The sequence below is a fragment of the Rattus rattus genome, chromosome X, assembly GCF_011064425.1.
Source record: "Rattus rattus isolate New Zealand chromosome X, Rrattus_CSIRO_v1, whole genome shotgun sequence".
Taxonomy (NCBI): domain Eukaryota; kingdom Metazoa; phylum Chordata; class Mammalia; order Rodentia; family Muridae; genus Rattus; species Rattus rattus.
Genome location: NC_046172.1, coordinates 110,187,740 through 110,259,828, shown reverse-complemented (window position 1 = coordinate 110,259,828; position 72,089 = coordinate 110,187,740). Strand labels below are relative to the sequence as shown.

General features: G+C 43.2%; 2 protein-coding genes across 3 annotated transcripts in view; one reads left to right on the top strand and one right to left on the bottom strand.

Moving 5' to 3' along the window:
- Sash3 (SAM and SH3 domain containing 3) overlaps positions 1-12,403 on the top strand; it is a 14,741-nt gene extending 2,338 nt beyond the window's left edge. Inside the window, 8 exon segments of the mRNA XM_032890357.1 lie at positions 4,959-5,054; positions 5,412-5,558; positions 8,066-8,207; positions 9,489-9,556; positions 9,558-9,635; positions 9,796-10,005; positions 10,292-10,442; positions 10,938-12,403. Of these exon segments, the coding sequence (XP_032746248.1) occupies positions 4,959-5,054; positions 5,412-5,558; positions 8,066-8,207; positions 9,489-9,556; positions 9,558-9,635; positions 9,796-10,005; positions 10,292-10,442; positions 10,938-11,131 (1,086 nt within the window). The 3' untranslated portion in view covers positions 11,132-12,403.
- Positions 12,404-22,567: 10,164 nt separating this feature from the next.
- On the bottom strand, positions 22,568-57,931 carry Zdhhc9 (zinc finger DHHC-type palmitoyltransferase 9). Of its 2 annotated transcripts, none has more exons than XM_032889704.1 (10): positions 57,710-57,931; positions 55,628-55,912; positions 43,665-43,825; positions 40,216-40,374; positions 32,175-32,312; positions 31,217-31,265; positions 30,340-30,442; positions 28,556-28,659; positions 28,088-28,184; positions 22,568-24,170 (listed from the first exon to the last, which is right to left on the bottom strand). In XM_032889704.1, the coding sequence occupies exons 2-10, from the start codon at positions 55,792-55,794 to the stop codon at positions 24,054-24,056; spliced, it is 1,095 nt and encodes a 364-aa protein (XP_032745595.1). In that variant the 5' UTR covers positions 55,795-55,912; positions 57,710-57,931; the 3' UTR covers positions 22,568-24,053. The 2 variants fall into 2 exon arrangements, with proteins under 2 accessions (XP_032745595.1, XP_032745596.1); XM_032889705.1 differs by lacking the exon at positions 57,710-57,931 and adding an exon at positions 57,350-57,468.
- Positions 57,932-72,089: the final 14,158 nt, after the last annotated feature.

Here is a 72,089-nt window from a genome sequence, read left to right as displayed (position 1 = left end):
ACTGAGGGAAGACTTGTCAGTGGCCATGTGCTGCACTCTGGGCTTTAGTCACAGCTTAGCTTGCTGAGTTCTCACTGCAACCCCAGAGTAGTGACAGGTATATACTGATTTCACACTGGACGTTCTGACTGGTGACATTTCTAGAGTTCCAAGCCAGGGTGCTGAATTTCAGAATCTTATCTCCTTCTCTCTGTATCCCCTTGTCCCCTAACTGATCTCCAAAGCACTGGGAGAGAATAACACACCCAAGATTCAGGCCTCCGGTACAAGAACTCTGCAAGGATCACCCAGGGAGTTGTGGACAGAGAGATGAGACAAGCCAACAGAACAGAGAGGCAGCAGGCCTTAGCTATAGTGGGTTCAGCACACGGTACCTGCTGTGGTTCATAAGGATGAAGGATGCTCCAGAGTGGGAGGGATTTTCCCTTAGCTACGCTTGCGTCATCTTCAAGTTCAAACTACTTTCCTTTTGCTCTTACTTCCATCAAACGTCTATGTCCAGGTCTAAGAAATGGAGAGGGATTTGTTCTAGACCTGTCTTCTCGAAAGCTAGCCCTTCTCCAGTGAATCCCTGTTTTCTAGCCTCCCTCCAGGGGAAATGCAAAGGAACCTAGGCTCATGTTCGAGCACTAGGTTGTCGCCTCCTTCCAGTCTCTTTCTTCTCTCTTCCCCACTATGAGAACATTGCTTCCCATGGAGGGAGGTCCTCATGCCACAGATCTAGAGTAACACCCCAACAATGCATGCTCTTAGTCTCACTACAGGTTGAGAAGCCTTATTGTAAGAATCTGAAATGCTCCAAACTCTGAAGGATTTTGAAAATCGACATGATGCCACAAGTAGAAAACCTGACCTCATGTGAAGGGTCACAGTCGAAGTGCTCTATACAATTACCTTCTAGCTAAGTATATAAGGACTATAGGAAATTCGTGTTCCGATGTCACATTGCCAAAATAGCTCATTATATATGCAAATATTTGATTTTGTTTAAATTGGAAAGGCTAATGATGTACCTTCCAGTCTCTTTCTTCTCTCTTCCCCAATATGAGAACATTAGAATGCTTGCCTAGTATTCACAGAGCTCTGCGTTCAATACCCAGCACCATGTAAACTGAGTACAGCAGCCATAGACTTGTAGTACGTAATGAACATTAGTCATCCTCTGCTACATAGAAAATTAGAGGCCAGCCTGAGCTACTTGAGGCACTGTCTCAAAAAGCAAAATCTGAAATGTGGAATACTTTTGATCCTGCACATTATAGATAAATAATATTCAACTGGGGGCTCCCCATCTTAGAGGAGAATGTCTACATCCCTTGGCATGGCTGCCAAGGACCTTCCATGGCTTCTTCTGCTTTGCCTCCCAGAACAGCCATGGGCATACCCACTATTACACCCCTTCAGAATACCCCTAGTTCTCACTGTTATTCAAATGCTTCCTAGCTCCAAGTGGAGGAATATCCCGTCTCCTGCCTCAGCCCTTTCCAATGTTTTTCCTCCACAGTTGCCCCTGCATGTTGTCCTGGAGGCTTCAGGTAAACAGTGCCTATACCCAGTCCCTTTCTGTCTTGGTGCAGGAGCTACTGCACTAGCAGCTGTGAGTTGACACAAGCATGGTAATCACGTGGCCTTCCAGGGTCCCAGACCTGTGTTTAGGAATGCCGTGCTCTTGTGTCTCCACTAGCAGCCATGGGACTCCGCCTAGAACACAAGTTCTGTGCATCTCCATTTCCTCCACGGAGAGCTGGGGATAAAATATGGAGTTGATGATGCTGGGATAGGCTGTGGTCACATGTCAAGAACCTGGCAGGCTATTGGGTATATGGGTGGGAGTTTCTATGATGGTTTCACATACACATAGAGGCTAGGGCATGGACTAGTGAAGTAACTCAGAGGGCAATTCAGGGGATATGCAGGAAAGGTGAGTCACCTGGAGCACTGGGAAGTGAGGGGTGATCAGAGAGGATCTCTGTAGGGCTGCTGCCTTTGCAAATGGAGGCGGAACCATTTTTTATTTGAGTATGATATCCATATGGTGAGTTTCCATTAAAATAGATAGCACTCAGCTCAAGAAATAACACATTTCTGAAATTCCAGAAACTTCTCTCACAACCCTACCCGTCACTACATACCCTCCTCCTTAAGGGTAACCACTTCCCTGAGTTCCAGCAGCTTAAATGGGTCCCTCTGTGCTTTGAACTTTGTATAGGGAGAATCAAGGGTCAAACTTTTGGGGGAAGCCGAGCCGTCTTCATCAACTGTGTGTTGGTGAGATTTAGTCATATTTTTTGGAATAAAGAAAATAGTTGAGATCAGTGCACTGCTGGTTTCTGTCCTCCTGTATGATTCTGAAATAGTTAATCCATTCTCCAGGTAAACTGAATCTAAAGGGGATTTCTCTGGCGACTGCTAGAAGTATAGGGTGTTTTAGGTGGACACCTCAGTGTCCAGGTGAAGAGTTTGTAAATGGGTCATACAGGAGGCTAGACATAAACCAGTGCTCCAGGAAGGACAGATGTGTCAGATGACGTTCCCAGCACTGATGGCTACTTGGTTCAACTTGACGACAGCTCGGTGCAACAGACGTTCTTGTCTTCGTTTTACCAATGAGGAAACAACAGCACAGAGAAAATAGTAACTTACACAGCTGCTCAGTGGAAGAAAAGAAAAAACTGAGGTTTCAAAGGTTCAATAAGTCATGTGAGGTCTTCCAAGAGGTTCACATGTTCTCCTTAAACACGATGCTTCTGCACTTGCCTGCATAACTCCTAGCTAAGCCTCACCCCAAAGGGAACACAGATGATGATGATAATTAATAATAATAATAATAATAATAATAATAATAATAATAATGAGCTCATGGATTTGAACTCATCTCTAGGCTGGACTCTCCCAGGGTGAGCAAAAGTCAGCCGGGATGGTTGGGACCGACCCTGAAAATGGAGAAAGGCCTGGTTAAAAAGCCACCTTAGCTGACTCTTGCTATCGATAGCCTAAAGAGCATATGTGCCTGACATATTTGATCATTCATTCATTTGGACTAAGGAGTGGCCAGCTGGGCCCAAGCCCCAGAATCATCTTTATGGCCCTTTTGGGTTGTCTCCTCATGCTTTGGACTTAAACTCAGAGGAGCTATCCCAAGACCCTGGGAGTCAAAGGCCTCTCCTCCCAACCTCCCAGACTACAGATTAATGACAGGAAAAGGCCCCGGGAAAAGAGCTGTGATTAGAGAACAGCCCAGCAATGAGTTTACTCTTCCCTAACAAAGGCTACTTCCTACCCCACATCTACCCTCCTGCTCGCTTTTCAGCCTCGAAAGTCCCTGGGGCTTCAGGGGCGACTCTCAGCCTCCTGGTCTGGAGACAAGGCTAAGCAGTTATGGAGGGAAGGCCACAATAGGCCCCATCAGACCATAAATAGCAAACGAGCCTGCTCTCCTTGGGCCCAAGCCAGCCTGGTGCCCACCCTCTCTCTGTTCCCTCTTTCCCATGCAATAAGAGAGGGAAGTCATCCAGGCAGCTGAATCCTACTATACAAGAGAAGGAAATAGATGCAAGGTAGAGGAGAGAGGGGAAAGAAAGAAAAAGAGGGAAGAAGGGGGTGGGCGGGTGCTAAGGACAGAGGAGATGCATGGGCATCCTGGAAATCACCACATGGTCAGACCTTCTTCTGTGTATACTCACAGCCCCGCTTTCCGGGTCTCCATCACAAAGGGAGATTACTGACTGGGGCTCCAGGCACCGCACGTACGTGGCCGGATGAAGCTAGTTTCTGCTTGGCCTGACTGCTGACCTAGTTTCTGGTCAACTACCTCTAGGAATACATGACCCTGAAACCCAGTTGCTGATTCAGCTTTGGTCAAGACCCAGAAAAAGTACCAGACACTGCATTTTGTAGGAGTTAGGACAAATGACACTTGTTGAAGGGCAGGTGATATTGTCCTCTGCCCTGGGGCAGGGGGTTGTCACTGGACACACCCCCAGTTCGTAGGAAGAAGGATGTGAAACCTTCAGCTTTAGTCAGGGTTTAGAGCTCTGGTTCCTCAAGCTCTTATCTTGGGTGTCTGCAGTCTATCCCCACTCTATCTGTCTGGCCATCTGTGAACCCTGGTTCCTGTGTGTGTCTTCTAGTCTTGTCTGTTTATCGTGACACAGGCTTTGCCTCAGTTCTTTGTGCCTGCAGCTACCCCAGTTACCTGTTCTGTCCTGTCATCTGGCTGGTATCTTAGCATGTACATGTGTATACAGTTAAAGATCACTTCCTGCAGATAGTCTCATCTACACAAACAACAGGCCATGCCTCAAAGTCCAAACACTGGCAGAAGTCAACAGTTGCCAGGCTCTCACATCTGTGGCTCAGGATAAAAGCTGAGATGAATCAAGAGAAAAAAATATGATGGATTTTCTTAAATTGAATTAGCTCCAATCATTTATGAAGCAAATCCATGGGTGCCTTCTATAAGTAAGCCTGTGGTTTTTCTCGAAAGTGTCATGAAAGCATCTGGGTGGGATTGTCTTTCTCTTCCTGAGACATGAGTTCATCAGTCGTTGGCCTGGATGTGTTTACTCCACACTGTGTTAGTAACCTGGCTCAGTGCACGAGCAGTGTGGAGGCCAGAGGCACGCTTTTGGAAGAGATTTCAACCCAGTTCCCTTCTGGTACTTCCATATATGCTAAAGCATACATAGACTCTGACCCATTAAATCTTTCAAGCCAAACTCTGACCAAAGTTCGGTAGTGGAAATTTGGGTTTAGTTGAGGTCTGAAGCACTTGACTCCAGAAGTCAATTGATCTGGAGCTAAGGGATAGAAAAAGAAAGTTCCATCTTGTCCCTTTGCCTCAGGGTTTATGTTGTTCTGCCCAGCCCTGGTGTGGGTGTGTGTGGCCAGAGGGGGAAGCGATCCACCCCTGAGGCAGTCATTTTAGCACTACTGATTAGAGCATCTGCTTCTTCCAGCTCTCACTTCAGCGCTCCAGCAGCTTCAAGGATTTTGCCAAATCGAAGCCCAGCTCCCCTGTGGTGAGCGAGAAAGAATTTAACCTGGATGATAATGTGAGTTTCAGAGATTCTTTGGAGTCGATTGAGTCTGGGAAGAGGGGGTGGCAGAGTAAAGGGGAAACAGGGGGGATTAGTATTATTACAAAGCTTTCTGAACACAGTGCCACTTCTCCTGGGCACCAAATTCCTGTGCCCCCAAATCCTACATGTATTAATTACATAGCAGAAAGCAAATTAAATCACAAATTAATAAGGCTGAGAATAGGATTGGGTCTGGTGAGAATGGGGATGAAGTGACTCTCTCCAGTCACCTCCAACTAATTCAGGATCCTGGAGACTTCTTTGTATACCAAAACCTGGAACCAAGCCAGGGTTACCACAGTCCCTGTACCTCTTCTTTTGTTGTCACAGATTCCAGAAGATGACTCGGGTGTTCTTACCCCAGAGGATTCTGGGAAGAGTGGCAAAAAGTTGGGAAAGAAGTGGAGGGCAGTCATTTCCAGAACCATGAACAGGAAGATGGGCAAGATGATGGTGAAGGCCCTGTCAGAGGAGATGGTAAGGCCTGGAATCCAAGGGTGGGCTGAGGAGGGTTAAGGAGGCCATTCTGGCAGGAAAGCGAGCATGATCACCTGAATAGTAACTACCACAATGTGGAGATGCTGCTCAATGCAGATAGGATGTCCTCATGGAGGTGATTTTGGAGGGTGGGGGTAGGGGGTTTACTGCCAGCCCGGGAAGCAGGAGGTTGGCTAGGAAGGGATTGGGTTTGAGGAAAGATGAAAGTCTGGGCAACAGAAGCTTCCTAGAGAGATGAAAAGCTGAAAGGAAGATGAGCTTTCCTGAGCCTTATGTATCCAATTCAAAATTTGATTGGAAGAAGCCCCTGGGATTGATTAAGGAGGACGGATTCCAGGAAAATAGAGAGAAAAATACCGGGGCTCTCCTGTTTACCATGTGGTTGCATCCCAATAAGCCATAAACTCCAATGCCATGAGTGGAAAGGCATAGCCATAACCTAACCAACACTACTAAGCTTAACACCATAGCCCCATGCAGAGCGTCACTTGCTTCCCCTCACGATTTGATGGCTCATAGAGAGCTATGACTTGCTGCTGCTACCCAGCATCACCAGAGAGGTTCACACTCCATAGTGCCAAGCTGGGCAAAGATCCAAATTCAAGATTTGATTTAAAGTGTAGGTTTCCCACTGATGAGATATCACTCTTGTAACCATCAGAAAGTCGAACAGATTGTGGAGCGGAAAAGGTGGCTCAGCAATTAGGAGTATACAGTGCTCTTTCAGAGAACGGGAGATTGCTTCCCAACAACAATGGTAGGTGACTGAAAATCACCTGTAATTCTAGCTCCAAAGGTATCCCAGGCCCTCTTCAGGATGCCCCAAGGCACTTGCACTGATATGCATACACCCACCAAGAACATCCCATCCACATGTGTGTGTGTGTGTGTGTGTGTGTAATTTTAAAAATCAAATAAATCTTTAAAAGAAAGATAAATAGATCAATTGAACCATCTTTAACTCAAAGACTGTAAAGAAAATGGAGGTGGCTAACTTCATCCCCAAGGAGGAAGGTGATACAGAGAGCTAAGGGGCAGGAACATCCCCGTAGCTTAGAGCACACAGTGAACTGCTTGTACTTGAGGCTCTTATAAGAGTCTTGTATACTGGAGCCAGCTCAACTAGCTTGTGAGAGCAGTTGGTTAATTGTCAAGAATTTTGCAAGGCAGTGGTTAAAAATACAACTTACACACACACACACACACACACACACACACACACACACAGAGACAGAGAGACAGAGAGACAGAGAGACAGAGACAGAGAGAGCTTTAAACCACATATATTCTATTAAAAACAAAGGCTGTCCTAATTAGAGTCATCATTACTGTAATGTAACATTATGACCAAAACAAAGCAACTTGAGGAGGAAGAGGTTTATTTAGCTTATACCTTCACATCATAGTCCATCATCAGAGGAAGTCAGGACAGGAACTCAGACAGAGAAGGAACCTGGAGGCAGGAGCATGCAAAAGCTATGGAGGGATGCTGTTTACTGACTTGCTCCCCATGGCTTTCTCAGTCTCCTTTCTTACAGAACCCAGGACCACCAGCCATATGGATGGCACCACCCACAATGGGCTGGGCCCTCCCACATCAATTACTAATTGAGATAATGCTGGATCTTGTGGGGGCATTTCCTTAACTGAGACTCTTTCCTCTCTGATGACTTTAGCTTGTGTCAAGTTGACATAAAAATAGCTAGAACAAAGGCGATGCTAAAAATCTTCAAAATCCATCATCTCCTAATTCCAGCACAACCTGTTACTCTTACACATGCTACTGACGTGTGTGTGTGTGTGTGTGTGTGTGTGTGTGTGTGTGTGTGTGTATCTATGTAATGGAAATAACCTAGATATCTCTTCTGACGACTCATCTAGAGGCAGACATGCAATTGTTCCCAGGTGTTGACCATTGATGGGGCAGATTCCCAGCATAGGAAGTGGCAAATCAACCAGTTCTTTAGTCTAAGAGAACAGTATCACTCAGATGCACTGACTTGAGGTGCGAGGAGCTCTGGAGTCAGGCAGCCTAGCTGTTTCCCACCAGCCTTGGCAAAGTTACCTATCTTAAAACTCAGGCCACCCGCACCACTTACCTTCGGATATTACCTGGAGGATTAAATGAAACGGCAGGGCAGCCTGGCACACAAGAATGTGGACATTTGCTCTCTGACATAATTGTCTGCCTGACTGGGTCATGAAAACAGCCCCAAGTCTAATCTTAGCTGCTCTGGTCTCTTCTTCATGTCTATCAGAACCAGAAACTAACTAACCCTGTCCACTCAGTGCCCTGAGGGCCTCTTTCTGTAACATAGGGAAACTAGGTCTGTCAACCCCATTTTTACAAAAGAGGAAACTAAGGCTCAGAATGTGGTCACTGTGCCTGTCACAAAACTGTGATCTGTACTAAGCTCATACCCAGTTCCACTGCACTGGGGACTTGGCCTATGTTAATCACAGCAAGGCTTCCACTCATTCTACAGGGAGACACGCTGGAGGAGGGTTCAGCTTCCCCAACATCTCCAGACTGCAGCCTGGACAGCCCTGGTCCTGAGAAGATGGCCCTGGCCTTTTCTGAGCCAGAGGAGCGTGAGCTGCTAGCTCTCAGCCGCCAGACATCAACAGGTGAGTAGGGAAAGCAAGTGGACATCTGCCAAATCTGGAGGAAAGAACTAGACTGGGGCAGTGCCAGGGGCTTTTCTGGGAAAGGGTTGAGAGAGAAATGAGTATTTGTCTTCTACTTACTGGAACCTTCTCAACCCAGTGCACATTAAATCTTCATCCCAACCTGATAGGACTTATACTGTTGTCCCCATTTTGTTGATGTGGAAACTGAGGCTCAAGGAAGTTAAGTGACTTTTCAGGTGACCCACCATTGAACTCAGATCTGCCCTAAAGTAGTTTCTCCTTGTTATTGTCCCCTTAAACCAGCCTGTCCTCAGCTGTCAAGGGGACATACATCTTCAGTCCCCCAATATCTGAAACATCCCACCTTGAAGTCCACAGAAAAGAGTGTTTGGTTCTTAAGAGTCATCCTCCTGGGCCCAAGGCTCTGTGTGTGAGCTTGGCACCACTGAACATGTAGTTCAGGGGCTAGCCTGAGGTACCTTGGATGAAGAAGGCCCTCGAGCTCACCCCCCACTTTTTCACTCTTTCTTTCTTTCTTTTTTTTTTAAGATTTATTCATTTATTATATATAAGTACACTGTAGCTGTCTTCAGATGCACCAGAAGAGGGCATGGGATCTCTTTACAGATGGTTGTGAGCCACCATGTGGTTGCTGGGATTTGAACTCAGGACCTCTGGAAGAGCAGTCGGTGCTCTTAACCTCTGAGCCATCTTTCCAGCCCTTTTTCACTCTTTCTCTGGCGCTACAGACACATCTCTCTGCCTCCCACTGAAATCCACTTAAAATGCCCACCATCCTGCCCTTCTCGAGTAGAGCGAGTAGGCCTGTGTCTTCAACAAGGCCTTGCTACTAAACGTTGAGTCTTATAAAATAGAGAAGTCCCACAAGGTATGTCTTCCCTTGTGGAAGGAGCAGTATAGTGAGCCAGTCCCACCACTTACAAGTGAGAGGCCTTGGGGAGGTCACGTGGTCTATCTGGCCTCTGATTGCCTCACCTGTTGAGTAGGGCATGGCCTTGCTGGGCCCCAAAGGCTTCCTGGTTTTGCTCATTCTTTAGTCTGTAGGATCCAACCCTCCAGCTCTTTACTGTCTAAAGCCCCAGAGGTTGAAAGCTACGATTCACCAGGAATGGCTACAAGGACGGATCAAACCACTTCTGCACTTCCTGCAATACAGCCTGTGTTCCCTTAGGAGCTCCCGGTGAGTGTCCCTGGAAGGCACTGCTAGCACAGCTGCCGTGAGACAAAGACAATGCTTCCTCACTGTCGTCTCCACAGGCAGTGAACTCTGTAGCCCCAGCCCAGGCTCTGGAAGCTTCAGAGGACCACCTGCTCCCCAGTACACAGGGGCCTTTCTGTGGGGCGTGCCGAGTCCACACGGACTTCACTCCCAGCCCTTATGACCACGATTCATTGAAACTGCAGGTAAAGTTGGTATCAGGGTCCCGCCAGAGCCTGGCAGGCTTCAGCCATAAAGAAAGAAAGCAAAAGAAAGCCAAAATAGGAATGCATCGGCAGAAGCCTAGTGACCCCTCCCTCTCCTGTTTTCTTCTCTCCTCGACCCCGTACCCACACCCCACCCTAGAAAGGAGATGTGATCCAGATCATTGAAAAGCCACCCGTGGGCACATGGTTGGGCCTGCTGAACGGCAAGCTAGGCTCTTTCAAGTTCATCTACGTGGATGTGCTACCCGAGGAGGCTGTGGGGCCTGTACGCCCCAGTCGCCGACAGAGCAAAAGCAAGAGACCCAAGCCCAAGACTCTGCACGAACTGCTGGAGCGCATTGGCCTGGAGGTTGGAGTTGGACTTGCATTGATATCTGGGAGCAATGGAAGCATACCTGCCATGGGGACGGGGTCAAGGGGACAGCTGCTGTGTGCAGAGGAAAGGTTCCAGGCAGGGGTGACTTAGAAAGGAGACTGCTGATGGTTGGAGTTGGACTTGCATTAATATCTGGGAGCAATGGAAGCATACCTGCCATGGGGACGGGGTCAAGGGGACAGCTGCTGTGTGCAGAGGAAAGGTTCCAGGCAGGGGTGACTTAGAAAGGAGACGGCTGATGGTCTGCCTCTATCCTCAGGAGCACACATCCACCCTGCTGCTCAATGGCTACCAGACACTGGAAGACTTCAAAGAGCTGCGGGAAACACACCTCAATGAGCTCAACATCATGGACCCTCAGCACCGGGCCAAGCTGCTCACGGCTGCAGAGCTGCTGCTGGACTATGACAGTGAGTGGCTTTAGGGGGGTGGGCATAGGTTTGTACCCTGATGACACTCTTACCCAGAGCTCCTTTTGCAGTAGGAAGGTACTTTTCCACACTTGGATTGGTGTTTCCTCGAAAATTTAGGGGCGGGAGGGAGATAAATCATAGAGGTAATCAGGACTAGCTCCCTTTTGGATCAGAAGAGAGATTAAGGTGAGAGAAAGTAAGACATTTGCCTGGAGCTGGAGAATAGCCTCAGAGTCCAGATCCAGGCTACCTGGACCCAGCTCAGTGCTGGAGATGTTTGAGCCAGGCCTGGGAACAGTTCCTATTCACCTTGGATGCTGGAAGTTGAGAGAAGTAGAAGTCAGAAAAGCTGATTGCCTACAAGAGACTTGCCTAGGGTCCCCAGCCCATAACCCGGCCCCAGGGGCTTCGGAAAACACCCTGCTATCCCACCCCTAGCTTCACCTCCATCCTGTTTAAGACCCAGTCATTTCGTTTTATCTTCGTTCCCAGCAGCTGGCAGTGAAGAGGCCGAAGAGGGCGCTGAGAGCAGCCAGGAGCCCGCGCTGCACACAGTGTCAGAACCCAAGGTGGACATCCCACGTGACTCTGGCTGCTTTGAGGGCTCAGAGAGTGGGCGTGATGAGGCAGAGCTGACAGGCACAGAGGAGCAGCTACAGGGTCTCTCCCTGGCTGGGGCACCTTGAAGTGAAGACCGCATAGGCCGAGGCTGAGCCCTAGTTGCAGAGACTGCAGGGATGGGTGTGGCCTCCCATAATGGCATAGGACCAGAGGACTGGTGCAGAATCTGGCCCGGCTTCCCCAGGGAGGCTTATGGCTGAGGGCCCTGCCGGGATTCTACGGGCTCAGATAGAGTGGATAAGGGACTGCCCAAAGATATATGGACCCTCTCCCTCTATCAGTGACTGACAGTATAGCCCCTTCTGGCACCTCCCTTTCTCCCACTATGGCCGCACAAGTGGGGCACCAAGGGACCTAGTCATGCCATGTGTTCACGGCCCCCAAAACCTTCTTACCCTCACACCACTGTCACACTGCTTCTAAGAAGGACACCAAGTCAGTCTCAAACCACTCTTTAAGCTCCGGGGAAACTTGCTCTTTCAAAGGACCTCAGTTGGACATACGTGAGTTTGGAATTCCTTAAATGAGGTTTGAAAGAAGCTTCACGCCCAGTCACCACTATTCTTCTCAACATTTTAGAGGTCTGACCACTAAGTCATGAGACTTGAACTGTGTCTGTGTTTCTTTTGGCTTCAGCCTGGTCGGGATTCAAATGTGCAGTTACTGAGGGTCCCACCAGCTGACACTGTGTACCTTTAAATATTTGCTCTCCAGCTGCCTGCTACCCAGGACACCAGTGAGTATTCTTCTTGAAGAAGCTAGAAGGGCCTAGGGTTTCCAATGAAATAGCTCCACCTTCCCGTGTGACCCAAACTGTGCCACCTTTTCCCAACTTAAGACAACGCCCATAGCTCATATGATAAGTGTCTCCACCTGTTTCTTGGCCCCTTCAAATGAGATTTCCCACAGGCTGATTGAAGATGGTCTCAAACCACTGGCTTCCAATGTCACAACTGCCTCCTGCAATGTGGGTATGGACCCAGGCTTGGTCATTTATGTGGATCTTCAGAAGCAAAGGGAACCTTTTGCTTGGCAATGACTGCTCCACTACACCCAACATTGCTCTGCTAAAAGTTTTAGTGTGCTAAAAATCTCCAAAGGATCGGGAGATTATCACAACTGTTACTGGGGTACCTTTGACTTCAATAACAAGAGGAGTCCTTCCTGAGGCAGGCTCAACTGTGCCCATCACAGGTAGGGCTACCTGCATAGTAAGTGGGCATGCTTCTGATCTACTACCGCAACTTCCATAACTTCTAGTTTGGGCAAAGGAGTTGAATGTAAATAAGGAGTAGCAGACAGACAAATTAGCAGCAATAAATATAAATAGAACCTAATTACCGTTGCCTGTTTTCTTTCCTACAGAGAGAGGGTTGGGGCAGGGAGAGCTCCCCATGTAAAGCTGATCTCAGCAAAGTATCCACTCACTGTCCTTTCAAGGGTATCTTTCCCCTCCCTGAGGATGCATGTATCCTTAACTCTGGTACCCTAACTCTCCATCTAAAGCTACAGCTGGCTCCGTGCATCTTCTCCACATCCCTACTGAGAATGGGGCTCATATTACCATAGAGTCACAGGCCTTGCTGCAGTCTGAGAGCTGGCAGGGGAAGAGCTGTTTCCCTCTTCCCATAATCTCTTGAACAGGAGCCCTTTAAAATCCTTCATCCTTGTGAAGGGTCTACATTGGGGAGGGGGTTTATAGGGAACAAAAGTGGAACAGCTAGGATTTACAGGGCTTGTCTTCTGAAGCCTTCCTCCTGAGCCTCGCCCTGGACACATTGAACTGTCGGTTTCCTTGGAAGTGGCATTGTGATGGAGACCCTGGGCTTCCTTTGTGCATTTCCTGAACTAGGAAGGGCCAATTAGAGTGAGATATGCTAACAGTAAATTTACTGGAAGTAGAGGCCATTCTACTTCTAGGCTGTTCAGGCAAACTGCCCCTAGTGGCTCTAGTTATCAGAAAGCTATGAGCATCATCTTCACCCAAGAAGTAAGTGTCCAGAGAACGACTGTGTCATTGCTACCATTACTGAGCACTTATATATTGAGATAGCAATCACCATGGTCATCATCACCATCCAATTGACAGAGGAAGAAACAAGCTGAGAGGTTAGAGAGGGTGACTAGAAAGTCACAGAGCAAAATGTCTGCATGATATCCAAGCCCATATTCTCTCAAAAATTACACTTATTTTGTATATTTTAGTGCTTTATCTTCATATGTGAATATAAAAATATGAACCATATGTGGGCCTGATGCCCAGAGAGGTCAGAAGTGGGTGTCCCATCATTTTGCGAGCCACCATGTTGGTGTTGAGACCCAAATCCAGGTCCTCTGCAAGAACAAGTGCTTTTAACTGCCCAACCATCTCTCCAGTCACCAACCCCATGTCCTCAGAACCCATTTTCCATTTCTCCCTATCTAACAAGCCTTGCAATAGCTGTGAGCACTTCAAAAGAAATCTGGCCCTTTGACATGGCCTTTCCTCTTCCATGATTTATCATACAAAGAAGCCACACAAAGCAAAAGAAATATTGATAAAGATTTTCTGTAATAAAGTCTGTAAAAATCAAACAACACAAATGGCCAATTATGCTACCATGTGTTCATGCAAGATGATGCAGCCTCTAGTAGTTCCATGTTGTAGCAAACTAATGACCCAAGGAAACCTTTATGATTTTTCTGTACTCTTAAAAATTTAAATTATATATATAAATGTTCAGTTTTCTTTTAAAGTTGGCTATGTCATGAAGAAAATCAAGTACTGTGTATTTATCTAGGAAAAGGAAAACATACAAAATAAAAACTAGAAAGGTCAGACCTAAGGGTGAAGAGCATAGAATCCGGACTGAGCCAGGGAGAGCTTCACTTTCCACATACATGTTCTTTTTGAATGGTGAGAATATTTAATAACTCTGCATATGAAAAAGGGATAGTATGTCACATTTTGAAAAAAATAGAAGTTACATTTCTGGACATGGTGACGCACAACTCTTGGAAGGCTAAGCAGGAGGATCTTGAGTTTTGAGGTCATTCTAGACTACATAGCAAATTCCAGGCCAACCTGTGCTACAGAATATATATACATACATATATATTCATAATTTAACCAAATTGACAGATCAATAGTTCCTAAACTTCTGGCTTCCAATCCAGGAATAAAGTTTGTGGAAAGATGAGAACTGTGAGTGACTAATGCCCAGAGTGCTTTTAAAATATCATTTGCCCTAGAGGCTCCAATCAGAGGAAATCCCTAACGATAGCTGGACTGTCCCTCAGCAGTAAAGCCTGTCTCACGTAGTGTGCACAAGGACTTGGGCACTATCCCTGACACCATAAAATCAAAACATGTAATTTTTACAATACAACTCTGGGTAATGGTTACTATATTAGTGCTAAGATGAAGAAAGGGAAACATTGGGAAAGAAACACATGAGAAAATGATGTTTTGAAACCCTTGCCCTGAGGAGGAGGAGAAGGAGGAAAGCTCAACAATACTGGACTCAGTTTGGTCAATAGGTCTATTACAGACTGAAAGGAAGTAGGCACATGACAGCCCTGTGATCACAGGGAGAACAGGAGATGGGCATCAAGGGAATGCAAACAGGCCAAAATATGACTGACAAGAACAACAGTGTCCAGCAAAGCTACAGGGCAGCTCCAAAGGTCCTTCTCAGGCAGGGCTGCCAAACCCTCTTGTCCAACTGCCTGAACTGTTGGGAGATGATGTCTAGTAGTATCCTTACTCTGAGCTCAGCAAACTGAAGTCTGGGGTCCAAAAGGCTGATGTGGACCTTTTGGTGGTCCGTATCTCAAGCTGGAGACTGTACACTCTCACCCTAGCCTGGATGTTGGAGGCCTACAAGACTATAACCAGTGTCTTCCTTAAAAGGATGGGAAGAGAGAAGGAAGATCGTTTCCCATGAGTCCAATGAGAGCCAGAGGAAACCAGGATGTTTTCTAGAGAAGGTGAGGCCTGGCCTTTTGGAACTTGGGCCAACCTAAGTTCAAGCTTTCGATGCCTCTTACTAGCTGGGTTACTTTAAACTAGTCCCATAACTTCCTTAAGCCTCATTTCCATATTACATCAAGAAAGTGGGGTTTATACATAAGGCCTGGATTGGGGGCACACACCTTTAATTCCAGCACACAGGAGGCAGAGATTGTGAGTTTGAGGCCAGCCATGTCTACATATCAAGTTCCAGTGTAGTTAGAGCTACACAGTAGTGAGACTCTGTCTCAAAAAACAAAAACAGGAAGTGGGGATAATAGTATTAGCCCTGTGATATCAGTACATGTACGTAACAATGAATAATACATTTGAATACCCCTATTTTGCACCACTTTGCCACCTCCATTTCATCTTTCTTTCCTTCTCTCTTTCAAGGTACATCTTTCTCAGAACCCTAGGAAATAAGTTCTCAAGGTCGGGCCCCACCACTCACTAGTTCCATGACATCAGGGAAATTACAACCACACTGCTTTCCCATAAAATGGGGATAGTGGGCTATTTATAAAAGTGGTCTCATAAGACATTCAGAGACTTAAACATGGTAACACATACTAATTTTTTGGCATACTGTGCTAATCAGTTGACCTTTCTTAATTTCCAGAGTCCTGAGCTCAGGCCCAGGCCCAGAGGCCATGTCCATATATGTGTGTCTGTAGACAGCCTTTCTCACCTGCCATAGCCCAGAATCAGGCTGATCCTCGAGTACCTAAGAAATGTGGTGTCAAGGGTACCAAATCTGCTTACCAGGGAAGCTGGTGATGGAGATATGGTCCCTGAAAGGAGTCTGGAGCAGCCCTGAGCTCTTGCCAATTTAAGGTGATCAGTACTGGACATCAGACTCTCATGTCCTGCTAGAGAGAAGCCAGGGGCATGAATAAAGATGAAAGGGTTCAAATCAACTATTGTCCAATTCAGGGTGATGGACACATTTTCCTTCCTCCCATCAGAGGGAGCAGCTCCTGGCATTGGCACATATAAGCTAAACTGCCTCGCTTCTCACAAACTCCATGTCTCATGCACACTGCCTAAGGCCACTCCAGGCAAGTTCTGACCAGCTCCCCACAGACCCTCACCATTCCCTCCCACACCTGCCCCCAAACCCCCATGGCAGTGTGGGTCAACATATGGCAAAGGCACCAAACTGTGATGGTAACCTTCTAGCTTCTCACTCACTCTCCGACCTTTTACAGGAGTGGGGGCTGCATTTGGACCACAGGGCCCAATGCCATTGAAGTATAAGACAACAGCAGTTTTTTCATAAGGGAAGAAAAAGGAACACCGATCACCATGGTTTCAACAGGACCCAACACCTTCCACCCCCCTCCTAATCCAGGAAATTCAGGATGAGGTATGAGGTTTCCAAGCTGGGAAAAAAAGTGGTTCTCCCAGCTAGCTCTCTCACAATAGAACCTACCTACCTTCACTTCTCATACAAACAGTCACCTCCTTACACTATTATTCAGCCAACAACACAATCAACTGGGAAGGAACTGCCTCCCTCTGGACTCAGCCAAGACTCCTCCTCCAGGAAGTACTTAAATACATGCAATTCTATAGTACTTGATATGTAGGCTTCACCTTTTCCTATAACTTCACAGTGACCGATATAGTATTTGTATACCATTGCCTCTGGGACCTGCTAGGGATAGCGTCAGAAAGCCAGAATGAGCCCAAGGCAATGGCCCTCACAAAGGCACAGACAACTTGATTGTGGGAACTGGCACAGCAACTTCCTGACTTTCAATACTAAAGAAACCCCACCACCAGTTCAACCTAAGTGCAGGGTTCTGGAGAAAGATCTAAGAGATTTAAGTTTGAAACAAAAACTCAGTAAACACCCCATCAACCTGACTATATATAGCCAGGTCCCTAAGATGAAGAAATCGTCAATCCTGTAAACTCCAAATGGCAAATAATCGTAAAAGCCATTGCTGGGTGTCAAGATGCTTAAGAGAAAATGAGGTTAACAATGCAGTTTCTCCAAAGTTAACCCTAGCACAGAGCTTTTAACCTTCCCAATGCTGCAACCTTTTAATACAATTCTTACTGTTGTGGTATCTCGCAACCATAAAATCATTGCTCCTTCATAAATGTGATTTTGCTACTGTTGTGAATAATAATGTAAATTTCTGTTATTCAGGATATCTGATAAGTGACCCTTCTGAATGTGCAGTTTGACTCCCAAAAGGGTCTCGACCCACTGGTTGAGAACCACTGCCCTAGTACATGCTCAATAATCAGAAAGTGTTTACTAAACATGAAATAAATCAAAGACTTCTTTCATTCAAATGCCATTTGCAGTAATCCAAATTCCTTCTGTTCATGCCCACTTAACACAAAGGGAGCGGCTTATACTAGAGAACCCTCTGGATTTTGAAACTAGTGCATCTTCCTTTGGGCCTTGGCTCTACTGGTTAACTCTTTATGTGACTGTACATAAGTCTTTGTACTTAATTTGGAGAGAGAAAGATCATAAAAGATGAGAACACAAGCAAGCAGAATGGCCATGTCATCAGCCCACTCCTTTCAGCTCTGTCGGTCACCAGAGCCTGGATCTCATGGCAAACAATCATCGTGTATCGTATTTGAATACCAAACTCTACGCTGGAATAGACAAATAACTACCAACAGACAAATAGATGGGTAGTAGCTCATAGAAAAGACAGTGGGAAGATGGGCTACAGAGCAAACAGTGAGGGCTAGGAAGATGGATCAGCAATTAAAAACATAGACTGCTTTTGTAGAGGACCTGAGTTCAGTTCCCATACTCAGGTTGGGTGGCCTACAAATCTTTGTAAGTCCAAACCCAACAAATCTGACACCCTCTTCCGGCCTCTGCAGGCATCGTACACATATGGTGCAATCTCAAACACAAACATACACATACATACCTAATTAAATAAAAATAAGTATTTAAAAAGAAAGCAAAGAAACATGGAATGCTAAGGAGGTAACGCTATCTCATCTTCGGGAATTGTAAAACCATTATCTAAATTTAGGGTTCTCTCATTTCCAGACCCATGAGAGAATACAAGCCCTAAGCTCTAACTCATTGATTTATCAGAAAACGACTTGGTACCAAAAGAAAATGGACCAAGGACTTGGACAGATAATTCATAGAAGAAATACAAATGTCAATAAATACTGATAGATGAAAAGTGCAAAAACTGCTTACTCTCACTAGTAACCAAGCAAATATAAAGTGCAGGACACTCAGACTTGATAGACTATCAAATTACTGCACAAAATGTTTGAAAGGCATGGGTTGAAGCTAGCTTTTGGACACAGTGTTGACAGAACAAAGTGTGTCAGCCTTTCAGTGCAATTTCCTCAAGAGCTTGTGATGCCATAGTTCTGCTTCTAGAAATATATAAAGATGTAATCATAGATATGCCCATATGTAAAGAAATTGATCTCACCATTATTTATAATAAAAAATTGGAAATTCCAAAACTTGTGACTCTAGAGGGAGGGTCTTAGATATATTGTAGAGTCATACAGAAGTATTTTCTAAAAATTCCTAATGATAAAGGAAATGTTAAGTTTAAAAAATCCAACTTTATGGGATGGGGGTTTTGTGGAGGGGTAACTGGGAAGGGGGATATCATTTGAAATGTAAACAACTAAAATGATTAATAAAAAAGAAAGAAAGACGTTAAACCAGTATATTACATTAAGAAAGTAAAAAAAATCCGACTTTAAAATGTTATTTAGGATTTGGAATATAGCTCAGTGATAGTGTTTGTTTGCTTTGTATGTGTGAGGCCCTAAGTTTAATTCCAAGCTCTGTAAAAAAAATTAATAATGATAACAACAACAACAACAACAACAATAATAATAATAATAATAATAATAATAATAATAATAATAAATTAAACTACATTGCTAATTGAATCATTTACAGAGGCGGGGAGCCTAGAAAAGAATATACCAAAACTTGAATAGTGATTATGGTGTCTTGGTGATGTTTATGGGAGATTTTTTGAAAGTTCTCTTATTTTCAGCAGTGACTAGGAACATTTTTTAAAGTACATTAAGGGTAGGAGAGGAGGAAAGCCCTTTTTTCTTTCTAAGCTTCCTAAATATTTGAGTTAGAAAGGAACCTGAGATAATCTGGTCCACTGGTTCCCAACCCCAATGCTCTCTTGCTTATGCAATATGTTGCATGGCACCCTTTACCACCCTCAAATGAACTGGAAAGTTTAACATAATCTATTTAAAGCTTCAAACCCATCAATATTATGTATAGTTATTCCTCTGTATCTGTTACCTCAACTGTTAGGGATACCACAATCTGTAGGTGCTCACATAAAATTTTATAGTACTTACATGGGACCTTAGGCACCACTGCCTTGTGTAATGACATTTGTAGATGACTTATAATAACTAATACAATGTAAGTCTTACATGAAGTGCTGTTATACTGAATTGGGGAATATTGACACATAAAAGTCTGTACATGCTTAGTACATATGCAGGTTGCTTTTGGTTTGTTTTGAGACAGGCTCTCGCTGTGTAGCCCTGGTTGGCCTGGAACTCACTATGTAGACTAGGCTGGTCTGAAACTCACAGATTTACCTGCCTCTGCCTCCTGAGAGCTGGGATTAAAGGGGTGTGCCAGGCCCAGATGAAGTTTCTAAGAACATCTTAAATCTAGGGTTAGTTGAGTCTGTGAATACGAAACTCTAGGAATTGAAGAACCTACTGTACTAGCTATACTAGAAAGTGAAAATTTTAAAGAAAATAATTTATAAGATAACACATTTTAATATAAATACTTGGGAATGAATATTCCAAGACATATAGTAAAGTTCAAGGTATATCCTACTATCTATAGAATCGCTGTTGAATGCAATATAAAGACTCGCGCAGGTAGGTTGTGTTGGCAACTTCAATACCCATGAATGGCACTCCAGAGAGTGACAGGAATAGCTCTCAGCAAGATTCCAAACAAAAGTAAAACACCACCTTTCCACAATCTACATACTGGCAGCATTCCTGGAAACTTAGTGTACATTCCCATTACAAAATCATTTTGCATTCATTTATGAAATTACTAAGAATGGCAATTATACCAGTTTTCCACCTGCATTCATGTTCAATGGGGTATCTGAAAGTTCTTGAGATGTATGTGCATACATATTCCCTTTTTATGTTTACCCAAAACATACAATTCACCAATACTCTTTCTTATGTGTTGGGCTGCAACCTTTAAAACTAATGATATTCAGATTTTGAGCCTTTGAGAACAGCAAGAGATTCCTAGAATGTATTCTCAAAAGTAATACAAATGTCTTTTGAATTACTGGGAACATGATTCTTTAGTAGTACCATAAGAAAAAAATAGTTATTTTAGGGAAAAAATCTATTAACTGTGATCTCTTGGTGTTTTTCTCTAGCCTGGCTCTAGCCTCAGGAGTATAAAATGAACTGAGTTGGAAGAAAGGACTAACAGGGCCAGGCTACAGGGAGCAAGAAGGAGGCTAAGTTGCTAGGTTACCACTTGAACCAATCTAAGTGGTCCCACAGGGGTACCAGAAACAGGACAGGTCTCTTCTCTGGCCCACTAAGTTGAAGGTCCTCTCAAATCTCAAAGGAAGGGGGAGAGGTGTTTTCCAAAGGTGAGGGAGGGGCCCAATTACTAGTACTAGACACAAGTAAAGAAATGAGGCAGAAGCACAAAGAAACAGACAGCCCTGTATTTCTAAAACCATTCAAGTCTCCTTCATTAATTGGCTTCCCCCCAAAAGAAAGATTTATTAGGAAATACCAGAGAGTGAAAAACCCCAACACATACACATTTGTAGGCTCACACAAAAGTGCAGAGATTTACATATTAAATTGCTTTTAAGTTAGAAAATAGATTTAAAAACAAAATACTTTTCTCCCAAACAAGGTAGAGATTTGGTCAGTAGGAAAAGGGGTCTCAGGGGTAAGGGCAGGATGGTCGGAATAGGAAGAATGGAATTTACCTGCTATAGAATTAGAATCAACCTCTAATCCAACCCCACTCCTGGGAAAAAACGAAAAGGAGCAATAATGATCTCAGCTAGGGCCAGGAGAGCCAAAGGGCAAACATTTCCCCTTCCCTCTGAGGTTTTGGATCAGCGCCAACCATCCTGGCCCCGGGGAAGTGGGGTGGAGGAATGGAGAAGAAAGGGAGAGCTGGAGAGTGTCAGCCATTGAAAACAAACAATATAAGGCCTCTTTCCCCAGAGAAAGATCAATTCTTCAATCTCTCCTCTGATCAGAGCTCAGACTAGGGACAATCCCAGCTGGTATATATGGTATGAATGGGACAGGTCTTCAGGCCAAGGTTTTTTTTTTTTTTTTTTCTTTTTTTTTTGAGCTGGGGGACCCGAACCTTGACGCCTTAAGCTTCCTAGGTAAGCGCTCTACCACTGAGCTAAATCCCCAGCCCCAGGCCAAGGTCTTAAATACAGAAGGTTTAAGGTTTAGAGAGAGAGGATAGAAAGAAAGAGAGGTGTGAGGAAGCAGATTTATAAAACAAAACAAACAAAAACAAACAAAAAACATTTTGCACTAGAGATAAAAGATTTCCATTTTGATCCTTCCCACCAGAAAGAGAAAGCTCTTCTGGCCAACCCAAGGGGCAGCAGAAGAGTAGCTGAGGTAAATTGAGGGAGGAAAGAAACCCATCCTGGCCCACAGGTGGAGATGGACTGGGTACTGACTAGAAAGGGAGTCCCATGAGGACCAGGTTGATTGGAAAAAAACCAAAACCAAGAGCACACACATTAAAAACTGAGTACCTTCCGCACTCTCTCTGATTGCCCTCATTTTGAACTAACTGAAATTGAACTGTAAGAACCAAACTGAGAGAGGGAAAAAGGGAGTGGGGAGAGGAGAAGCAGATAGGAGAGGAATCTGAATCAATCTCTCCCCAGTGACTCTCTCCCCCAGAAATATTAAATTCAAAGCCCGCAACAACCAAAACCAAAAAGACACAAAGAAACCTGGGAGCAGCCAAATTTCACTAATTACAAGTAACCGGAAAGAGTGAGCTAGGAGTCTCGAGTATAGACCATTTGAAAAGAAATGCATGCTATCACTTGTAAAAGATCACTAATGAAATATTTCCAAGGGGTGGCCCTGGTGAGCCTGCTTCAAAAGCCAAGACCCACTTGCAGATAACAGTGTCCATCTACCTAAGACAGTATCCTAGTGAAGTATGTGTTCTCTTTAGGAAGTCGAATCCCTCTACTCTCCCAGTCTTCTTCACACTGTATATTGCTTGGAAGTCCTGTGTTCGTAGTCCAGATAAGATAAACTTCGGCCCAGATTTAAATAGATCAATGGAGAGGTTGAATTTGAGAGGTATCTATCTCCTGAACCCAAGGGTACCCTGGAAAATGGAAGTAACAAGCAACCCCTTCTACCCCACCCACCCACCGTCTGACCCAACACACAAACACATTCACAACCCCATGGTGGTTCTTGAAATGGAAGAGGAAGGAGGAGGCAGGCATCTTGCATTAGACACAGTTTAATCACCTTCAAATAGATTAAAAGTCGTGGTTTGCACCCCTCCCTGTCCCCGTAAGTCATCCAGACAAGACCCTGGCTTAGAAAGAGAAAAACACAGGTGCTCTAGGAAATATAGCCACATATAATACATAGATCTTCTTCCCTGAAGTAGCGCAGGTCCTGAGCAGAGCAGCCTGGGGGGCTACAGTCCACCCCCAGGATGAAGTGGCCCTTGGACTCTGCCGGTGGAAGTGCTGGAAGAGTAGGGGCTTGGATGAAGCCCCTGGTGTGGTTACCATTGCCAGAGGTGGGCTGAGGCCTTGGAGTGGGATACCCGGGAGGGCAGCAGTGCTGGGCTTTCCCTCACTCAGCCAAGGCTTAATGGAAGTACTGTCTAGCCTTTCTCTCTCTCTTTTTTGAGGGATGAAGAGGGAGAGGAGGAGAGAAGGGGAGGAGGAGAGGAGGAGAAGAGGAGAGGAGAGGAGGGAGAGCCTCTCTGTGCCTTAGCTTCCCCATTTGTGCATTCATGGCCTCTGTAGGCCTTACACAAGAAGTCTGAGGGGTAGTGTTTAAGTGAGCACTCAGGCTTCCCCTGAGGAAAAGGAACCAGCAAAGTGCAGACTTTTATTCCTGCCAATCCTGCTCCCAGTGGAAGCAGGAGTCAAAAGGAGAAAATGAAAGTGGACTAATGAGCAAAGAGGGGAGATGAGACAGAGAGTGTGAGGGGCTGTATTGTTGGCATCTCATCAATGCTTATTGAGAACAGCACAAGCATTGAAGTTTCTGGAGAACCTATGAGAAATGTATTATTTCTACCATGACTACTTATCTATAGCATCTAATGGGGGAAAGAGTGGGACTTGGATGTTAGAAAGTAGATGAGGGGCAGGGAGAAAAGAGAAGCTACAGAAATAAATACAAGTGGAAGGTACCTGCCCTATTCCTAAAGGGATTGGCTGGCAATGCTGGCACTTTGGAGCCAGGAGAATCCTCCAGCGCCCCTCTCCAAGCCTCATTAGTTCTGAAGGAGTCAAGAGCCCAGTTAGGATTCCCTGGCCAGAGGTCTCTGTGACTGCCTCTGGATTTGGGACATGCAGCAGCTGGAAAGGACTTTGAGTCAGCCTTGAGACTCTGTAGCCCCAAAAAGAGGCCAATGACCCCCAGCAGGAGAGCTAGGATCTGGAGGGAAGAGAAGGAGAGTCCAAGGACACCTTGTGGCTGAGACAATGGGAAACCAGTGCCATGTCCCAAGAGACCCATTTGTCCAGTTACCAATGTGACTGGCATCTTCTGCCACTGTCTTAAGTCCAAACATTAAAAAAAAAGTTTGCAGCAAGAAAATGCCAGTGTGTAGTTGGGTGACTAAAGACCAAAGAAAAACCGTAATAAGGGACAGCTTATTTGCTCTCTGTCTTGGGTTGATCGTCTCCCCTGAAATCTCTCATAGCCCTAATGAAACACAAACAAAAGTCTCTTCCATAGAGAGGCTACTTCTCAGCTTCGGTTGCCTCCTGTGGTGGCTCTGGGGGCTCTGGAGGTGGCATCTCTTCAGGAGTGCTACTGTCCTCAGGCATCTCATTAGAGTTCATATGATCTGTTGAGGCCTGAGAAGTAAAAGATATCAGAGTCAACACAGAGTTCTCTCTCTCTCTCTCTCTCTCTCTCTCTCTCTCTCTCTCTCTCTCTCTCTCTCTCTCTCTCTCTCTCTCTAGTCTAAATGCAGATGATCCAAAGGTATTGAGTTCTTCCTCGAAAACCTTCAACCACGGTGACATTAAAGCTACACAGCCAAGGTCACCAATGTCAGCCCCAAGACCAGGTTCTCATCATCTTAGCCAGAATGCACCTGCACCTTATTTAAGATCTATCCTTAACTGTTATGGACAGATGTTTCTACTATTATTAACAATGATAATAACATAAAACATAAATAATTATATGCAAGCACACCCACCGCAACAGAATTATTATACCGTTCTTGTTTAACAAGGTCTGACCCAACAGTTTTCAATCCTGGTTCTGTCATAACAGGGAATTTATTAGCCCAAACCAATGAAAGTGGTCTCAAATGATACATATGGTTTAAAATGTCTCCTGATTCTTTTTTTCCAATGTTTATTTCCATTTTACTGCATTGGTATTTAGCCAGTATATATGTCTGTGTGAAGGTGCTGGGTCCCCCGGAGCTGGAGTTACAGACAGTTGTGAGCTATCATGTGTGTGGTGTGAATTGAACCCAGGCCCTCTGGAAGAGTAGCCACTGCTCTTAACCACTGAGCCATCTCTACAGGCCCCTGCTAAATGATTCTAAAATACATCCTCTCTTATATTCAACGGAGAACCTCTAACCTATACTGTTATTATTTGGGACCAGTCTCATTAGAAAAATGATATCGAAGATGATCACAGTAACATGGAAACACACTTGCTGTCCCTTAAAATGCAAAGGTCACACTTGGCGGGAGAGGATAATAACCTTACAAAAAGTATGCACATAAAATAAGATGCTATTTTGAAATAAAGTTTTAATCTAAAAATCTATTAGAATGAAAACAGGTTTGGCTAGGTTTCAGAATATGACTACTATACAAATATTAATTGTGTTTTTCTACACTCTTAATGAGTGATGCAAAATGAAATGAGGAAATCAAGAACAAAATAGTTATGTAACAAAAGATACATTTAAAACTACAGCATCAAAGGAAGCCAAGATAAAAAATAAAACAAACAAACAAACCAAAAAAACCAGTCCAAGCTTTCTGGTTCCCTTCCTACCTGTCAGAGAGTTACTGTCTCACTACATCATGACATGGGAGCAGGAATGTCAGTAAGGGGAACAGATATGGGTTTTTTCTGTGCTTTCTCTCCCTCTCCTTCTCCCTCTACCTCTCCCTCCCCTCCCACCTCCCCACCCCTCCCTCCCTCTCCCTGCCTGCCTGCCTGTCTGTCTGTCTGTGTCTTTCCTCTGAGTGTAGGTGTGTATGTGCGTGTGTATGTGTTGGAAGTACCCTAGCACTGAGCTCCATCTTCAGCAAAAGATTGCCATGTTAATGGCTCAGAAAGTGTGCCATGGCAGCAAAGTTCCTCGAATTGACCTATAGAGTCAATGTGATCTCTATCAAAATTCCAGCTAGCTTCTTCAAAGAAACTAAAAAGCTTTAAGATAATCCTAAGGTCCATTCAGGATTTCAAGGAACCACGAATAGCCAAAAAACAAAGAGGAAAAAGAAGAATAAAGCTGAAGAAATAGCACTTCCTGTTTTCAAAACTGTTCAGTGCTAAAGCAACAGACAAATTGTATTATAGGCACAAGAACAGAAATATAGATCAACAGACTGTAACTGAGAGTCCGGAAATAAACACACATTTAAGTCAATTGATTTTCTACAAGAGTGTCAAGATAATGGCATAGACTTTTCAACAAATGGTAGAAAAAGAACCAGATACCCACAGACAAAAATAACTAAATAAATGTGTGTTCTCTACTTCTTACCATGTATAAAAATCAACCCAAAACAGATCAAAAATATAAATGTAAAAGCTAAAACTACAAAACTCGTAGAAGAATCAGGGGAATACCTGTTCACAACCTTAGATTAGGTAACAGTTTCTTAGACATGGCACCAAAACACGCGCAATAAAAGAGAAATTGATATACACTAAGACAGCACACATGGGCTATAGGGATGACTCAGTGGGTAATGTGCTTGCTGGGTAAACACGAGGACCTGAGTTTAATTCTTAAGACCCAGGGCTGCGGCAAATCAAGAGTGGTGGCATGCTTTTCTAATCCCAGCAGTGGCACATGGCAGGGTCACTGGGGTTTGATACACAGCCAGTAAACTCTATTTGGTGAGCTCCAGGCCAGTCAGAGAGGCTCCCTAAACACACACACACACACACACACACACACACACACACACACACACACACACGCACACGCACACGCACACGCACACGCACACGCACACGCACACGCACACGCACACTCACACACATGCATACATATGCATGCATGCACACACATTCACATGGGGGTGGGGGGAAAAGCAAACAAAAGATTTGAATAAATTTTTCACTTGGGAAGATATACAAATGACTAATACTCAAATGGAAAGATGTATGCATCATTAGTCATCAAAGAAATGCAAATCAAAGCCACAGTGAGATAACACTCCACATCTACAGAGGCTAAAATAGAAATGATCAGATAATCCATCAGATACTTCTAGTGGGAACGAGGAAATGGTGCAACCACTTTGGAAAGCATCTCAGCAGCGTCTCAAAAGATGTTAATATTTAATTTCTGTAGTAGAGAGTTACCACCTCTCTCAGTAATTTCACTCCGAGGACTATAGCCAAGAAAAATGAAAGCCTATGTCCATGCAAAAACTTGCACAGAGATGCTCACAGCAGCACTGCTTATAATATCCAAAAAGGTGGAAAAGTCACTTGCCGAGTAAACATGATGGCTTAAGTTTGATTTCTGTGAGAAAACTCTTTAAAAATTGTCACCTGACCCCCACACGTGTGCTGTGACATACCATGCCTAGGCTCGCACATACATGCCACATAAACACACACCATAGTAATGATAACTAAAATTTTAGAAATAAAAAACAAAATGTGGAAACGGTGAATGGACAGATACAACATGGTGTATCCGTGTGAGAGGATATGAGTCTGCTATATAAAGGAATGAAGTACTGCCACATATAACACAGATCAGCATTGAAGTATTATGCCTGGGCCTGGAGACCTCATTGGTAGAGTGCTTGCCTAGCATGTATGAGGCCCTGGGATCCATCCCTATACCATACCATAACACACACACACACACACACACACACACACACACACACACACACGGTATCTTGGTGAGGAGGGAGTTATACAAGGTTTCTTAACACAGAGGATAAGGAATTTTTTTTTTATTTAATTGTGACAAACATATAAGCATTTACTAAGGAACTGCATATTTTAAACAGGCATCATATGGTATGTACGTTGTATCTCAATAAAGGTCTTAGAAGGAAATTTCAAATTTCTAGGAACATATTTTGTGAAATATATCTTGCCCTAGGTGCCTGGGAGAATGCTTACATGTACAGTATACCAATGTAAGTATATCACTAACCGACCTAACATGCTCCTCTGTCCACAGCTTGGCCCCTTTTATGTTTCCCTAATCAAGCTACTCGCCACACACACAGTGATGCTCTGGTTTCTTCTCCCTCATGTCCACCCAACAGGAAATGCTCTCCCGGCAGGACTTCATTCAACTTGCTCACTGGTGTAGCCCTAGCACCTATGAAAGTAGTTGGCACCAAATAACTGATCAATATGTGTCTAAGGAATGAGTAAATCTTCATCTGTGTCAACGGTACACTGATCTGAAAGCGGTATCAGGACATAATCAGAGACAGGGAAGCTGAAGAAATCAGGATACAACATCGCAGTTATATTTTGAAGCTGTCTAGTGGGCCTACAGGGTCTCTATCACCTACACAGCGACACTTACTGGGCTCTGTGGCAAGAGGCTACTGCTGGTCTCTTGAGTACTTGGAGGTCGACTTCCACTTTCCTCCAGTGGCAAAATACCCCTCCGATCCAGGACACTGACAGAAACAGAAGAACGAATCAAAGACTTGACATGCACTTGTCTATCAGCTCAGTTCCCCCTGAACCTTGGTCTGTGCATCAGAAAGCACAAACATGCCTTCAGCAATCTGTCCTGACCCCAGCACACATCTGTCCTCCATTTACTCCTCCACAAACTGGAGGATGTCACATTAATCAGGGAACAAACAAACAACACAGCCAGCCCATGGTTTTATGGCTCATGTAGATATGGTGCCGTGTGACAACTCCTAGGAAGACTTAGTTGATATCAAGAAGTTCCATGCAGAAGAATGCAGCAGAGCAGGCAAGGGGATGGGTTTGAGTAGTTCATCTAAGAGCATCCAGGGCATTACTGTTACTTGAGTACCTTGGGGGCAAGGGGCCACAAAGCACTTCACAGCAGTTCTTCACAATGTTTCCATGACTGTACGGATTCTGCACACGGTTCTTCCCTGTCCACGATCCTTTGATCTGCAAGATACAAGCCAGGGCTTACATTGAAAAAGTCTGCTGTAGAAACACGGGCAGTATGGGTTAATGAAGAACTGCAAGAGGCAATAATTACACAATAAACTGAATGCACTACATGTCACTGCCCTGTACACTCAAAACAGTTAAAGGTGTCACACACCCTGGAAGCCTAGAACTTGGGAGGCCAAGGATGGGATTCTGGGTGCTAGGGCAACCTAGTCCACAGAGTAGTCTCAAAAGCCCACAAAAATAAATTAAGAAAAGAATTGTAAATGGTTAAGATGGTATGGATGCTGTATGGCGTATACATTTTTAAACAAAATTAATGAAAAGAAAATAGGGGCCAGGGAGAGAGTTCAGTGGATTAAAAAAAAAAAGGCATTTGCCACCAAGCCTGACAGGTTGTCATTAAGACCCACAGGATAAAAGGAGAGAACCAAAGTGTCCTCTGATATTCCACAGTGCAGTTGTGTGTGCACATGTGCACAGATTAATAAATCTAGTTGGCAAAAGAAATAGTTGAACATGAAAATATAAGAGTAAAAAACCCACAAATGTACATGTTCTATTTTTATCTTAAAATACAGTGTACATATGAACTCACAGGGACCATGACAGCATACACAAGACTTGCACAAAATGCCAGCACAGAGAAAGGATAGTAAGTTCTACCAGGAACCAAGAAGCTATTTACAATTGATGCCTGCAGGGAAAGGAACAGTCCGTCCTCTCCAGTGGGGTGTCCTTGGATATAAGAACCACACTCCAGGGTAGGCCCCACCCATGCCCAGGAGTGGTTGGACTCACAAACAGACTCTGTGTTTTGTTTTGCGAGCTGTGAGAGTGTGCCTTTTGTTTTGTTTTACTTTTGGTCTAGAATTTTGGGGTTTTTGATTTTTTTTCTTTCTTTTAAGAGAAAAAGACTATGAAATCAGGTGGATATGGAGGTGGGGAAGATCTGGGATAAGTTGAGGGAAGAGAAAAATATGGCCAAAATATATAGTACAAAAACCATTAAATAAAAATGAAATTTAAACTATAGTGTATATGGAAACAAATGAGATGAAACCTACACAAGTTTAGAAGAGTATAAATCATGTCATTAACAAAAGCGATAGGTAGAAGGTAAAGTTACAGGCATTTATTCATTTCTTCAACTCTATTTTCTCATTATCCATAATGAACATGAATTGGCAGTTCCTTAAAAGTAAATATTTATTTGGTGCATTTATCCTTCTCCATTCCAAATTTAGAAGCACCAACTACCCTTTTTGATCTTGTTGATTGCCTGCTCTGAGACTAGGTCTAGCTATGTCAGTCAAGTAAGCCTCTTTGTCACTACGCAGCTCAGAACAGCCTTCCCCTTGACGTTTTCCTGTTTCAGTCTCTCTAGCAAGGGAATTGGAGTGTTTGATCACACTAGGGCTTTGACTAGTCTTTAAGTACCTATAACTAGTCAAAGACATGTCTATCCAATTTTTCAACCTCTTCCTAATGTTCTACGACATTCCACTCCAAAAAAGGCTGTCTGCCTTTTATTTAACCATCTCCCAATCCACGTTTTTTCCCCCATTTGTCTCATCCTTCCAGGCCCTGGACACATGCTTGCTTTCCTAGCAGGTAATAAGGAGATGAGCAGTGGAGAGAAGGATACAGAGCAGGGAGAGAAGGTTGACTCACGTCTTCATTGGTAGTCTGGTTGAGAGCCACAAGGAAAGTGTGAAATCCAGTCAGCCCCACAACAGACCAGAGAGTGAAGAAGCAAATGAGGACTTCCAGAACAGTGAGGTTAGGTTAAGGAATGTTGGAGAACGTATGGTAGGTATGGGACCTGATGTTTCATTTCAGATTCGTGAGATCAGTCACACCCTCTTTAACTTTCAGAACAAGTACCACAGAAAGCCAAATTATGTGCCTATAACTACAGATGAATTCTAAACTTCACTGAATAGATCCCTTATGAAAGTTAATGCATTTCTGTTTATTCACTATGAATAAATAAATCTCTAGCATTCACAGTGTGTATCATTTGCCTGTTTGTCATTGGTTCTCTGCAGAGGACATTGAGGAAGATGCCAAAGCTAAACAATGTTGCCCACCACTGTTCATGGAAATCCCACCAAGAATAAACGTTTTAAATGAAAAAAATCAGTGGGATGGAAACAAGACGTGGTTTATCCAAATCTCTTCTAAATCCCCTTTTCAGAAATGTAGGCACTGCACAAAATAAGCCTTCACTGAAACAAGAGGGCAGGGCTTCTAGTACATAGCACAAAAGCGCACTGCCATAGAGAGCAGTCAGCTAGAGGAGTCAAGGCCGAGTCTACACGGACCCTTGTAGGGCAGGAGGACTCAAGAAAGAGGTGAGGGGTAAGCCTCCCTTAGAGTCCTGACAAGTTTCCGTTCTAGTTGCTAACACTAGGACTACACTTGTTAATTTTAGGCTTTGGCATTCACTGACGTCTGGAAAACTAGATAGTGGGAGAGCTGCAGGCAGAAAACATGCTGGCAAGCAGTTTCCGACGGCTTCACACGGACGAACTGCCAGGGAGGATATGTTCCAGGAGTTTCTTTCAATGTCTCCAGGAAGCCAATTTTCAAGGATTCTGTGAAATTGGGAAGAGGAGCAGAAGGAAAATTTAGTGACTTTAGTAGGAAAAAAATAATATATATATATCCATCCTTATCAACTACCCACTTCCTCATCTCCCTGTCCTGTGCTATATACTCTGACAAGAGAGAGGGTCCCACTAGGGCAAGGGTATAGAGTTTCCCTTTTACCTACAAGCTGGTGGCTGGGTAAACATCCCCAACATACTCCAATGCTTAGGCACTGGACCAGAGCCGAGAGAAACCAAGCTGAGAGAGGTTCCCTTTCCCCTTCCCAGGCCCCAAATATAGACATGTAGTCAGATGATAACAGATGAAAGAAACTAGAAGTCCCCAAGAAAAACCTTCTTCTCATCTATGCCCCTTCCTTGTGTGATATCCAGCTTAGAGCGCCTCCCTTTTCAAGACCACTTGCTTAGCTCCACACTCTACCTGTCCTTAAGTGGTGTGTGTGTGTGTGTGTGTGTGTGTGTGTGTGTGTGTGTGTGTGTGTGTGTGTGTGTGTGTGTGTGTGCACATGTAAACATGTGGGTGTGTGTTTTCCATCTCAAGTATACCCTGATCCACTCACAGGTATATCTTAGGAGACAGAATGAGAGGGTGTGTAGAGACAAATACATACCCAACCTTCTGAATCACTTCAGAACCACCTGGTACTCTGGATGTGGCTCAGAAATTATGGGCTCATTCTTGCCAGCAGATGGCCAGAGAGAAGGCCAGAATAATCAGTAAATATCTACCAATGTAAGCTGAGATTTGTAGTTCAGCTCAAGAGCAGACAATACTACTTGCTTCTGTCTGCCCCTGAGCAATGTACCACCCACCATAAATCCAACTTCCCCTAAGCTCCTCTCAGGCCTTTCCCCGCCCATTGTCAGCACAGTGACAGTGCTGTGTATACTCACTGAGGGCCACATAGACGATGTTAAAGGCGAAGACATAAATTGTGAGGAGGGAGAGAGAGAGGATGAAGAGGTAGAAGTAGCGGTAGTTCCTCTTTCCAACACAGTTTCCCACCCAGGGGCAGTGATGGTCGAAGCGCTCTATGGGAGAAAGAGAGCTCAATGCCAAACCTTGAACAAGAGCAAGCCTACCTACCACCCACACAGAACTCAAGGAGCTGGGCACACCTTTAATCCCAGCACCTGGGAGGCAGAGGCAGGAGGATCTCTTGAGTTTGAGGCCAGCCTAGTCATATAGTGTGTTCTAGGCCAGCCAGAACTACATAGTGAGACTTGTCTGAAAGAAAGAGAGGGAGGAAGGGTGGCAGAGAGGGAGGGAGGGAGGAGTTGACATTCTTTATCAAAATGTTTTCACCACTAGCTCCTTCAATCTTGTGATGACTAATCTTTCAGCCTGACAATATCAGGAATCAACTAAAACTCAAGCCTGTAGGGGATTTTCTTAATCAGATTACTTGGGCCAGGAAGACTCACCCTAAATGTGGGCCACATAAAAGAACATGGAAAAAAGAACATAAACTAAAAACCAGACTGACTGAACATAGGCTGAAGACCAGAAATTCTCTAGGAATCCCCCAGGATTCTAGCACCAAACTGAGACTGCTGGCACACATCCAGTCTCATGAACTGAACAACTACTTGGCCTTTTTATAAGGGAACAGCCACTATTGGACTAGCCAGACCATAGTCTGTAAGACATTCCGATACAGATACACACATATATTTATTCTATCAGCTATGTCTTTTAACCCTGACTAAACAAATCTTCACAACTACACTTAATGCCAGTTAAAAAGATATTTTCTCACTTGACTGATCAAGAGACAAAGGCTTTTTAAACAATCCAGTGATCTGAGTTACTCTGTCAGTTAAGGGCAGAGGCATTGCTTTTCCCTATAAAAAATCTTAGCAGATGGACCTACTAAATTCAGAAAATAAATTTGAAAAATTAGTACCATGAATTTTTTGACCTATATTTATTAAATATATAAATCAACAATATACTATTCTTAAAATGGTATGGCATAATTCAATGAAACAGAACACAGAAACAATCTCTGGACTATGTAAGAATTTACCATCTAATAAACACCATTATAAAAGGTAAGTATGATTTCATGAATAATTATGAACAATGGGCCAATTGGCAGAAAATAAAATTAATTTTTTTTTCACACTATTTTTGCCAAAATAAATTCAGATGAATTAGTCATTGTACATAAAAAACAAGTTTAGATCACAAAATAATGACAAAGAACAGATATAGGATTTTTCCAAGCACGTAAGTAATACAATAAAATAGTGGATGGAGGAAAAACTGGTTTTACTCAGGAGGCAGAGGCAGGAGCAGTACTGCGAGTTTAAAACCAGTCTGGTCTACCTAGCAAGCTTCCAGAAACGCAGGACAAAATAAGAGAAACCCTGTCTCAGAAAACTAATAAACAAAGTCTCTAACTTTTAAACAAAATGCTTTTTGTACATTAAAAATTCTAGACAACCAGTGCAATGGCTCAGCGGCAACAGGCACTAAGTTTGCAAGCCAGACAACCGGAGTTGGCTCCCCAGAGCTCACAGAAAGGTAGGAGTGAATCAATCCATAAAGTTGTCCTCTGACCTCTACACACATAGCATAGCACACAAGCCCCACCCACATCACACACACACACACACACCCAAAGCATTCTCTCTTTCACTCTCTAAACAATAAAAGAAAAAAATTAGAGAGAAAAAACCCATCTATACACATATATCTGCCTGATTTTATGAGAAGTCTTTTTAAATCAATAAAAAAGATACTTCCTCAAGAAAGGTACCAAAGGCTACCCGAAATTTATTAAGGAAGTTTTCTTTTCTTTTTAAAAGACTGTCTCAGTAATTAGTCATAGGGTGGGGCCTTAATTCACTAGGATTTAAGAAGAGGGTGGGACATTAAAAATATGTGAGCACACAAAAACAAAATCCCAAACAGGGAGAGCCCAGCAAGGAAGAAGCCATCTGCAAGCCACAGAGAGGCCTTCCCAGAAACCCTTTTGTCACCTTGATCTTGAATTTTCCAGTCTCCAGAACTGTGAAATACGTTTACTCTGTTGATTAAACAATCCAGCCTACAGTTTCTTATTATTGGAACCCAAGCACAAATCCAGGTATATAGTCAGAAGTTCACTTGCTAATCCATGTGGTATGGACTTGTTAACGTTCTAAGGAACTGACTGTTTCCACACTGGATACACAAGTTTACGTTCCTACTAGAAATGTAAGGTTCGGGGTTGGGGATTTAGCTCAGTGGTAGAGCGCTTGCCTAGGAAGCACAAAGGCCCTGGTTCGGTCCCAGCTCGAAAAAAAAAGAAAACTAAAAAAAAAAAAAAAGAAATGTAAGGTTCTACCTTCTCCACATTCTTAAGCTTCATTTTCTTTTTTAAAAGAGGACCTTACAATGTCACCCAAGCTGGCCCCAGACACACACTTTTCCTGTCTTAACCTCCCAAGGGCTAGGATTACAAGTATAGACCACCACACCTGACTGAGCTCAATAATTTTTATTTCAGTATCATAATAATAATACAGAATAGCACCCAATGACAGGAGACTGACCAGAAGAACTAGAATACAGCCTTATAATAGATAATGCAGCCACTAAAGTAATCATAAGGATGTAGAATAAGAGCTCAGCATATAATTTTATGAAACAAAAGCCAAGCGGGGCACCACCTTTAATCCCAGCACTTGGATCTTTGTGAGTTTAGGATAGCCTGGTCTACAGAGTGAGATCCAGGCCAGACAGAGCTATGCAGTGAGACTGTCAAAACAAAACAAGATCTAACAAAATAAGATAAGAAACTCAAAGCAGAAGCTACCGTTTTGTAGCTCAGTGGTTAAGAGCACCTACTTTTACAGAGGACTGGGGTTCGATTTCCAGCACCCACATAGTGGCTCATAACCATCAGTCACTTCAGTTCCAGGAGATCTGAACTCTGTAGGCACAAGGCATGTACGTGTTGCATATACAAGCATGCACACATACATGTAGGCAAATCCACATAAAATAAATAAAATCTTAAAAAAGAAAACCTTTTATCAACCTGGGAGGATGGCTAGGTCTGTAAAGTGCTGGTGACACAACATGAGGGCCTGGTCTTGGATCCCTGGCACATACATGACACATGCGACATGGGCTAGAGAGAAGGCTCAGTGATTAATAGCATTTGTTCTTAACAGCAGACCTGGGTTCAGTTCCTACCATCCATATGGTGGCTCACGACCACCTTTAACTCCAGTTCTAAGTGGACTCAATGTCTTCTTCTGACTTCTGGGAGTACCAACCATGCATATGATGCACACACATTCAGGGACAAACTCTTACACGTAAAATACAATAAGCAAATCTCCGAAACAAAGCATTAGGCACGGTGCCATATGCTTGTAATCCTAAGAGCAGAGACAGGAGAATCTTTGGTAAGTGAGTCTAGCAGAATCTATGACGTCCAAGTTTCATGAAAAACCCTGTCTCAAAAAAAAAGGTGGAGAGGATCATCAAGGTGGTTCAGAGGATAAAAGCCTTTGCCGCACATACCGCGTGACTGGAGCAGAACCCATGAAACTGACTTACAGGTTGAAAGAGAGATGCACACAGTTTGTGACACATAAGCACACCCACGCATACCACACACACACACACAAGCATGTTCACACACATACACACTCAAAAAATGAAATAAGCCTCTTCTGTGGAGCTGCCAGAAATCACTGTAGAGTTTCCTCAGAAAAGTAAAAATAAAACTACCACAATATTCAGCTATACCACTGGGTACATATACCCAAAGGAGTGGAATACATCCTCCCTCCGTAGAGATACTTGTACGTGAGTGTTTACTGCTGGAGTACTCAGGATAGCCCAGATAAGAGAACCAGTCTAGAAGGCCATCAACAGATGAATCAATACACCATACATACAACAATCGGATTTTACTCAGCTGTAAAGGAGACGCAATTAAATCCTTCTCAGGAAAATGGATAGAACTCGAGGTGATTTTGCTAAATCAAATAAGCTGGACTCAGGTAAATGCAAGATGTGTGTGTGTGTGTGTGTGTGTGTGTGTGTGTGTGTGTGTGTGTGTGTGTGTGTGTGTGTGTATGTGTGGTGGGGAGAGACCGGACTGGTGGGGGAACAAAGGAGATGTACAGGACTTGTGAGCGTAAATATGAGCACAGTGGGCTGAGATACATGATGAAACCTGGTATTTTGTACTGCAGCTAAAACAGATTAAAGGCAGGAGATGGAACCTGTGTGAAGTGTTGCCTAGTGTGTGTGCAGACCTGGCTCAACCCCATCACCACCACAAAAATTTAACTCAGAAATTAAAAATCTCTTAGATTATGTAACGTCCCTTTTTATAAACAAAGTGGGTTTGATTTATATTTTTAGACCACCCATATTTTCTAGCACAAGCAAATATTGTTTTAATTAGCTTTTTAAAAAGGAGGAGTTGAGGGCTGGAGAGATGACTTGGTGGTTAAGAGCACCTGCTGCTTTTTCCAGAGAATCTGAATTCAATTCCCTGCACCTCCATAACAGCTCACAACTATCTGGAACTCCAGTTCTAGCGAGTCCAACCCCCTCTTCTAGCCTATGAGCACCAGGCACACAAGTGATGCACAGAAATACATCAGGCATAACACTCACACGAGTAAGATAAAATAAAAATAAATTAAACGGGGTTGGAGCAATAGCTCACTCATTAAAGTGTTTGCTGTGCAAGCATGAGAACACACACACACACACCACACGCACATACACACACACACACACACACATACACACACACACACACACACACATACACACATACACACACACCACACACACACACACATCAGACTGAGATAAAAAGTATATGAGGCATGATGACATATGTTTATAATGCCCACAGTAGAGAGTAGAGGCAGGGTTATCCCTGGGGCTCACTGGCCAGCCAGGATAGACAGCCTCATTTGGTAAGTTAGTTAAAGATCTCAGTGAGACACCCTGTCTCTGAAAACAAAGAAAAATGACACCCAAAGTTGTTCTCTGGCTTTACCCCCCACACACAAAAACACACACCACACACACACACACACACACACACACACACACACACACACACACACACACACACACACACACAAACACCTCCAAAGGGAAGGAATACCTTTTGAAGAACAGTGAGTACTAATCAAAACCCAGACTGTAGAATAAAGACACTGAAGTGTAGCTCTTCACAATTGATGGCTTCCAGTTGGAGTGGGAATGGGGGTGGGAGGAGGATTCCGTTTTCTTTACATGGCTGGCCACTAAGACTTTGACCATGTTCCAATGGGGACATGAGCAACAGAAATTAGACTCGTGGTTCTTGTTTTGTTTTGTTTTGTTTGGGGGAAGGGGCGTGGAAGGGTGGGAATATGATCACAGTGTACTCTATAAAATTCCCAAATAATTAAGAGAAATATGTTGGGGACAAAAAGAGTAGTATATCTCCTTGTTAAAAGGCTGCATGATACATATTTGAAAGAAAAAAGAAATGTATAAAGAAAGATGTCAAGTGCTCAAGTGGTTAGCATTATGCCTAGATACAGAGTTACAGATAATAGCCTCATTTTAAGCAAACTCGCTATATAAAAAAATTGAGAAAAATGTAAATTTATACAGATCTATGTTTTTATCATATTTTTAGTCCTGCTCAAGTTGGTTAGAGAATTTTTTTCCATAACTGGACAAAGTGCTGGGAATAGGTGACTGTTGAGTGCTCAGGCCTAAGTGGGAGATTGATTTGACCCCACTAAGGCTTAGAGGACATCATGGAAGAGAGAGGAGAAAGAGTGGGAGAGCCAGAGGATTTGAAGGCTGGTTTCTGACCATGACAAGACCGTTATACACGAACTCACAACTTCTATGACTATCTCGCAAGATCAAGCCACTTAAAAATTCCAGCATGGCTAGCAATGGTGGCTCCGAGCACTCAGGAGGCAGAGGCAGGGGAATCTCTGAGTTTGAGGCCAGCCTGGTCTACAGAGCAAGTTCCAGGACGGCCAAGGCTTCACAGGGAAACTCTGTCTCAAAAACAACTACTACTACAACTAGTATAACAACAACAACAACTACTACTACTACTACTACCACTACTTCCAGCATGGATGGAGGAGTGGCTCCTGGCGCTCCATCTCCATCTGTAGCTGAGGAGCTAACAGCATTCAATGGCTGCTGGAGGATAAGGAGTAGTTTTTCTTTAAGGGGTGTTGGTTGTCAGATAACAAAATGATGCCCCATGCACATGCAGGCAGCACTAACTGGACTTGGTGTTATAAAGAATGAGAAGAAGAGGGCATGAAGGTGTGAGAGGCATGTCTTGGAGGTTCTAGGGAATGGGGAGGAGGATTGAAGGTGAAAATGACCAAGATACATTGTATATATCATGGGATTTGTCAAGAAAAATTAAGTATGTTTTTAAAAGAAATCCAGTTTTAATATGTATCTCTCTGACTATTAGTAGAGATGTGGACATATTCTCATGTCATTAGATAAGTAAATTTCCTTTTTTATGAACTATCTATGTTTCTCATAGAGCCTCTGTGCTTTTTAAAAAGTCAATTTGTAAGCTGGGTGTGGTGGCATATCCCTTTAATCCCAGCACCTGGGAGGCAGACACATGCAGATCTTTGTGAGTTCTAGGGCAGCCTAGTCTACACAGAAAATTTCAGAGCACTTAGAGATACATAGAGAGATCCTGTCACGAAAAAAATCAACTTGCATGCCTAGTACCCACAGAGGCCAGGAGAGTGTGTCAGATTCCATGGAACTGAAGTTACAGATGCCATCATGTGAGTGCTGGGAATCAAACTCAAGTCCTCTGGAAGAGCAACCTGGGTTATTAACCACTGAGGTATCTCTTGTATAAGTTCTCCACATTTAAGAATATTAATAAGGAGAGGGAATTCTTCATGAAACCTTTACATCAGATCTTATTTAAATAGTATTTCCTAGTTCATTTAAAATTAGTTATGATGTATAAAATCCAATCCAGTATTAATTTGGACCACAGAAAGAAAGAAAGAAAGAAAGAAAGAAAGAAAGAAAGAAAGAAAGAAAGAAAGAAAGAAAGAAAGAAAGAAAGAAAGATAGATCAATCGATCGATCTCCCCAAACTCTGGCTGAAGAATTGGCTAGTAGGAAGAAACCAAGGCTCTCAGACATGATACGCGGCATACTGAATATAGGAATTACATCAGTGGTAACGCAGTGACACATACACACTATCAATGAGCAGCTTTATCATCTGTGTATGATCTTCTCCAGAGTTCGGCACAAAGTAGGAAGTATGTATAACTAAGCCCCTTATGTGCAGATGGCAGCACAGACCTTGTATTCTGCATACCTACACACATGTAGCAAGAGTAGAGACATTAAAAAAAAAAAGGCTTGGACATCAGACCTGATCAAGCATCATCTCATGCCAATTATACAAACTGACACAAAGGCACTTCAGTGACATCATCTGTAAAATGGGGATGATATTGGTTTCTGGGGGTTGCTATGAGCCTTGAATGAGAGAAAGGAAAAGTACTCAGCCCAATGCCTAGTACAGAGTGGGAACACAGTGGGGCCACTTCTGCCACAGGCATTCCTCAGAAGTGCCCTCTAGTGGGTGATGGTATTCTCCTCCTTTGTAAAGTGGGCCACACCTGACATGGACCCAGTAGAGGAAAACTGAGATTTCCCAAAAAGGTATTGTTCCCCATTTATCAAAGACTTTTTATTTAGACTGGATGTCCATGAGTCCAGCTGACCTGCTGTTGTGTAGGAGGAGATCCTTTCCTATCTAAATCTACCTTGTTTCCCATCTGAATGGACCTTCTCATTCCCACTGAATTTTCCCAAGAGCCACTGACCATTATGAGACCCCTTGCTCAGCTGAGCCTATCCCTCAGGCAACATCCCCTTGGTTGTACTCACCCACACAGTTGTCACAGATGCTACAATGGGAGGCCCTGGGAGGCCGGAAGATCTTGCATGTATAACAGTATTTCAGTTTCACAATCTGGTTGTTTATCTGGAAATTCTTAATACGAGGAGGTGGTCTCTGGCCCTGTGGCACGGCACCATTGGTGGCTTCTGTAATCAGTAAAACAGCTTTAATTCGTTGCTATTCTTTGTTTGAGTCCAAAGTCTCTACACGTTATACCATGAGAGGTAAGGGCTCCTGTTTTCCAGGCAAACACTTCTACACTAGGATTTCAACATCACACTGTATCCGCCCCACCTCTACTGAATGCTATACACCTCTGAGATGTACATGTAAAAGATGTGTCTTCAAGGGTGTTGGGTTGTGGGGGGTTGATTACAAAGAAAAAACTTAAAAAGAAAAATGGCAAGAATCTGAAATGAAAGCGTCTAATTTGACTAACAATCACAAAAATAAAATGAAAACATAGGCATGCTGGTAGCATGCCTTCAATGTCAGCACTCAGGAGGCAGAAGCAAGCAGACCTCTGTGAGCCCCAAGTCAACCCAGTCTATATAACAAGTTCCAGACCAGCTAGGACTACATAGTGAGACCCTATCTCAAAAAAAAAAAGTAGGTTGATTTAGCTCAGGGTAGAGCGCCTGCATGTTTAAGGCCCTGAGTTCTGATCCCCAAAAAAAAAAAAAAAAAAAAAAAAAAACAAACAAAAAAGTAAACCACAAAATCACTATCTCTACCTACTATAATTAATAAATATTAAAACAAAGATAAATACACAGTGTTCCCAGAAAGTTCAAACTTATCTTACTAGTGAAAAACACATTAGCAGCTACAATAATTTTAAATATATATGCTCTGTGACCTAGTAACTCTACTAGCAAAATTCAAAGAGAATTTACAAAGCATGGTTATGCAAGAATATTTGAATAGTGTCCTTCTTGATAGGAGCTAAAAGCAGTAGAACTAGATTTTGAGGAAAGACTCAGGTACAATACACATTAGAGACCAGCCTTGGCTACATGAGACTCTGCCTCACACAAACAAACAAAGTCTAGAGGGGAGGAGCATGCTCAAAGTCCATTATATACTAATGTGAAAGTATCTTTGTGAAACCTAGTGCCATATAGAATTAATATATGCCAATATATGCAAATATTTCAAGGGCCTGGCGAGGCGGCTCCTCAGTTAAGAACAATTGCTTCCCTTTCACAGGGCTTGTGTTTAGACCCCAGCACCAACAAGGAAGTTCACAACTGCCTGAAACTTGAGTTCTAGAGATCCAACGTCCTCTTCTGCCTCCATGGGTGCTCCATTTACATGGTGCATTTACATACATGCAGGCAGAACACCCATAAACAGAAAATGAAAAGAATTGTACCTTTTAAAGAATTGTTTCAAAACTAAAAAGGAGTAAAGGCTAGTGAGACAGCTCAGCAGGCTAAGCAAGGCATTTGCTGCCAAGCCTAATGGCCTGAGTTTGGTCCCTAGTGGAAGGACAAAACTGACTCCTGAATGATGTCTTCTGGCCTACACAGACAAACACACACAGTGGTACATGCAATTACCACTCCAAAGTAAATGCACACATGCATGCATGCATGCATACATACATACATACATGGGATAAAAATTATTTGATGATAAATTCTATTCTAAAGGGGGTAACTTGCTTGTATTAAAATAGCTGTATTTGTATTAAAGAGAAAAAAGAAAAACACACTAAAAACATTTCTATGCTAGGTTGTTTTAAATATCTGATAATTCCCTTAACTTCACTCTTAAGGAGCCCTTAGTAGGACAAACAGTACGAATCCTTAATGCCATTTTACTTAATATCAAACTGCTTCCCAGACAGACTGTATGAATTTGTACGCCTCCCCATCTGCAGCATATGAGTGAGAGGCGCTGGGCTCAGCACACCTTTGCCACAAAGTAACATTCCAAAAACATTCGCTTTTGATTTTAAAAATCTCTGCTATATGGAACATTTTTTCCTTTTTGTGCAAAGTGGTGTAGGTACTGGGAAAGGAAACATTAAGTGTACAACAAGGTCCGAGAAGATGAAGCTAGCTGTTCATAAGGTGATGGAAGTCCCAACATGCCACTTTAATAAGTCCTTATATGTGCTATACAGGAAAGTGTGAGGAACCCAGAGTTCATGGCAGAATCCGGGGGAGACTCAGGGGTAGAACAGGGGGGTACTTTAAGAGCAAGACAGAGGGGGATTGTCCTTTTATTCTGTTCTTCTCTGTCTGCATTATTACTGTTTCATAAACTACTTTCTCGTCCCCATGTGGGTTCAGCTAATGTCACCATGCCTTGCCTCTACTTTATGCTCACCCATCATTCCCCTGACCTCAGCCCATGCCATTGGAGCTGAGATCTGTACATGCAAACCAATTTCTCCTTAGCTCCTCTAAAACAGACTGAGTTTTCCAAAAAGAAATACACCGTGAAAGTTAGGGGAAACAGTTCAAATAAACAAACACAAAGGAGTGGCAGCCTCAGGGCAACATCAAAGAACTAGCGCCAGCCACACACTGGCACTCTACTAACACAGATGCTTAGCATCACAAATTCTGGGTCACAGAGCTTGTCATACAGCTCAGTAGTAGAGCCTGTGCCTAGCCTGCCCAGGGGATTGGGCTCAATCCCCCATACTGGGGGGGCAAGGAGGTAACAGACCAAGTACTGAGTCACTTTTTTTCTTCTCTTATCTTGTTTGGATGTGGATTCAAGCTACTGTGAAAACAAAATTGAGAAACACTTAACATAGCCACTGCTGCTGAGTTAGTAGACCCCTCCCCCACTTGCCTCTAGTACTCGCATCACTGACTTCTTCGCAGTGGGAACTCCCAGGATATTCCCTTTCTAGTCTTGGATGTTCTGTTTAAATCCATGAAGCCGTCATGGCTCCTGGTGGTGCTACATTCCAATCTCAGAGTCTCGGACTGTAGAGTTCTGAGCCTGAAGTCCGTTCCTTTACTCCTCTGAGTGGTTCCTGGTACTATGATTGCCCTCTCTCACTTTGTGCGACCCCCAAAAGCAGGAATTTTTGGTCAGGGACCCATGAATGCACTTCAGAAGAGCTATGAAATTACATCCAAAGTTGTATGTATATGCAAAAAAGAGCATTTTAGGGGCAGACCGCTTATAGCTTCCCTCAGCAAACAGATATGTAATGGTCTCCTCCAAAAATGGAAAAGACACTGTCTCGCCAACAATTCAGCATACCTTAGTAACAAACTCTTTCTTTGATGCAACCCAACACATGGGATAAGAAAGCACATGTGACTATACAGTACTTGTTGTACTTATCTGACTGAAGTCACAGTAGCCAGTCATAGGATCTCAAAGAAAAAACTGGAACAGGAGTCTGAATCTGCAACAGCTATAATTACTCCCCTCCCCAACAAGGCCGCCCATCTCCAGGACTCACCTATTTCCATTTCTATGAAAGCTGCTTCATCTGGTAGTGCTCGAGGGATCACTCCAGGGTCACTGAAACTGGTCCTCAAGAGTGTGGCCATAGAGAAAAGAAAGAGCATAGCAGCAAACACAGGGATGGCAGGAGACAGCTGGACAGCCAGATAGCGACACCTGAAGAGAGGAAGCAAGTTAAGATTTTTCCAAGTTTATGTAGATCCAGCTGTGACAACTGTATCGCTCTGGTCTCCAAATAAGAACAGAAGATCTCCAGGGCAAACACTATGTCATTTACTTCCCCCAGAAAGTTCCAAATGCTTACGATGTGATTCTGAATACAGTGTAACCTTGGTACATACTTGATTGAGGTCACCTATGGCATACAAAAACAATCTGAAAGGAACTCCCTTTCACCTAAGTTAACTCATGCCTCTTTATCATAGGGCCCTAGGAACATTCTGTCTGCCTCAGGAAAGGTTGACACTGGCTAGGGACAGAGAAGTAACAGAGCCTGGACTTGTAAGCACCATAGGGTACTTTTGCTCCGGGATCATTCAGAGCAGTTCATATCCATTCATCCGGCATTAGGACTGAGCTTGATGAAGAGGAGAAAAAGTAGGAACAATCAGGAAGCAGGCTCACCGTGGCACACAGAGGGTATCTAAGCATGCTTTAAGACCAGTGAAAAGCTTCCAGACTGCTGATTGAGTCTGTAACGTCCATTCATTCTGTCTCCCCAAATAGCTCAGCTAATGAGTGATGAATGACCATCAGCAGTGGGATAAGAAACCTCCTTAACGCCACTTCCCAACACCATATCTATTTCTGTCTTCCCTCATGATGCATTTTTTTCCTCTTCATACCCCAAATGGACTTATCGTTCAGGTCCTAGAAACATCACTGTCACCATGGCAACTCTAATTTACCATCTACCAGGCACCTGTTAACTACTTTAAACACTATATTTCATCCACGTCTCACACCTAAGCTACAAGCTAGGACCCCTTGTATTTATTGATAAATGAAGAATTTGGGATTTAAAGAAGTCTTGTCTCCTACAAAAGGCCTATGGGAAGTAGCATTCCTCCTGCCTTCACTATGAAGGCCCTGTGTCATTTCAGTATGTTGATTTCACCTCCCTCAACTTGACTTCATAAAAACAAGAAACTGGTTTCAGGGAACCTTGGTGTACTGGCTGGTTTTGTGTGTCAACTTGACACAAGCTGGAGTTATCACAGAAAAAGGAGCTTCAGCTGAAGAAATGCCTCCATGAGACCCAACTGTAAGCCACTTTCTCAATTATCGATCAAGGGGGGAGGACCCAGCCCATTTTGGGTGGTGCCATCCCTGGGCTGGTGGTCTTGGGTTCTCTAAGAAAGTAAGCTGAGCAAGCCAGGGGAAGCAAGCCAGTAAGTAACATCCCTCCATGGCCTCTGCATCAGCTCCTGCTTCCTGGCCTGCTTGAGTTCCAGTCCTGACTTTTCTTGGTGATGAACAGCAATGCGGAAGTGTAAACTGAATAAACTCTTTCTTCCCCAACTTGCTTCTTGGTCATGATGTTTTGTGCAGGAATAGAAACCCTGACTAAGACACTTGGGTTCAAATTCTGGTTCTACTAACTCCCAGTTGGGTGATTGCAGATCTGTAAAATGGGGATAATAATAGTATTTCAGGAGGTCACTGTGTAGACCAAATGTACTAGTATAAAAAAGTGCTTAAAAGGATACTTGATGCATAATGGACACTAAATAAATAACCTTTATTACTATTAGCATCTGATTTTAGATTTGCTAGATCTCCATTCTAGTAAGGGAACAAAGAAGCTATCAATAAATACTTGTTGATCTGAACTATCAAAGCGAATGAATGAGAGTATGTGATGAGCAGTACCACTGACCTATTTTTATCCATCTCCTCCCGAGGCACATTTCTCCTTGAAAACAGAGCTCATCACTGGAGGCAGACTATAAGTGGATAAGCAAGGAGGAGTGGAGGGACAGCAAAGAAAGGACGCTAGGAAAAAAGCTTACTTTGTCAGCACGGCAACGGAGCAAGCCGCAGTCTTATCAGGGCACATGTCTAACAAGCTGCATGTTTGCTCCAGTTGTAGAACAACCCCCATGAGATGCTCCCCTGCCTCCCCTCCACAACATAAGTGCACAAGGTGGGGGTTGTGAACTCATGGTTATATTAGGCTAATGAGTATTTACAATGAAAGTGAGCTCATGTATTGAACCTGCAAAATGATTTCAGTGGCCTATTCATTTTAAAATATAATTTGTGGTCTTAAACTTTCTTTTTAGCAATGTATTTTCTTCTCCTAAAAGTCAAAAGGACATGGAGGGAGCATGTCAAGAACTAAAGGATCTGGCAAATGGGTTCAGGGTAACTAACCTACATATCACTAGTTTGTTTCCATTCCTCCCGTCACAGGAACACATAATCAAAAAGTAAATTCAGAAACAAAAGTCACCACCACTTGCCAGAGACCCAAAGGACACAGGAGAATCATAAAGTCATGTTTCGTGAGCAAGTCACGTGTAATCACTGCACTAACAGAAAACAGATTTCTCCCCAATCATTGATCATCTGTAAGATCGATCTGCAAAACAAAGGAGCAATGTCACCAGGCCTGCCTTGTATAGAGTCTCCAATCCAAGAGGGAGAGCTCATGGGGCCCCAGCCATAAACAAAGAAAACTACAGTCAATTAAGGAATGCTAAGAGCAGGAGAAAATAGTCCTGGCCCCAGGGAAGAGTCCTCTAATTGGTTATCTTAACACTGAAAGGACTGAACAACTTGTGTGGGTATGTATGTAACAATACAATTAAAGAAAAAGAGACCATATTTCTAGAGGGAGGGGGAGGTTCATGGGAGGGACTGGTAGAGGGAAGGGAAGGGGGAAATAATGTAAATATATTCTTTAAAGCTTTAAAACAGCAGAGCTATCTGATTATCCACGAAAGGGAGGTTGTTGCTCTTTTGAGATTATTTATTTTGCTTTATGAATGAATGTCTTGCATGCACGGAGGTATGTGCACCATGCACATGCCTGGTACCCTCAGAGGTCAGCAGAGAGTGTTGGATCTCTGGAACTGGAGTTAGAGCTAGTTGTGAGGCACCATACGGGTGCTGGGAACCAAACCCAGATCCTCCTCAAGAGCAGCAAGAGCTTTTAATCACTAAGCCATCCCATTTCCTTTTATTTAAGGAGCTAGTAAAACCACCACCAAAGGAAATATTCAAATCACTGCTGGTCCCTACAAAGAAGAACCAAAAAGCTCGACTAAGTCCAATTCTAACACCTGCTATAGACTAGACAAAAGACAACTTCGATTTGAATTATACTACACCATCAAGGATAAAAGTCTCTGTAATCTCCATACAGACTATCTTCTGCACCTGCTAAAACAATCCACTCTGTATGTCAACAAGCACACAACAGGCTTATTGTATTACTCTACTCCAGAGAGAGGCTACAGGCAGCCAGTTGTCCCTAGTCTGTGGGCGTGGTTAGAAAGGCAGATGGGGGACCAACAGGCCTTTCTACTCCAAATAGGAGGAAACATGGAAAGCTAGCAACTAAGACTATTGTGGACTACAGCCTATGATGGTCTCTCTCATCTAAATAAACATGTTTAAATAAAAAAATCCTCGTAAGCAAGGAATGGGGGTGTATGCCTGTAGTCTCAGCTATTCAAAGCCTGAGCCCGGAGGCTCATGTTCATGAGTTCAAGACCATCCCAGGCAACACAGAGAAACACATGCTAAAAGAAGTTCTATTCAATGTGGAGAAGTTGAGGATACAACTGATCAAAGGTCACATAATTTCAATAAGGAAGACTAGATTCAAGAGACGCATCACCAATAATAGTGACTGTAGTTAACAGCAATACTTGAAAGTGACTCAAAATAGATTTGAAGTGTTCTCTCCAGAAAAAAATAAGTATATGAAGTGCTTGCTTCATGTGTTAAGAAGCTACATTTTAACCATTCTACAAAACATACATGCATCAAAATATGTTGTTCACTATAAATATAGTTTGTATTTATCACTTTACAAACATTTTAAAATTTTTTGACAGTTTCATAACTGCAGGAAGCTGGAAGTCTATCTTTGATAGAAATAAGGTCCTATAAAATTTCATAGTAATTACCTAAAGTCAAGGTAAGCTCAAACTTCACCAAGTTGTCTTAGAGAAAGACTTAATCTGTCAGCTACAAGCATAAGCTTATTGTTTTTAAACCCCTTCTTCTTTCCACAGATATCATTTCTTGGAATAATGATATCCATACACTCGTGGAAACAGAAGTCTCCTTTGTCTTCCAAGTTCCAGGAAGCTTTCCCCCTTCTAGGGCTTAGACTTTCCCTTTCTTACTTGATAAATAAACCATATGCCTACCAAGCATTCATTTCTGATACCTGAAAGAGCACTATCATTTTTAAAATATCCTTTCCCAACTCCTTGACTGACCCTCAGACTTCCATAGCTGGGCTAGAATACTGGATTCCCATATGTTCCCATGAGCCACATGCTGGTACTGACTAGCAGTATCCAGCAGTGCCAGGCTAGGGTAATGCGTCATGTCCCATGCCCCACCCCCAGCATGCTAGTTTGTTGGAAGAATGATAGTAATGGCACAGACTTCAATTCATTTGAAAAAATAAATCTCAAAATAGATTCATGAGTGAGGCTGGTAAGAGAGCAGATTCCATGTTAGGGCTCTACCTCACAGACTGCAATCCTAAACTGTTCTACATAACACTCTGTCTCGAAGTCCCTAATAGCTCTCTTCCTACATTTTTAATGTTTTGTTTGTTCTTTTATCAGCACAATCAATAAGCCAACAAGTATTTATTGGTCTAACAACTGAAGAACAAGAAAAATAAGAGCTCATTTTCTTGGGGAAAACATAACTAACATATGAAACAGCAAAAACAGACGCTGAGAGCAATAATCAAGTGTTAGGATGGTGATTCAGACTCTGGACTGTAAGTGGTCAGGAAAGCGCTCTCTTGGGGAGCTGGTGGCTGTTGAAACTGTTCCAATAGCAGCTGTTAAGGATGGCTTTAAGGACGAACTGTGCTTTTAACAGCAAGATGGGTCTAAGGATCCCAGCCTCATAATGCCCTTTGACCTAACATGATAGAAATAACACTTCACTTTCATTCCTCCTAGTTGTCTTCTCATTCCCTATTTCCCTGGCATGCATTGAATGCTTCGCTTCCTACAAAATTCATTCTGAAATCCCAACCTCAATTCAGTTGTATCTGCTGTTCGGATGGAGGCCTTGGTAAATGATTTGTGTCAACCTTAAGTCTCCATCTTCATGAATAAGATTAATGATGCATACTAACAAGAGTCACCATGCCTTTCTATGATATAAGGTTGCAAGAAGACAGCTACCTGTAAGCCATGAAATAGGGTTCGTACCAGACCCTGACTCTGCCAGTACTTTAACCTAAGGCTCTCTAGCCTTTAGAATTGGAAGACATATGAGAAAGCAGAGTCTATAGTAGTTTGTGACGACAACACAAACAGACTAACAGGACTCTATCTCTAGAGCAAAATAATCATGTACAATCACCACCCAGAATACAGTTTCAAGGTTATTATAGCTACACTCGGAGTCTTCTGAAAGGGAGGAAGTCTAAAACATAATTGAAAATTAACCGCCCAGACATTCTGCTACATAACCATCAAAGTAAAATATACAACCCTCATGCTTCAGTCGAAATGGAGAAAAATTAACCACATGAGCATTTTCTATTCTGTGGTGGTAAAAATTCTTTTTTTTAGAATAGATATACCCAGGCATATCTACTCAGTAATTGCCAAATGTTAGTTGTAATGACAATTTTTAAACTTCAATCACAGTATACCCTTGCTTAAGAACTTGGAACAATGCCCTGCTGCCAACCATGTATGTACGTATTAAGCCCCAAAGTCCACAGACCAGTATTCCAAGGTCTTCCATTAACTAGCCTTATCTAATCATCATCACAGGGCTCCTGTCTTCTCATCGCTCCATTTCAGAGACATCCCACTAATTACACTGAATTACCTAGCTTCCTGGTTTGGCAAGAGACACAAGGTGCCTCCTTTGTTCATTCTTAAACAATACTAGCTCTGGCGTCTCGGAGGAAGACTTCTGAAGTCTCTTCTCTCTTTCGGTAAGCATCTCAACGAATGTCAGCTTTGTTCTCTGCACTCACCTTTTCCGAAATAGAGACCTGAATACTTATTAAGTTCCATTCTTAAATGGCATGGTGGCTCATGCTCATAATCGTAGCACTCGGGAGACCAGGATAAGAAAGATCACAGATTAAAGGCCAATGTGAGTTACTTAGAAAGTTGCAGGCCAGGCTTGACTAAGTGGACCCTTTCTAAAACAACCAAATGTACAAACAAATGACTCACTCTCCTTCTTGCCTATAACCCCATATAGTTGTGAAGCTGAAATAGGAGGCCCACGTGGGTTCAAAGGCACTTGAACAACATAAAGAAATCCCCATCTCAAGAAAAGAAAGACTATAATCCTCAGTGGAGGGGGGAGTACAACTCAATAGTGAAGCCTTGGGTTGGAAAGTAAGGACAACATCGAGATGAAACTTTAATGAACATTTTAAAAGCAGACTGACAGTATCTAAGCCATTACTATAAAAATGAAGGAGAGATTAAAAACACACAGAGGAATTCTGAATGAAAGAACCATTGAGAATTATTAAAGGAAATAAAAGTGTTTGGGAGACTCATCTTCAAAGAACATACTTTATCAAGAATTAGGTTTACAGCTAAGGATGTGGCTCGGTTACTCTTGTGCTTGTCTAGCATTCAGGATGCCTAAGGTTTCAACCTCAGCACTACATAAACTAGACATAGTGACACATTCCTGCAATCCCACTAAAGAGAGACAGAGAAGGATCAAGAATTCCGAGTCATTCTCAGCAACATGGTACATTTGAGGCTAGCCAAGGCTACATGAGACCTTGTCTAAGAAGAATTGCAGTGGACTAATAATAAAACAGGTCATTGGCCCTGACGGCATCCTAAAACAGCCATTTGGTTGGCCACGTACAGAACAGTTCTAGCGCACATATAAAGTGCTAAACTGGTGTTCCCATAGCAGCTCCCAAAGGAACACTGTCTTTGGCCAGAGATCATGATAGTTACCTTCACCTGTTCCCAGTCTCAGTGAAGGATGCTCTTCAGGATATACAGTAGATTTCTACCATGTCAAAGTGTCGCTTTGGTCTCTGTAGTTCTGTATTTCCTTAAACCTGTTTAACTGTTGTCAGATCTGCCTTCTTGAGTCATAAGCACCCAGAGTGTCTAGGTAAAGAGCATATCTTGCTCAATTTTCCTCCCAGCACTTCTCATCCTGGGATCCAGGCATAGGAGTGGCAACAGAGGCAATGATCCTTCAATAACTCACAAAGCATCTTACATTTTAAATCTTCGCTTAGAGATAAGCCACAGTGCTCCTGCAAGAATGCCATGCCAGAATGCTCTTAGTTCTGTACAAAATAACCCTTGGTTTCCTAGGAGCATGAGCTTGGCATTACACACAACTTTAATATAATAATTTGAATGTCTTCATAATTCCATAGCTAAAAGATGAGCATTCGGGGTTGGGGATTTGGCTCAGTGGTAGAGCGCTTGCCTAGGAAGCTCAAGGGCCTGGGTTCGATCCCCAGCCCTGAGAGAAAAAAAAAGATGAGTATTCAACAGAACTTGTATAAGTTCACTGCTGTGGGCCTGATTTCGTAAACCACAAAAGGATGGAGATAGTCTCCTGAACCTTTTCCAGCTCCTCCAAGCTAGGATTCTGTGAGTTAAGACTGGAATTTTAAGTGCATCCCGGCAACATTTATTGACCATCTACTCCAGTGCAGATCACCACAGGAGGCTACAGACACAGGAGGTAACACCTGAGCCTGAAAGAGCTTGAAGCTCTGTGGAACAAAAGAGGAATGTAAACCCAACAGAAACAGAGAATAGCCAAGCTGGGTGTGATCTCACAGACCTGTGATCACAATAGTCAGCCGGAGGAAGGAAGCCAGGATCAGGAGCTCCAGGTTATCCTTAGCTACACAGGAAATTCAAGGTCACCCTGAGCTACCCGAGACCCCACCTCCAAAAAAAAAAAATCAAAATAAGAATTCAGATATGTAAGGCATGTCATGTGATTATTAGGTACAACGAAAGGATGTACAGTTAAAGGACTTTGAAAGAGGAGGAAATTTTTGGGTCGCTAAAACAGTTCATTACTATGCAATATTCTTTTTTTCTAGTTTATTCAATTCAGTGACTTCTCTTCTAATACGCACATCAAAAGCACCCATGGGGACCAATCTGACAAAAATTGGTCTGACAGTGCCTTGATACAATTTCCTCCGCATACAGCACGCAGAGGATAAACGCCAAGCATAGCAGCACGTACTTCTATGTAGGGATCAAGGGTCATACAGTCATTCTTGCCACATAAAATGTTTGAGGACTTTGATCCCACTAGAAATCTGGCCACATACTTTAAAAAGAAACCTAACAAGTTCATTCCAGAAGACAATGTGTTTGATCCTTTCCCAAAGCCTACATACACTTCCTCAGGATTTAGTGTTGAACCAGATATCACAAAAGCTTTTCAGTAGCTGGAGAGTTCACAGGTTGTCATGGTCATTCTGCTGTAATGTTCCAACATAAACCAGACAGGATTTGAGCAGAAAGGCATAAATATATCGCTCTTTGTGCAGAAAGCTGAAACTGGTACCCACACACATTTCCTAAATACCCCAGCCCCAGAATTAATCAGAAAATATTTTGCCTTTAAGCATTTTAAATTTTTCATTCCACCTTTAACTTTATACAGACTTACCACAAAGACAGTTACCTACTGGTAATCTGCACTCTCCTTTCGTGCTTTCAGACAGACAGGCAGAATCTCAGACAGAACTACCAGAGGTTCAACAACTTCCTACTGAATGTCCATTCTGCGACAACAACCTTGAGGGATGACCACCTAACTTCTCAGAAACACTTCTAAGGATTTGGTACTAACTGCTCGCAAGCAAAAGATCTTTTACGCCATTTTAGGTATCTAATATCCAAACTGTCCACTGAAAATTGTGGATCACTTTGAACACTCAAGATTTGGAAAGGCAAAATCTCAAAATGCAAGGCTGGCACTTGCACTTGCACGATTTTCATGAGGGGGGCACCCACATGACTGACCAGACTGCTCAAGCCATCTGGCTGGCCCACGGTTATGCCAAACACAGCCATAAATCTGCTCACGCTTGTTCCTAAGCACCTGCTGCCAACAGGACCAGGTTGATAAAAAGCACATCCAGATGCGGAGCAAGATTTGAACTATCTTCCTGGGGGGCCAAAATATAACAGCCAGATGATGCGGAGCCTAGACTTACGGATAATTTGAGAATGAAAACAGACAGCAATCTGTGTATCCAAATACACAGATTTGGCTAAGACCAAGTGTAGTGTCAAGTGCCATCATCACCTGCCTGAAAATAGGGACTAGATCATTGACTATCTGGTTTCCTTAGGTCTCATTGCGTCTTAATACTAACATTAGAGCCCCAACTCTGTCCTCCAAATCCTACCCTCTACTATTTGACTCAGAATAAATTATTAACTAGTCAACAAGAAAAAAAACCTCCATTCTTCATAGTTATGTTGTGCCTTGTACAGCCTACCATTGGATAGGCACAAGGAAGCACCACTTTGATTATCCATGTGTCTGCATATGTGACTCAGATAAATAGGTATACACACACACACACACACACACACACACACAGAGGCACACACAGGCACACACAAGACTCCACCTTACTTATTAAAAGCATTCATCACGTACAAGCATTCATCGCTGGAGTTCTCTCTTTGTCAGATTTGCACTTCCCCATTCTCCACTCCTAAACTAACACATTTACTTCCTTCTCCCCTCCCTCCCCCGCCTTTACTTTTGCAATATTTACTCTTTCAAACATACAGCTGAAACTCAGGGCAGTTTTACAAACAACTTCACTCTTCATATCTACAAGGAAGAAAGAAAGAAAGAGAGAGAGACAGAGACAGAGAGAGAGAGAGAGAAAGAGAGAGAGAGAGAGAGAGAGAGAGAGAGAGAGAGAGAGGAGAGAAAGAAAGAATCCAAAGAATAATTTCGAAACAGGAATCATCTCGGAAGAACTTATCACGCCTCTGTTGAACAGTAATTTAGCTAATTAGAAGCTTCATCCCATGGGCAGTTTTCTTCAGAGGCCTTCAGGGGCCTAAGTGGAACAGATCCAAGTCACACTCTCTTTAAGCCTTCCAGGTACAAAAGAAAAAAGAAAAAAAAATAGCCAAAAAGCCACAGCTTTGGGTGTTTCTCCAATTCAGCCATAGCCTGAAAACAACTCTCATAACTGTCATGAGAAATTCCAATCATAAGCAGCTAATGGCAAAGATAGATGGAACCAAAGGAACAAAAAAGACAGAGACCGACATCAGGATTCAACGTGTGCTTCCTTAGAGAAGAAAAGCAGAAACGAAGCAAGAAAAATGTGGAAAGAGTGAGCTGAAGGAAAGCAAACTCTTTTGTGTTATGCATAACCTTGCCTGGCTGCACATGCTCACTTGTATCGCACGGAAGCACATGGTACATTCACACACACACACACACACACACACACACACACACACACTCACACACAGACTGAGCTGTAAAACTCAGAATGGAAAAGAGGTAAGCTTTCAGCAACCTGCCTAACTTCACAGAAAAACTCCACAAAGTCAGAGGCAGTAACAACAAAAGGACCTTTAGCAAAGAGTTCATTTGATCTTATTTTACCAGCTCTGTTATAGAACATTGTAACACTGCTGTTACTCAAGCCAGCCGCAGTCATCAAAAGTAGCAAAGTAGCCCTCAAATCACTCTTAGATGCACATCGAAAGCTTGTAGCCCTTAGACAAAAGCAAAAGTGAGTCCCAGAGGACTGAAGCTCGTTTTAATTACCTACTAAGTTTGGCTGAGGAGCCCCCTCGGCATCTGCCAACCACACCCCAGGATGGGAAGTCTATTTCCAGGTCACCCATGAGCACAAACCATGGTAGGCTCACGTCAGGTGTGCCCTCAGCAGACACACGTACACCTTGTTTCCGCAAGGTCCTTCCTAATACAGTAATCCCAAAACAATTAGCACTGCTCCCATCCCTAGAGCACGGAATCACTCTCAGCATACTCAGTTATCACGCCACAGTGCACTAGACTCCAACTGGTCACCTACACAGACTTCATTGTCTCTAGTATTAGGTGTCACATTGCATAAAAAATTAACTCCAAGGCTAATCAGGCTTACACAGAATTTTTATAATTTTTTTCATACTCAAGTAGTTTTTTTTTTCTTTTTGAGATGGGGTTTCTCTGTGTAGCCTTGGGATGTTGAGTGATTTTTGGAAGAAAGAATAACTCACATTTCCAAAGCACCCATACGGCATTCCCATAGCCCCTTTGTGGTACAGCTGATGCTGGGACCAATTCTCAGGTTCTCAATTCAGTTTGCTTTTCAAATGAACACCTAGGTAAGAACTACCGCTTACAGCAATAGGACCCTGAACAGCAGGTTAAGTGGATATCGTTGAGGGGTATTATAACAACAAGAGTTACTCCCAGAGTTGGGAAGGGTGGAAAAGTCATTTATTTATCACTAAGTTACTGTCAATGAAAGGAGGTGAAAAATTAAGACAAACTTTCTCAGGGCTATGAAACCAATATTAAAATTATTGGCCTTTTTAGGAAGTATGTATTCTACTATAACCACAAAGCAGTGAATTCAATAAATACAGCCTATAGATATCATTCAACGAAAGAGTAAAATCATTCGAGGACCACCACAAGTGCCCAGGAAGTACAGTGTCATCCCTTGAACCCAAGTTAACCACAATCAGACAATGATATTCAATGAAAACTCACTCGAAGGCAAAGAAGAGTGTGCACGTCCCCAGGATGAGGAAGAGGGTCAAGTAGAAGATGCCCTTTTGCCGGGCCATCATGACGCGGCCATCACAGCAGAAGGTATTCCTGCCCGGGAGTTTCTCCCACTTCCTTGTCACCTTCTTTCTTACCACCATCACAGACATGATTGGAGTTCCTGGTCCAAGATGGGCTTCGTGACTACTCAAGAGAAGACGCAGAGGCTGACCTTGAAAATCAAGTCGTCTACTATTGTTGCCACTTGGTCAAACATTATCAAGAGCCCTAAGAAAAAGAAAGCAGGGGAGGCCTTGAGACAAGAGTAACAAAATACAACTGAACACTTGTTTCCCAGAGACAGAAAGATGAACACCGCTTGAAGGAGTGGGAACGGGAAAGTTTGAAAATTTTCTGTTCTATGTTTGTTCTCTAAGAAGGAAAACAAACAAACAAACCAGTTCTCCAGAGGGGGGAGAGTACTAATATTTCTTTTTTTAATATTGGATATTTTTTATTTACATTTCAAATGCTATCCCCTTTCCTGGTTTCCTGTCCATAAATCCCCTACCCTATCCCTCTTCCCCCTGCTTTTATGAGGGCGTTCCCCCACCCATCCACCCAGGGACTAATATTTCTTAAATAATCAATCCTATTTCCAAACCATACTGATGATTTGGGTTCTATGATATGAGTCTTAGAAGTGAGTAGGAATTCTGTAAGTGGTCATCCCAATGACTAAACTTAACACATACATAAACCGAGGACCAGTGAGAGGAAATGACATATCCAGGGTCATACAGCAACAAAGCCGAAAGGAGAAAGCATGCCCACCAACTTCCAGGCCCAGGTACTTTCTACTACATCATAACGTTCTTTACTCTCCTAAAGTAAGAAATCTGTAAAATAATACTAGCAGGTCTGTTGTTGTTGTTGTTGTTGTTGTTGTTGCTGCTGCTGCTGTTGCTGTTCCCTAAGTAACCTTCCCCATGCCTCTTCTACTTCTTCTTTCTTCAATATTCAAATATTACTCACAGGAGGGAACAAGTAACCCTCTGGCTGATATAGCTTATTCTGGGCATTCTGTAAGCATAAACATTGTATTTACACAAAATAGATTTCCCCTAATGAAACCTTCTGTAACTTCCTGAGTCTGAAATGAAACTGTCTCGCTTAACATATGTGAGCCCCTTAATGAAACCACATCACATTGTAGATTTTTTTTAAAGGCTTCCTTAAACAGGAGAGATTCTGGGATGGTTGGCAACTGATGATGGGGTTGGGGGTGGCTGAGGGCGGTGGCAGCAGCTAAGATAAGTCCCCTGGGGGCTTTCTAGGACATTTCCAGCTCCATTCAGCATCCTGGATTTCCAGGCCTCGCCTTTCCCAGTCACTGTCATCCTTCTCTTCCTCTCAGGTGCTGGGCTGTGTCCTCTATTTACTGGCACCACATGCCCCATGCTGGCAAGAATGAGGCGGAAGCCTGCAGCCCGATGAGCAAGAAACAACCAGCCAGCGATCATTCCCGAGCTAGAGAGGGCAAAGGTCCAAAAGGGGACTAAGAGCCTAGCAACAAGATGGAAAGGTGTAAGGCTCAGGAAAGGGGAGGGGGCCCCAGAGGTGCAAAGATCACTTCCTTTGTGTAAAACTAACCTGGAAAACAATCCCCCCGCCCCCATAAACTGACCCAGCAGGAGAACACAGACTAGGAAGGGGGGACCCAACCTGGGAGAAGGAAAATTAAAATCCGTCGGAAAGCAGCGACCGGGTTCAGCAGCCTAGCGCCAGAAGCCAGGGCTGTGCAGCGGGCTCGTCCTCAGAAGGCCCGCCCTGCCTCCGCCACGCAGCCGACCACCGCCCCAGGCTGGCTGGGACGCGCGCCACATCCACACGCACACGCGTCCACAGCTCGTACACACTCACACACGCCCCGCCACGTGTAGTCACCCCGGGCAAAGGGGCTAGGTGGCTGGCGAGCTGAGCAGGGCGGTGCCAACGTCCCTGGGTCCCGGCGGAGCTGAAGGGAGATGCAGCCCTCCAGAGAGCTGAGCCCCGGAGACCCCCCCCACCCCCACCCCTTGTTACCTGAACAAGGGACACTGAACTGGGCTGGCAACTGAGGGCAGAAAGTGCACTGTCCCGGGGGATCCTGTCAGCAGCCAAAGGTGGTAGCGACTTCTCCCTGACAGGGAGGGTGCCTCCTCCTGACAAGGGGCCCCAATGGTCGGGGCCCTAAACCAGCTGTGGCAACCGCCCACCGCTGGCGGAATGGAACGCTCCTCACGTCACCAGGTCGCTCCAGTAGTTGCTCGTCCTCCATTGGCTAAACGATCACAGTGCCTCCACCCCGCCCCCTACGAGTACTACCATTGGCTACTTCGAATGCCACTCCTGAATCCCTCCTCCCACTCCCCCACCCATCTCCTTGCTACAAGCCCACCTGCCAAGCTCCAGCCAGCTTCTCTCTGGGGTCTGAGCACCAGGACATGAAGTGTTCTCTTCTATTAATATAGTTACGCAAAAGCGGAGGCGTAAGGTGATGTGGACCGGACAGGGGAGGAGCCAAGAGTAGCCTCCCCACAAACACACCGCGAGATGCTGAAGCAACACTAGCTCACAAATCCGGACTCTCACCCTGAATTCCATCTGCCCCCGGGCCTCTCCACTGCTGTTTGCCTTAAAATCGACCAAGGTCTGTTCGTGGGCATCTTTTTATGTTCTCTGCCTCCTAAGTCTCATTCAAGAGCCTGGGACTTCCCACGCAATCTGGAAGGCTTTCAGACCAGAAAAAGAATATGAAAAGGGATAACCATATCTGAGAATGTCGTTTTATGCTGTTGAAAACAAGTAATTGGCATTAAGGAAGTTGGAGAAACTCCACTGAGGCAACATAAATATTTCCAGGTAGATAATGATGTAAAGATTGTCAAAAGGCAATCTATTTTCTATTAGAATTTGAGATCTTGTTGGGTGTGGTGAAGCAGAAGCAAGTAGATTTAAAGCCACCCTGGTCTTGCATTTGAGTTTCACACCAGCCCGGGCTACATAGTAAGATCCTGGTTCAAATGCACAAAACAAAAGAACTAGAGATATGATAATAAAGGGAGGGGCATCCAAGACAGAATTTTCATACATCAACCAGATTGATTCTTTCCTTCTGATGCCTCCGGGCAGTTAATTACTGCTACCGAGCCTCTGCTATCAACTGTAGTAACACCATTTAGAAATTTGCGACTGGAGTGGGGAGAACAGTTGAGAATCACATCATTATATTATAGGGTGGATGTTACAAGGCACCGGGTCTCTTTCCCCCAGTATGGCTGATTCCTTCCAAATAATATGAGGGATGATTAAAAGTGGCCTCTCCTTACCTACCACACTGCCTGTGTTAGCAGCCCAGGTTCTCTAGAGCTTAACCAACATTTCCCTAGGGTCATAATAGTTGGAATTAGTTCAGAAGCGACTGTCAATGCTCTCCCAAAGGCAGCTTTGTAGTATTTTTAATTAGGGACCACATACATGGTCAAGAATTATTATTCCTTTATAGTGCTTTGGTCCCATATAATATTAGAACAAAATTCTATATAATGATGATTATTCTTGAAACATTTATGACATCTTCCGATTAAAAATGTTAAAGAAATTAAAAACCACGACCCAATTGTCTTCCAAGAGAAATGTGTTACAATTAATTTGTAGTTGAAAGTATGTCTTCATAAAGCTCCCATCGTTCCTGAGCATACATGCTAACTCTAATCATCGGTTTACTCCTTACGAAGCCTATGACCAGCATTATTGCCTCCAACTCCTGGAGGTATTATTACACACTTGGCATGGAAGGAACAGGAATTTCTCCTGGCCCTATCAGCTCTCTAAATTCCCAGGCCTGTGCACATGTGATGCCCTTAGGAATCGCATGCAAAACCTGGCTGCCATTCTTGTGAGTGTAGAGCAATCAAAATGAAGTGACCAAAGCAAAACATGCTTTGATCATCGCTCAGATACAGGTGAAGCCTAGGAAGTTCTGGAATGAACACAACAGGGTAATGCATTCCTGAGCTCTGCCCCTCCCTGGTCTGGGTCACATTCCCTCTGGGATTAAGTGCTTTTATAAGTCAGGCTTGTTTTATTACAATTTGTTGCCAGTCTTGCTCACAACTGAAAGAAAATTAAAGAAATTTTATATAGATAAGCATTTCATAGCATGTCTTTCTACACAATTACATCATTTTACAAAATCCTTAAATTCTTAATAAAAAGTATAAACTGAGAATTGGTTTTCCTTTCCTATTCTCTTTCTTTTTCTCCCCTTTGCTATTTTCAAACAAACTTCCCTACTTTATGCATCCAAGTTCTTGTTAGGTCTTTTGAAGGGGAGTTGCAGACATCCAACAAGCACTAGAAACACCACTAGAATCTAGGACAGCCTTCCATTTTATAAGACAGTACATGGCTTAGTGGTATAAGTTCTGACATGCTACTTTTTTAAAAAGAATTTGTCTTCGTGTTTATGGCATGTGTGTGCACTTGTGTATACATGTGTAAGTGTACAGTAATGTTGAATAGATTCAGAACCCGGATGCCACCACTGGATTGGACATTGCCTGTTAATGTTGATCTAAAGACCATCCAGAATCACAGCCAAGAACAGACACATTGGACCTCATGATGGCTCCTTCTTTTTCTCTATCTTCAACACTCACACCCAACCCCAACACACACGTGCCTCATCTCACCCCACTTGCCTGACTTGCATTCCTCTCCCTACTCTCTGGCTATAAATAAATAAGAGTAAACAAATCATGAGTGCCCTGCCCACACATGACGAGCTATTTCTCATAAGCAAGATCTGCTTCTGTGGGGCCTGAATGATAGAAGGATGGTGTTCTGTAGAGAAAAATCATAAGCCTTATTATGACCAGGCAGAACTAGGGTTCAAATTTGGGGTACTTAATATCTGAGGTAACTGTTGGCGAGCAATTTTTTTTCTTTTGTTTTTTTTTGTCGGAGCTGGGGACCCGAACCCAGGGCCTTTGCGCCGCTAGGCAAGCGCTCTACCGCTGAGCTAAATCCCCAACCCCGGTGAGCAATTTTTTGTACTCTGTATATTTTCTCATATGAAAAACAAAGCTACTACCAATAGCCCTCCAAATCACACAACTGTAGACTTACAAGTTTCAGGGAAAAAAGTACCTCTACTGAACATGTAGAACCTTTTTCTTGCCATTCTCCCGACAGTTTAGAGTATCATCATTTATATGCCATCTACAGTGCAGTCAGTATAAATAACCTGGATTTAAAGTCCACGGGAGCACTGCGAAGGCTATATGCAAGCATTACTCCATTCTCCATGAGCTATTTGAGCATCCGTGCACTTTCATATTTGTGGGCATCTTAGAACCAAATCACCTTTAGATAATGATGAACAAGTGTACCTATTTCATAGAATTATAAAGGCTATTGGAGGTGATGTGTTCTAAATGTTTGGCATATAGGAGAAACACAATCCATCTCAATGTAAACGCAGCCTGCCATCTCCCCACCCTCTTCCTTTAGTCATTTTGCTGAATAGGAATTGAGATTTAAGAATGAGACCTGTACGTGGGACATGTTCTAGCTGGACTGCCTTGTGTGGCCTCAGTGGGAGAGGAGGCGCCTAGCCTAGCAGGCCTTGAAGTGCCAGGGTGGAGGATACCCAGCACCGCACCCCACCAGCTCAGAGGAGAAGGGGAGGGGGATGGTGGAAGGGTTGTGGGAGTGGGTGACTGGGAGGAGGGCAGTGAGCAGGATGTAAAATGAATACATAAATAAATTAAATTTTGAAAAATGTTCAAAGCATTATGGAACAACAACAAATAAAAGTCTCTAAAACTACTATTGGAAAATAGAAGAGCATCGCTTCTCGGCCTTTTGGCTAAGATCAAGTGTAGAAGAGTGAAATTCACTTTTTACTAGTTAGTCTCCATGACATCATGTGCTACCACGTTTCCTTACTCTCTACATTCACCATTGAATTTACTCGTTATCTGACAGGCGGTTTGGTTTCCAAGTCCCTCACTTCACTCTAACTGGGTAAAGTTTGCCCAATAACCTTAGTCCAGACAAACATCTGTTCTTTGGCCCATCTTCTCCATGAATCCAGAACACTGCTGTCATGGTCTCTGTTTTAGCAGGTCAACGACAAACAGAAACCGCTTTCATTAAGCACCCCAGACATTCACAGCACTGCACTCAGCTCGCTGGCTCTTCTTTGATTGTGAGCAGCATCATTAAGATGTCCATACATGAATACAGCCAATGAAAACTGCCTAAGGTGTCAAAGAAAGTGTTCATCATAATGCAATTGACCGCCCATTTCTGGATCCAGAAACTGAACCTCACCGTGTGTTTCTCTTGTTTGTTTCTATTGGTATTTTTCTTTTTGTCATGGGGTCTTGCTCTGTGATCCAGGCTGTACTTTGGATTCTCCTGCCTTAGCCCCTCAAATACCAGGATTATAGGACTACCCCACCATGCCCATCCTTCAAACCCCTGTTTCAGCACTGTCCCTTGTCGCTCATGCTGGTTCCCCATTTGTCTCCATCTGGGAATTGTGGCTTTCTGACTTTACCTGGAACAGTTTTAGGTGCCATACTTGATCTTTCAACTCCCCCTAGTAGTACTCTCTTATTAAACAGGAATCTCAACAGCAAAATCGAGGTCTTTTATTTAGGAGATTCTCTGAGCCAGGAATTGTTCTAGGTGTTTGATACAGATAAGGTTCCCAGATTAGGCTCTAAACTTGTCCAAGTGAGAGCAATTGATACTGACTTGGCACATCCCTGGTCTCTGACTCTGCCCAGCCCTCCCATTCCTGGAGCTGACCTCAAAACATTGTGTAGCCCACAAATATAAACTGGTTTACTAGTCATTCATTGGGTATGTATTGATCACCAACAGTTTGTCTAGCTTGTACTGAGCACTCTGGAAAATGCCAAGGAAGGGTATGACATGAGCCCAGCCTCTAGGAAACTTAAAATATTCTAAGAGAGAAAAGACTAGCATCTGAGCAGTCATTAAAGATAAATACTAAACAGTCCAGAGTCAAATTCTCAACCACTCATTGCGGAGCCTCCAATTAAAGAAAGCTGGATTTAAAAGATTCTACTCTGAGAGTTGAAGTATATACAGCTCGAGGATTAGAGCACCTACCTACCATACGTGTGGTCCTGGGTTCCATCTACAGCACTAACAAAGAAAGTTTTGGGGTCGGGGAGATAGCTTAGCAGTTAAGAATGCCTACTGCTGGGCTGGAGAGATGGCTCAGTGGTTAAGAGCACTGATTGCTCTTCCAGAGGTCCTGAGTTCAAATCCCAGCAACCACATGATGGCTCATAACCATCTGTAATAGGATCTGATGCCCTCTTCTGGTGTGTCTGAAAACAGCTACAGTGTACTTACATATAATAAATAAATAAATCTTTAAAAAAAAAATGCCCATAAGGAAGGGAGGGGGAGGGGATGTTTGCCGGAAACCGGAAAGGGAATAACATTAAAATGTATATAAGAAATACTCAAGTTAATAAAAAAAAAAAAAATGCCGGGGTTGGGGATTTAGCTCAGTGGTTAGAGCGCTTGCCTAGGAAGTGCAAGGCCTTGGGTTCGGTCCCCAGCTCCGAAAAAAAAAAAAATGCCTACTGCTTTTATTGAGAACCCAAGTTTGGATCCCAGCACCCATGTCGGAGAGGTTCACAACTATAACTCCAGCTCAGGGGGACCCAATGCTCCTAATCTCCACAGGCACCTACATGCCAGGCCATGGGGTAGCCAAAGCCATCAAGTTGAGCATCAACTGGACTAGAGGGAGGGAAGCTTAGCCAGTAGCTGATAGGTGCAGTGCAGGATCTTGGTGAGTATGTGGGCAAAGAACAGTTTCGGTTTAATGGAAGGGAGAATTGGGTACTTACAGCCTTGAGGATGTGGCCAGGGTCTTGGGGCAAGGTTCTTGTGGCTGTGTAAAATTAGCCAGGACAGGGGTGTTGGCAGATGCTCCATCTGCATACTTAGGGGCTGTAGGGTGGGAATGGGGGACACCTTATAAGGTCAGACAAGGTGTGCCTGCCACCTGATAATTATCAGTCTAATGAATTCTTACTGTGGTTGACAGTGGGGCAGCCAACTCCTGCTGGCCGCATCTGAAGTATCTGGGCTTGAAGCTCTCCTTGACCTTTCTTCCATATTCTTGGGCCGTTATGGCCCTACATTTACACTTATGCATGAGTACACTCCCACACTCTGTAAGTTGGAGGCCAGACTGGTTTACACAGTGAGCCTCTTTTATTTATGTGTTTGTTTGTTTGTTTATTCGGTTTACATCCCACTCATTGCTCCCCCCCCACAGTTCTAGGTCATACCCTCCCACAAACCTTCTCCCCATCCCCCTTCCCCTTCTCCTCTCAGAGGGTATCTCCCCATCCTGGCACATCAAGTCTCTGCAAGGTTAGGCACATCCTCTCCCGCAGAAATCACAAAAGGCAGTCCAGTTAAAAGAACATATCCCGGGTTGGGGATTTAGCTCAGTGGTAGAGCGCTTGCCTACCAAGCACAAGGCCCTGGGTTCGGTCCTCAGCTCCAAAAAAAAAAGAACATATCCCATATATGGTGCAGTAATAGCTTTTAGGATAGCCCCTGAGCTTCTTTCTTAAAAAAAAAAAAAGATACTCATGTTAACGTTGTTGAATAGAGCTGAAATTCTATAGCAGAAAGAAAATTGTACTTAATTTTTATTATAATTGTGTTATAATATTGTATGTGTGTCCATGTGTGTGTGTGCGCACTTGTGAATATACAGCATATACACAAGCATACACATACACATAGGTCAGAATTGGCACACATCAAGATTAGAGGACAATTTGCGGTGTCCACTCTCTCCTTCAATCATGTGAGTCCCAAGTATGAAACACAGGTCCCCAGCCTTGATGGCAAATACTTTTACCCCCTGAGCCATATCACCAACCCCCCCTTGTAGTGGCTATTCCTGGTTTGTCAACTTGACTGTATCTGGAATGAACTACAATCCAGAATTGGAAGGCTCACCTTTGATCCTGATCTGGAGGCTGGGAGATACAAGTTTCTGACCTGAATCTTGGTATGGACATCTTGAGGCAAAGTGGCTATAAATCCCAGGAGCTTAAGACAAGGAGATCTCTGAGTTCAAGGTCACCTGGGACAAAGCAATTCCCAGACCCAGGCGTGGTGGTGCATACCTTTAATCTGGGACACACCTTCTGCTGAAGATTTACGTGAGAACATTGGAAGAAGGAAGAGTCTCTCTTTTTCGCCTGCCTGCTTTGTGGGACTGAGCCACCACTAGATCCTTGGACCTCCATTCACAGCTGCTGCTGAGTTGGACTACGGACTGTAAGTCATCAACAAATTCTCTTACTATATAGAGACTACCCATAAGTTCTGTGGACGCTAGAGAACCCTGACTAAATCACCCTTAAATTGATTTTTTTTTTTTTTCTTTTTTTCGGAGCTGGGGACCGAACCCAGGGCCTTGGCTTGCCCTACTGGCAAGTGCTCTACCACTGAGCTAAATCCCAACCCCTCCTTAAATTGGTTTTTAAGTGATACATTTGTGATGGTTTGTATATGCTTGGCCCAGGGAGTGGCACTGTTGGGAGGTGTGGCCTTGTTGGAGTAGGTGTGGCCTTGTGGGTGTGGACTTTAATACTCTTATTCTAGCAGCCTAGGAGCCAGTGTTCTGCTAGCAGCCTTCAGAGGAAGATGTAGAACTCTCAGCTCCTCCATCATGCCTGCCTGGATGCTGCCATGCTCCTGCCTGGATGATAATGGACTGCACCTCTGAACCTGTAAGCCAGCCCCAGTTAAAAGTTGTCCTTATAAGAGCTGCCTTGGTCTTGATGTCTCTTTACAACAGTAACTAAGACAATGTCAAAACAAAATAGTTATAGATTTTAATGAAGTAACTCGCAATGCCACAATGTGTATATACATGATATAATGTATAAAATAAAGTAATTTTTTTCTCAAATATGTGGTAATTTTTTCAAAATGTTTACTTCCACTTTTAGAAATACACAGTTCATTGTTTCTTTAGTGTGTGTGTGTGTGTGTGTGTGTGTGTGTGTGTGTGTGTGTGTACAAGCATGCACATGCATGTGTGCAGTGTGGTCTGCCACTGCACATGTGGAGATTCACCTGGAGGTCAGAGGACAACTTTGCAGAGTTGGTTTTCTCCTCGTAAGTTATCATGCCTGTGTGAGCTTTATCTGCTGAGCTATCTTGCTTCTCTTATTTGTCTATTTCTATTTATTTATTATATTTTTATTGGAAAGCATATCCATGTATTGTAGCACTTGTGTGGAGGTAAAAGGACAAGTTTCAAGAGTTGATTCTCTGCTTCCAACATGTGGATCCAAGGCTTGAAGTCAGCTCCTCAAACTTAGTGACAGCCACCTGAGCTACCTTGCCAACCATCATTATTTATTTTATTCTCTTCCTCCTTCTCCTTCTCTTCCTCCTCCTCCCCTTCTTCCTCCTCTTTTTCTTTTCTTCTTATTTTTTTAAATTTGAGACAAGATCTATTTATGAATCCCTGACTCTTCTGGAACTCGTTGTGTGAACCAGGTTGAGCTTGATCTCAGAGATCCACCTGCCTCTGCCTCCTGAGTGCTGGGATTAAAGGCGCCATTACCCCTTAATAAAGCATTGTTTTTCCTCAACGGATTTGAACCTTATTGTTATATATCCCAATTAAAACAAGGCATGAGATTATTTATTCATGGATATACTAGTTTTCCCTTGTCAGCTATAACACACAGTATTTAAAAACTCCTGATCAATTAATTATGTCATGTATTAAAGTATAATTAAAATTTTGACATTGCATTTTTCAGAGCTTCAATTATACTTAAAGTTGCTGCTTTGGTGATATATATGAATATGTCTGTGCAGATCAATTGTCTTCTGTCTGTTTTCTTGTAATTTAAGGGAAGTCTTGTCAACAAGGGACATTATTGCAGACATTAATCTCTTTTCTGTTTTTGTCAGTGTGGGATTCAGAGTCTAACAAATTGCCAAAATATATGTTTATTATCTCATAAGAAATATGATAATAACTCTCTTTAACTTTTTAAGCAATCACATTCTTTCTATACTGGTGAACCTAAATTCAGACTTGCAGCTCTCCTGCCTCAGCCTCCTGAAAGCTAGAACTACAGGTGTGGACACTTCACTGTATCAGAAACATGATTATATTATTTCTAGTTGTAGCTGGGTACAAATTTGGTTTAAAACCCAAATCCTGCAGTTCTGTATAGCATACTGATATAAAAATAATATTTTTGCATATCTAATATATGCACATAGAACAAAATCTTAAAGTTACATAAGGATATACACTGAAAATCAGTCCTTTTTTACCCCACTGCAAAATTCTCCACTTTCTCCCTCTGAAGGAAAACTACTGTTGGCAGTCTCATGTTTGTTTGTTTGTTTGTTTGATAGGTGCTTCCATAGTGCTTTGGTTAGGCAACAGGGTTATTGCCTATTCCCTAGCAAGCTCTTAGTACCTGGCAATGCAAAAAGTGTAGTTTTCAAGACAAATCTTATGTTCTAAGTATTGGAATGGAATCGGTCTGCCCTTGACTTTTCTATCTATCTTTAGAAAAACCTCTTTCTCAGAAGAGGTCACAATATATTTGCCTTACCTACTTCTAGCTGGACAAAACACTAATTAATGGATACACTTATGAACATACGGTGGCCAGTACACATCGCAGATCCAGAATTTATAATATGTACTTACTGTATATTTGGAAAAGTAGATGCTTTGGAGAGACTGATGAACAAGGAGGGAGGTGGACTTTTTTATGCAAGTTGGAATCAGTGATTAATTGTTCGAGATTTTCCTAAGCAGCTAGAGAACATTTCATCAAGGAGGTGCTATGTAAATGACAGAAGGTTGGCTCCTGGCTCAGTGATGCTCTGAAGGCATTCTGGCAAGATTCGTGGTCTAAGGGAAGTCCTGGACTTGAGATTTGGGATAAAAGAAAGAGGGCAGTATTCAGTGTTTATTTATGAAGAGCAGAAGGGATACAATTAGAGTGGCAGCGCACAGCCGTGCTGGGAGAGTGTGGCAATATGGGCTGAACCACTCATTGCATTTGTGGATAATGACGCCTTGTGTAAACCTCTGTGGAGAAAAGGCAATCTCCCTATGTTTACTATGCCTCCTATATTCCTAGCCCTGTCATGGGAACTATCATTCACATCTGAGTTTCTCTCAAACAGAGACGCTAAAGAATGAACAACAGCAAGTTTCCTACATTATATCCATCTCAAAGGTTGACCTTATTTACAAGCCCTTCTTGGTTTCTTTGGTCTTCTGAGACAGGGTCTTGCTATATCAGCCAGGATGGCTCCAATTTACAAATCTCCTGTCTCCTCAGTATTGGGATTACAGATACAGCTTTCCATACCTTGCTGAATCTTTTTTGCTCTATAGAAAATTTTAAATTAATATTTTAAATGCTTATCAAAATATATCCCTAAAAGTGCAAGGATGGCATTCATACATTGGTACTTATGTACCAATGTGTGGTTGGACTTAAAGCTCACTTAACCGGAGTGATACCAGGCCTACTACAGGAAATCTAGCCAACTACCCAGCACTAGTAAGGTCCTGGATCTTGACAATGTATTAGTGCCACTTAACAAAACAGGTGTAGTTCAGTCTGCATCCCAAATGCTTCTTCTGATACCCACGGATAACTGTAGCTCTCACTTCTCATCAAGGAAGCTTCTCACTGAAGGAGACAGAGAAAGCTTTACGGGAAACCACAACTGGTCAAAATGCAAAGAACAACTGATTCTGGAGTTTCTGTCCATAACACAATTCCCATACCTAAGGCGCAAGGGACTTTGCGGAAAAGGGAATTTAAAGACTGTAAGAGCCAGACAGCCAGGAAATCTGCTGTCATACATTCATTTATTCATTCATTTTTGCTCATTCTCATACAGGGCCTCACTATGTAACCCAAGCTGGCCTCAAGTCATGGAATCCTCGGCCTGAGACTCCCAAGTGTCACCCCTAGATATCTTTCTCTTCTTTCAAGGACAGCAGCTATATTAAACTAGATCTATATCAGTGGCTTCATTTTCACTCACTCGCTTCAGAAAAGGCAACTTTAGTTACATCTTAATGTACTCGAGGTTCAATGTTTACTTTTGGGGAGATACAAGTTAGCACAAAGCAAGCACCTACTGAGTAATAGTCATAGTTCTACGTACTGTGAATAGACTACTGAATGAAACATGAAAATCTTGGCTCTTACTAAAGATCTAGTGAGAAAGAGAAGCAGTAAGAAGGATAGATAGCTGTCTAGTATCTCAGTCACTGTTCTATTGCTGAAGAGACACTACTGCTGTACCCAAGGCAACTCTTATTAAAGGAAGCATTTAACTGGAGATTTGGTTACAGTTTCAGAAACAGTTTCTATCACGGCAAGAAGCATGGCAGCATTCGGACAAGCACTGGACCAGTATGTGAGACCTTTACATCCTGATCCACAGTAGAGAGAGAACCTGCATGTGTCTTCCAGAGACCTCAAAGCCACCTCCAGAGACACAGTTCCACCAACAAGCTACTACTTCTTATCTTTCTAAACCTATCAAAAAGTTCCATGCCCTGATCACTAAGCTTTCAAATTTATAATCCAATGGGGGCCATTCTTATTCAAACCACCCCAAATATGTAACACAAAACACACTTGCGACATATCCAAATAGAGTAATTAGGAGAGGCTCAGCAGAGCTCTTCCAGAGGCCCCAAGTTTGAATCCCAGCACCAGCAACTCACAATTGAGTGTGACTCCAGCTCTCTAGAGGATGCAATGACCTCTTCTGGCCTCTGTGGACACACACACACAGAGAGAGAGAGAGAGAGAGAGAGAGAGAGAGAGAGAGAGAGAGAGAGAGAGAGAGAGAGAGAGAGAGAGAAAAGAGAGAGAGGGGGGCACACATGCACACAAAGGAATACACAGAGAGACATATATACATAAATAAGATTTAAAATACTTTTCAAAAACAGTAAGTGCTATGGAGAAAAAACCGAGGAAGGAGGCAGAGTATTCAAGCAATGGGCTGTAATTTCAAATACAGTGGCCAGAAAAAAACCTGAGAAGTGGGTATTTTAATAAGCACCTGAAGGAGATGATAGCGTGAGTACAAGGATATCCGGGGAAAGATAATTCTAGGCAGAAAGCATACCTAATGACAATGTCCTAAACTGAAAACAGGTTTAGATCATTCAAGAACCAGCAAAGGGGCCACTGGACTGTAGAGAACAAGCTGAGGACCAGCGGAATGGCTGGGTGGGATGGGTGAGGCAGACTATTGTGTGAAGCTTAGGTAGCCATTGTAATGACACAGTCTTTTGTTCTGACTGAGCCATGGTGACAGAGTTTAAGTTTTAAGTCTTAATGGAATCTTTCCAGCTGCTGTGTTAACAACAGACTAAAAGAGGGCAAAGGTGAAGGCAGAGAAAACAGTGACCAGAATATTGCAAGAATCCATTTTCTCTAAATCATTCCTTGGTTTGCCAGCTGTAGACAGCATCTCGGTTGCTTCCCACTGTGATAGATGGGGTTTAGCTCACTTATACCGCAGCGCTGCTTTCTCTTTCCCTAATACATTATTACTTTTCAATTCTTCTGTTTAGTTCCCTCCACAACAGAAAAAAGATACAATGTGCTTTTTTTTGTCTTTTTTTTCTTTTGTCTTTTGTGCCTTTATAAACCTCCACTCCCGGTTCACCTGTAGATAATGTCTCCAGAATTCACCCTTCTTTAAATTACAATGTTGGTGTCTTTATTACTTTTTCTACCTCCTCTAATTCTACTTTCTATAGGTTTTTTACATTAAACGTTGGAGGTTACTCTGCTGCTACTATGTATTCAAATGCTAAATTCTGTACTCCAAGATCTGGTTTCTCCAAGAGGAGCAAATTCCCGTGTACACTAGCTTTTGTCATGCAAACCATATTCTCCAATTTAAAGCTATCTGTTAAATAAAGGTGGCTACAGCTTAATACTAGAGGGAATAGAGGTAGGCGGGTTTTCAGTTAGGTGGCTGGGGGATGCAGGTAGGGACCTGGAGAAGAAGGAGAAAGGAGAGGGAGAGAGAAGGAGCACAGAGGAGGAAGAAGGGAGCAGAAGAGGTCTCCATTAAGTGATGGACCAGAAACACGTGCCTGAGGGAAATGCAGCCTGCCCAACCCAGGACAGACTGCTGGAGCAGAAAGAACCCAGGCAAGATTCAAAGAGCAAGTACTTGGGTAACACGGCTGGGAAGTAGACAGTCTACTGTTTGGAATAACAGACTTAAGAGCAATTCCCCAGTAATTGTGTTAGAGCTGATTTTAAAAAGTACAAAGGATTTTGCCTGGACTATGGGAGGGGGGCAAGTCATATTAATTAATAACTAATAGAGTTTATTAAACTCCAATTACAAAATTTGTTAGCAATAAAAGCTAAGTTTTCTGTGATTTCTTTTCTTTACCTTGGATTCCAAATAATTGAAAACCAATAGCTTGCTGTGTTTAGCTTATTTTGATTGTGTAAATATTTCTCAGTGTAACGCCAAAGATTGTGCCGTGATTTCTTTGCAGTTCCAGTAAGAACCTCCTCTGCCCTGCCTCGGCTACCTTTCAACTTCTTTTTTCATTTTGTTTATGGTTTGATTTTTAAATGTGTTTCTTCTGTTGTTACCATCATCATCAGCATCATTATTGTGCATGCATGCATATATGATTGATATGTGTGCTTCAGTGTGGACACATTCCTCACACAGCACCTAGGTGGAGACCAGAAGACAACTTTCTGTAGTTGATTCTCTCCTGTGCTTACCTACACAAAACCTAAGTAAGGTCAAGTGGATCGAATTCCGGCATGAGTACACAGTCCCCACCCCTAGCTGAGAGGCTAATGGCAGATGATGGTTATTCAGGAAAGGAATGACATTTTTCTTTGGGGATGTGACCATTTGTAGCATGTATCCACGTGCTCTACACTTATTCAGTGGGCAACTCTACGCTTACTTTTTAAACTTAATGTATATTCGGAGCCATTACATGTGAGTACATAGACATTCAATCTTTAAAATCACGTTTATTAGTGCCCACCTTTAATCCCAGCACTCGGGTGGCAGAGGCAGGTGGATCTCTGAGTTCAAGGCCAGCCTAGTCTACAGAGTGAGGTCTAGGACAGCCAGAGCTACACAGAGAAACCCTGTCTTGAAAAACAAACAAAAATGCATTGATTTATGTATGCACATACATGACACTGCACATGTATGGAAGTACAATGTACAGGAATAAGTTGTCTCTCCTTTCCAACTGGAGCATGTAATATGACACCATATTTCATCTGACCTCTAAGGCCCCCCTGAACTTGAAATT

Bases quoted from the DNA above. Each gene is read 5' to 3' on its own strand.
- Zdhhc9 (XM_032889704.1), bottom strand. From the start codon at position 55,794: ATGTCTGTGATGGTGGTAAGAAAGAAGGTGACAAGGAAGTGGGAGAAA. The intron at 40,375-43,664 runs GTGAGTCCTGGA...TACTGATTACAG, and splicing joins TTTCATAGAAATGGAAATAG to AAGCCACCAATGGTGCCGTG. The intron at 31,266-32,174 runs GTGAGTATACAC...CCAATTTCACAG, and splicing joins CATCGTCTATGTGGCCCTCA to AATCCTTGAAAATTGGCTTC.